This window comes from Haematobia irritans, chromosome 2 (genome assembly GCF_050003625.1).
Source record: "Haematobia irritans isolate KBUSLIRL chromosome 2, ASM5000362v1, whole genome shotgun sequence".
In the NCBI taxonomy this organism is placed as follows: Eukaryota; Metazoa; Arthropoda; class Insecta; order Diptera; family Muscidae; genus Haematobia; species Haematobia irritans.
In genome coordinates this window covers 73,019,217-73,091,305 of record NC_134398.1, presented here as the reverse complement: position 1 = coordinate 73,091,305, position 72,089 = coordinate 73,019,217, and the positions used below count along the sequence as shown (strand labels likewise).

Below are 72,089 nucleotides of genomic sequence, written 5' to 3'. Positions count from 1 at the left end.
CACGAAGATCGGTAGTAAACTTTGGCCTCTGTGGTCATATGAGTCTAAATCGGACGAAAGATATATATGGGAGCTATATCTAAATCTGATATTTTGCAAGATTTTCGAGATTCATAAAATATTTGGATGTACGGTATTTCAAGAAAATCGGTTGATAAACACGCTAACTATGACCACATCGGTGATAAATATATATGGCAGCTATATCTAAATCTGAACCGTTTTTTTCCAAAACCAATAGCGATTGTCTCTGTCCCAAGAAACGGCCCTATGCCAAATTTGAGGACGATCGGACTTAAATTGCGAGCTGTACTTTGTGCACAAACTTACATATACAGACAGACGGACAGACAGACAGACAGACGGACATCGCTAAATCGGCTCGATCGGCTAAGCCGATCGGTATACTAAAAGATGGGTCTACGACCACAATTTCTTGGCGTTACATACAAATGCACAAACTTATAATACCCTTTACCACAGTAGTGGTGAAGGGTATACAAAATAATGTTCCGAATTTCCTAGACCATCTGGTGACTAGGAGCAAGGAGACGTCAAGAGGGAGGATCCCAATTTCTACATGTCATATTATATTTAGTACAAATCACTTACTCCTCTGTAGTACAAATCCTTTAGAATCATTTATTAGATTTTATTTTTATCATTTTATAAAAGTTTACCTTTTATCCGGACGGAGAATCGAACCGCGTACCATCAGTTTTCTAACTAATTACACTATCCACTGGGCCACTTAGCTCTTACACTCATCAACAACCAAATGTGACCTTGTTTATTCTTTTCTTGCTTGGCTGCATGTATTCATTAACACATACAGTCAAGGGTGTCTATTTTTAGAAACACCACGCCAGCACATGTTTCGGAGACGAACTATTGTCTAGAAGTAGATTCACTCAACGGTAGTTAGCATTGACATTCATCGTTAGTTTATTTATACTAAAAATGGAAATTTCCTGTCCAACTAGACTTCGTAGTATTTCAAAGTAAAAGTTCCTTAACGCTGAGAAACTTCTTCGTACGTTCGAGAAAATACGTATTCCCTATTATTATATTTGCTTCAGTCCATTTACGAACTCATTGGGAGTTCTTAACCATTTTGCTGGTAATGGCCGTAAGTTCAATTTACTTCCACTGAGTTAATTTTGTTCATCAATAGTTACATTTAACTAACTGTGAGTAAATTTTCTGAGTGTACTAAATATAATATGACATGTAGAAATGGGGATCCTCCCCTTAAGGTCTCCTTGTTCCAAGTCACAAGGGGTTGTAGGAAATCCAGAACATTGATTTCTTTCGATTTTAAAAAATGTATTATTTAGTTAATTTTTTACTTCCGAAAATATTGAATTTACTATGGGTACATGCTTCTTTAGCGGCATACGAAGTTCAATATTAACACTGGGTAGTTAAAAATAACTCACTCTTCTCTGAGTGTAGAAAGGTATGGAAAATTTTGAGATCTAAATCAATTTTATTCAATTTCGCAAAAGTATCTTTCCGATTTATCGGTCGATAGATATTAGAGGTATAGGAAAATTTTATTCATTTTAAATTTGGCATGCATAGTAGGAATTTTAATTATACTCGCTGTGTAAAATTTTACATAAGTCGGAGTAAAACTGTGGCCTCTGGGGTCATATAAGTCTAAATCGGGCGAAAGATATATATAGGAGTTATATCTAAATCTGAACCGATTTCTTCCAAAATCAATAGGTTTCTCTTCTGGCACAAATTATATATTTATGCCAAATTTTAAGTCGATTGGATTAAAATTGGAACCTTGACTTTGATCACAAAAATGTATTCACAGACAGACGGGCATGGCTTTATCGACTCAGGGATCCATCCTGAGAAATATTGCCAAAGACACCTTATGTATATCTCGTCTCCGTCTGGGTGTTGCAAACATATGCACTAACTTATAATACCCTGTTCCACAGCGTGGCGCAGAGTAAAAAAATCAGTCTTTATATAGGATTTTCACTTCAAATGAAACCTTTTACATTTAAAATGAATCCATTTTTTAAATCAAAAGAAACCTTTTTAAAATCAAATGTATCCTTTTTCCAATCAAATCAAATTATTCACAAATTAAATGAAACTTTTTCAAATCAAATGAATCTTTTGTATTTTTTGAATTTTGAGCCACGTTTTTATTCGAATTCATACTTTAAAACAGATTTAACATATGAAAATTTTCGTTTAAAAAACTGTTCGGATTTTGGAATACACAAACAATTTCTTATTTCGTCCCCAACGAAATTTAAGACTAACTAATATGATATGCGATTTTCTTTTCGTCGTATTTTTTTAATAAAATCTATAATTTTTAGTTTTTTTTGCGTGTGTTTATATGATGTGTAATATCTATTTCTGCTAAAATAGAAAATAAATTTAGGTGTATATACATCGCAATATTTTAACTTATAGTGTCCCCAAACCCTTATTTTACAACTGACCTCAATGAAATTTGTTTTGTTTTTAAATTTCGGGAGAAACAATACAAGGGTTCAATAACCCATTGTGAGTTTCCAATTGGATGAAAGTTACTATAACAACATAAGACAACAATATTTTAGTAATAATGATTTTAATTTAATTAAAGGTCCTAATAAATTTATGGATAACATTTAAGTATATTCAGTTAAAAAGAGGGTGTTTAACCCTTATATTATGTTGGGGTCATTTGGTGACCCAATTCATATTTATCATCATCGAATTTCTTACTGTTGGAATATAATTAAAAGTTCTTACTACTCAGTGCATAAATTGTTAACATATACTAAATTCATGCTGAGTAGTAAGAACTTTATATATATTCTAACAGTAAGAAATGCGATGATGTTAAATGAATTGGGTCACCAAATGACCCTAACATAATATAAGGGTTAAGAAGAACTAAAACTTGTATACGGCATAATTATAGCAGTGGTAAGAAATTAATGCATAATTGTTCAACGAAATTTTAAGCAAAAATTTATATTTTTGCTTTTAGCAATATAGCAATTTATTCCAAAATAATTTTGTGGGCTAATTAAAAATTCATTCATTAGAAAAAAAGTTTCATTTGATTGGGAAAAAGATTCATTTGAAAAGGACACATATTTTAATATGTTAGAATATATTATATTTGGGGCATGAATGGTTCATAAAAATAATATGTGTTAATGTAAACATACACTGAAAAAAAAAGCATACCCGGTTCCAAAGATTTTGTCTTCACTTTAAAAATTTTGGTATTGATTCCGAGCCAAAGAAGCGGAGAAGGATACTTTTAAGACACAATTCTCTTTTAAATTCGGGTTTTGTGTACTTGCTTCTAGAAAGCAAATTCTAATTTTTCGCTTTTTCAGCTTTTTTTCTTCATATGCTATCAAAGTCCTTTAAAAACGAAATAACGACAACTTTATTTTCCAAATTAAGACTCGACTTCCAGTAGAAATTATGCTGTGTTTCAAGTAATAAACGTCTTTAAAATAAAGTGTTGAAAAACATGTCCTATATTTGAACGATTTTTTGCTTTGTAGTCAAGATGCAAAAAGACAACAAATTTAAAGACAATTTCATTAAATTTAAAGATTTTTTCTGAATTATTAAAGTCAAGTTGACCTTAGCCCAAACATTTTTTCTTTCATGTTATGATATCCATTTTTAAATCAAATCACTTAATTATACACGGATGAAAAAGACTGTTTTTCATATGTTTGGCTATAAACATTATATGTTTGGAACACAAATTTTTAAACACAATATTTTTGAGTGCAAGCATACAATGTTCATAAACTAGCATAACATGTTTGGGACATATATGTTAATATGTTAGAACATATTATGTGTGGGACATAAAATGTTTGTAAATATAATATGCTTGGATGCAAACATATATTATTTTAGAAATAGCCTATAAACATATATGTGTTTAGTAGCTTGGAGCGCTATTTAACAGGGAGCGATATTGAATTAAGTTGGTGGTTGTTGCTTGTTATTACAAAATTAACATTTTATTTTTCCTTGGGCAATTGATCAGCTACTTCTTTGATCCTTACAAACTGTGTGGTCCGCTGTTCGAATCCCCGTCCGGCAAAAGGTAAAATTAAAATAAAAAAAATCATAAAATTGAATAATTTCTTCTACAATGTTTGTATCACAGAAAAAAGTGCTAAGAACTAAAAAATCTCGTGGAAGTGAGAAAGATGTGGGGGAATATACAATTAGGCAGAAACAAAATTTTGAGCATTCAGGTCGAAAACCTATGTTGTTAGCACCTATATTACATGTTTATTTTCATAATTCATTATGATTGTAAATATATAAATAAATAAATAAAATTTTGAGCACAATATTGTTTGGGAGAATTTTTTTTAAGCATATAATATTTTTGGGTGCAAAATGCTTCCAAACATATTATATGTTCACATAATAACATATTGTTTTTTGGAAGACAACATTATTGAATTTGGATGCAAAAATACAAAATGTTTGGAACTTAGACTACCCAAACATATATTGTTTAGACCAATATGCTTTCAAACATATTATATATTGGAAGAGATCAAACATATAAATGTTTGGGCAATACCCAAAAATGTATATGCTTGAAGCAAAATATGTTTGGGAGTATATGTTACAGAAGCGATTTTTTGTAAGGGTGTAAGGACAATACGACTTCATTGAAAAGTTTATCGACTTTTGGTCAAGGAAAAAAACTTTATACTAAAGAAATGCGTCTTTTATGCTAAGCAAAATTTGCATTCGTATTTTAAAGACATGAAATCTTTGACCTCATGACAATATTTTTTTCAGTGTATATAAATTTTCAAATTTCGAGTAAACATATATATAATGTGATATTTTATTCAGAAAGCAAAAGAGAGAGAGAGAGAGAGAGTATAGAAAAAGAAATAGAGATGGAAACCGGGAGGGTTGACGAAAGATATCAACATAACACAGGGAGAGAATCAAAAGAGAGCAATTTCTGTGAAACTGCTTGTATGTTGTTTCGGAAAACTGTTTTATGAGTTCATTTGTTTTGGCTATGCGCTTGGCATGTTAATAAGGCCAAACATTTGATATGCTTAAGTCTAAATATTATTTAATTTGAATGTTAGAATGAGTATTCGGAGTAAAGAGAATAGACATTCGGAACCAAGAGACATAGGCGTTAAAAAACAAGTAAGTAAAGTAGAAAGTCAGGCGGGGCCGACTATATCATACCCTAAACCACCATTACAGAATTAGTAATCATATGCATTTGTGGGGTAACATATAGGTCTGGGAGATAAACCGCAGTTGCATATTTAAGAAAATTAAGGGGTACATGTCTATGGGTGATTTGTGTCAATCTGACTATTGCTCATAGTCAATGTTGCCAGGGAAAATGTTCGGCTTACCCTACAAGGACAAAAAAAGTTCCCTACTTTCCTACACGCTCACAAAAAATCGCTTCTGTAACATATACTCCCAAACATATTTTGCTTCAATCATATACATTTTTGGGTATTGCCCAAACATTTATATGTTTGATCTCTTCCAATATATAATATGTTTGAAAGCATATTGGTCTAAACAATATATGTTTGGGTAGTCTAAGTTCCAAACATTTTGTATTTTTGCATCCAAATTCAATAATGTTGTCTTCCAAAAACAATATGTTATTATGTGAACATATAATAAGTTTGGAAGCATTTTGCACCCAAAAATATTATATGCTTAAAAAAATTCTCCCAAACAATATTGTGCTCAAAATTTTATTTATTTATTTATATATTTACAATCATAATGAATTATGAAAATAAACAGGTAATATAGGTGCTAACAACATAGGTTTTCGACCTGAATGCTCAAAATTTTGTTTCTGCCCAATTGTATATTCCCCCACATCTTTCTCACTTCCACGAGATTTTTTAGTTCTTAGCACCTTTTTCTGTAATACAAACATTGTAGAAGAAATTATCAATTGTATGATTTTTTATTTTAATTTTACCTTTTGCCGGACGGGGATTCGAACAGCGGACCACACAGTTTGTAAGGATCAAAGAAGTAGCTGATCAATTGCCCAAGGAAAAATAGAATGTTAATTTTGTAATAACAAGCAACAACCACCAACTTAATTCAATATCGCTCCCTGTTAAATAGCGCTCCAAGCTACTAAACACATATATGTTTATAGGCTATTTCTAAATTAATATATGTTTGCATCCAAGCATATTATATTTACAAACATTTTATGTCCCAAACATAATATGTTCTAACATATTAACATATATGTCCCAAACATGTTATGCTAGTTTATGAACATTATATGCTTGCACTCAAAAATATTGTGTTTAAAAATTTGTGTTCCAAACATATAATGTTTATAGCCAAACATATGAAAAACAGTCTTTTTCATCCGTGTATACATTCCCAAACAATTTTCCCTATTATATTTTTCGTTAAATTTAAAAAATTTTACAAAACAAAAATGGTTCTAAGTACTTTATTATCTTAAAACATGAATATGCATTGTATATAACTTCTAATATAAATTTGTATTACCACCACGGTTGCCACAGTTGGTAGAATTTTACCCAAATTAGTAATCTTTTTTGTTAAATCTCTATAAAAATAAAATTGTGGACAAAGTTTCTATAAACAAATTTTTGTGAGAAATTTTTCTATAGAAATAAAATTTTGACAATAAATTCTATAGAAATAAATTTTTGAGAAAAAATTCCACAGAAATAAAATTTTGAGAAAATTTTTTATAGAAATAATATTTTGAAATAAATTTCTATAGAAATACAATTTTGACAAAATGTTCCATAGAAATAAAATGTTGACAAAATTTTCTACAGGAATAAAGTTTACCACACATTGTTAAAGATCAAGCCTTGCCGGCTTCTAATTTCCTCCTCTAGAGCCACCAAAATGTAAAAATTATTACAAATTGTGTTGAGTGAAAATGTCCTACATTGTGGCCCTACGCTAAAGACGCTAAATATTAGAAAAACCCTACATATAGGGAATTTCCCCTACTTCTAGCAACACTGGCTGTGTATATATTGCTCCTACGGAGCTAGTATGCCACTAATATTTAGCCCATTATTAAAAAAGAGAAAATCGTTAAATTAGTGTGGGTAATAAATACAAATTTGTAAAAATCGAGCAATATTCTTATGTAAGAGCTACAAGTACGTATAAGTACGGGCGGCTAGTACATCAAAATTTGAAATTTGAGTAACATTGGTTAATAAATAAGATTACTATGGCCAAATTTGGGAAAATCGAGCGATGCATATATATGGAAGCTATATCTAAATCTGAACCAATTTGCATAATATTTTGCGGGTTTGATTAATACCACAAAAGGTTACCTTGTGCAAGATTTGAGTAAGATCAATTACGAAATGAGGCCTGTATGGTCAAACATAAGGTTATAAGGGCGAATTTTTCAAAATCGGGCGATACATATATGAGAGCTATATCTAAATTTGAACCGATTTCGATGAAATTTTGCACATATAGTAAGTACTATAGAGGACTGGATCTAGTCAACTTTTAGTAAGATCGGTTAATAAATAAGGGTTCTATGGCCAAATTTGGGAAAATTGGGCTATACATATATATGGGAGCTATATCTAAATCTGAACCGATTTCGACGATTTTTTGCACATATAGTTAGTGCTACAGAAGACTACATTTAGCCAAATTAGGGTAAGATCGGTTGATAAATAAGGAGTTTGTGGCCAAATTTGGGAAAATCGGGCGATACATATATATGAGAGCTATATCTAAATCTGAACCGATTTGGATAAAATTTTGCAGACTTGAAGGGCGATGGAAAAGATAACCTTTTGCCAAATTTGGTGACGATCCGTTTGAAAAAACGCGCAACGTGACCCCATTTGTCGAAATCGGGCGATACATATATATGGGAGCTATATCTAAATTTGATCCGATTTCTTCCAAATTCAATAGCGTTCGTCCTTGTGCCTAAAAACTCCCTGTACCAAATTTCATCAAAATCGGTTAATAATTGCGACCGGAATCCTGTGAACAACAAATACATGGACAGACGGACGGACGGACACCAAGCGCTAGATCGACTCAGGAGGTGATTCTGAGTCGATCGGTATATATTTTATGGGGTCTAAAATCAATATTTCTGGTAGGCACATTTTTTGGCCGATCAAACTTATTATACCCTGACCACTATGTGGTTTAGGAGTATAAAAACAGCATGTGTTTTTGCCTTGAGAGCACCATTTTATGTATGTGTGGACATATGTTTTGTTTATAATTTTGGCATTATGTGCCCATTTTTTTTTCGTTGTTCGTCAAAAGAAATCGGAAAGTACGATGAGTAAGTCAAAATATTCAGACAAAGGAAATTAAAGCAAGTATATACAGCACTAAGTTCAGCCGGGCCGAATCTTAAATACCCACCACCATGATCCAAATATTAGGGTTTCCTTTGAAATTTCAGGAGGGCTTGAGGACTAGAGGACTCTTCCCGAAGATAAATTTAAAGATTTCACCTATGAGGACTATATCAGATTCTGGATTTATAAGAACCATTTTTGTTTGAGTTTTAGAGGAATCATTAACATCTCTTGTAAGTGTGCAAGAAAATTATAAAATAACGTCTTGATTTGAAATCTTAAATATGTAGAAGTAAAATCTGGAAATTTTACATTGAGTTTCAAGCAATTTTCATGATCTGTGCGCCTTCTACACCATCAAGAAGTGAAGTCAGTCTATATGGAGGCATTACCAAATGGACCGATAAAAACTTAATCCGATACACGTTTTTGTGAGCCTAAAATACAAGAATATTTACAATTTCAGGCAAATCAGATAAAAACTACGGTTTCTAGAAACCCAAGGAGTTAAATCGGGAGATCGTTCTTATGGGGGCTATACTAAAATATGGATCGATACTCACCGTTTTCGGCACACCTCTTTATGACCCGAAAATACCTCTAGATTTCCAATTTCAGGCAAATAGTATAAAAACTTCTGATTCTAGAAGCCCAAGAAGTAAAATCGGGAAATCGGTCTATATGGGGGCTATACCAAAATATGGACCGATACTCACCATTTTCGGCACACCTCTTTAAGGTCCTAAAATACCTATAGATTTCCAATTTCAGACAAATTGGATAAAAACTACGGTTTCTATAAGCCCAAGACCCCCAAATCGGGAGGTCGTTTTATATGGGGACCATACCAAAACATGGACCGATACTCACAATTTTTGGCACACGTATTTGTGGTCCTACAATACCTCTAGATTTCCAACTTCAGGTAAATTGAATAAAAACTGCGGTTTCTATAAGCTCAAGAAATAAAATTGGGAGATCGGTCTATATGGGGGCTATACCAAAACATGGACCGATACTCACCATTTTTGGCACACCTCTTTATGGTCATAAAATACCTCTAGATTTCAAATTTCAGGCAAATTGGGTAAAAACTACGATTTCTATAAGCCCAAGACCCCAAATCGGGAGGTCGGTTTATATGGGGACTATATCAAAACCTGGACCGATATAGCCAATCTTCGAACTTGACCTGCCTGCAGACAAAAGACGAGTTTGTGCAAAATTTCAGCACGATTGCTTCATTATTGAAGACTGTAGCGTGATTACAACAGACAGACAGACGGACATCATTATATCGTCTTAGAATTTCTCCCTGATCAAGAATATATATACTTTATAAACTTATGTACCCTCCACCTTGGATTGCGTAGAAACTTCTACGAAAGCCTGTCATTCACAATCGAATTACTTGGGTTGTGGTATCTTAAAACTTCTTAACATCGTTTTCTAAATTGTGAGTTAGTCCATACGTGGTACATATTAGACAAAAAAGTTATGTATAGTTAAGTCTACAAATAATTACGAATCGATATGGACTTTTTGCACGGTACGTAGGGAACCAGAATTGAAATACGGGGGTCGCTTATATGGGGGCTATATAGAATTATGCATTTGATATGGACCAATTTTTGTACCAACTCACTCGGATGAAATTTGCTCCTCCAAGAGGCTCCAAAACCAAATCTCGGGATCGGTTTATATGGGGGCTATATATGATTATGGACTGATATGGACCACATTTGTCATGGTTGTTAAATAACATATACTACCACCACGTACCAAAATCCAACCAGATCGGAGGAATTTTGCTTCTCCAAAAGGCACCGGAGGTCAAATCTGGGGATCGGTTTATATGGGGGCTATATATAATTATGGACTGATATGAATCAATTCCTGCATGGTTGTTGGATACCTATACTAACATCACGTGCCAAATTTCAACCGAATCGGATGAATTTTGCTCTTCCAAGGGGCTCCGGAGGTCAAATGTGGGGATCGGTTTATATGGGGGCTATATATAATTATGGACCGATTTCGACTAATTTTTGCATGGGTTTTTGAGACCATATACTAACACCACGTACCAAATTTTAACTGAATCAGATGAACTTTGGTCTTCCAAGAGGCTCCGAAGGTCAAATCAGGTGATCGGTTTATATGGGGGCTATACATAATTATGGACCGATGTGGACCAATTTTTGCATGGTTGTTAGAGACCATATACTAACACACCATGCACCAAATTGCAACTGAATCAGATGAATTTTGGTCTTCCAAGAGGCTCCGGAGGTAAAATCTGGTGATCGGTTTATATGGGGGCTATATATAATTATGGACCGAAGTGGACCAATTTTTGCATGGTTGTTAGAGACTATATACTAATACCATGTACCAAATTTCAGCCGGATCGGATGAAATTTGCTTCTCTTAGAGGCCTCGCAAGCCAAATCTGGGGATCGGTTTATATGCGGGCTATATATAATTATGGACCGATGTGGACCAATTTTTGCATGGTTGTTAGAGACCATATACTTACACCATGTACCAAATTTCAGCCGGATCGGATGAAATTTGCTTCTCTTAGAGGCCTCGCAAGCCAAATCGGGGGATCGGTTTATATGGGGGCTATATATAATTATGGACCGATGTGGACCAATTTTTGCATGGTTGTTAGAGACCATATACTAACACCATGTATCAAATTTCAGCCGGATCGGATGAAATTTGCTTCTCTTAGAGGCCTCGCAAGCCAAATTTGGGGGTCCGTTTATATGGGGGCTATACGTAAAAGTGGACCGATATGGCCCATTTGCAATACCATCCGACCTACATCAATAACAACTACTTGTGCCAAGTTTCAAGTCGATAGCTTGTTTCGTTCGGAAGTTAGCGTGATTTCAACAGACGGACGGACGGACATGCTCAGATCGACTCAGAATTTCACCACGACCCAGAATATATATACTTTATGGGGTCTTAGAGCAATATTTCGATGTGTTACAAACGGAATGACAAAGTTAATATACCCCCCATCCTATGGTTGAGGGTATAATAACGAAATGGGCACTATACTCTTTTTAGAGTTGGGGCAGTAAAATGAAAAAAAGCAGGAAACAGGGAAAACTTAATCAGTAAAATGTACAACATGTACAACAAAGTTTAGTTTTTTGGAAAGTTTATCTTCTTTAAAATGAATTATTGAAGAAAAGTAAACGTGAAACATGGCCAATTTAATGCGATAATATCAACTTAATACCTGCCTTAAAGGTAAAAATGAAATTAAGTACAAAATTATTCGTTAATATATATTCATATTTATTTGCATTTCTAAACACGATAAGTTTTAAATGCATTTAAAATGGTTTTAAATGCTAGTAAAAAAATGTTCACGCCTAAATAAATTTATGTGTATATTATAAAATTATGTATGTATGTTTATACTCGACTCCACGTTCTTCTTTTGTTAGAGTTTTTGAATTCCTTCCAAAATTTCAAACTTTTATACCAAAAACAGTAACAGTTTTTTGTTACAAAATTGTTATTTTTGCAATAAGAAAATAATATTTTATCCAAAAGCTCAGTCCATTTCGTTTATATCAAGCACTGTTTCTTTAAATCTTTAATAACTCACATTTCGAAGTTTCATTATAAAAATTTAATATAGTATAAATATAAATGTGGAAATAACAAAAAATGGTGTTCGGTCGGAGCAGGATTGAACCCACGACCCTATGCATGCAAGACAGACATGCTAACCATTGATCCAGGTGGCAAACAAATGTATGTTTCTGTTAAATAATATTTTGTTTGCATCAGCTCGTGAGCGCCGCAGACTATGCTATATAAATATAACTTATAATTGTCTATTGATGACCATAACAGCTACGTAGCCCAGTGGATAGTGTGTTGGCTTACAAACTGTATGGTCCTCGGATCGATTCTCCGTCCAGGCGAAAGGTAAAATTTAAAAAATTTATAAAATTGAATAATTTCTTCAACATTATTTGCATTACAGAAAAAGGTGTAAGAACTAAACAATTTCGTAGAGGTGAAAATAATGTGAGGGAATGAGCACAATCATCTTTGGGAGAAAATTCTTCCAAGCATATAATATTTTTGGGCTCAAAATTGCTTCCAAACATATAATATGTTCACATAAAACAAACATAAACATAATAATATATGTGCTTCCTACAAAATATGTTTGCAACATATGTTAGAGAAGCGATTTTTTTGAGGGTGTATATTGTAAAATTATAATGGCACAGAAAACAATTTGTATCATATTAATCCTTAAAAATACAATTATATTTATTTTTGATAGTACAAATATCCTCTTTCGATGTGTTTTTTTTTTAGAAATATAAACTTCCTTTTTTAAGCATTCTTGCATATATATATAGAATAAATTAGAGAAAATGAACAAAAAAACTTGACAAATCACTTTTTCACTTGATACTTGACACGCATAAAAAAACCCGTCTGGCAACCTTAAGCGTATTACTAAGGCTTTCAACATCTCACTGAAAGCTGCATTCCCTAGAGGGAAGCCAAGGGGGAACTGAGAAAGGCTCAGCATAACTCTTGGAATGTTTACTGCAGCAGTATTGAGTATACGTCCGAGGCTTCCAGACTACGGAAGGTACTAGCATCCACTAACTCCGCTCCAGGATTCATTAAAACATCAGGATTCATTAAAACTATTGGACACACAATTTCCTGGAAATCAGACGGTTGAGCCATGTTCTGGCGGTGCCACAGTGGCTCAGCGGTCATTTCCTATCGAGGAAATTGTATCGGAATCTAGAATAAAATGGGCGTTAAATAGCTTTGGGCCATTCAAATCCCCCGGGCCTGATGGAATTACTCCGGCGGAGTTACAAGCAGTGACTGACAGAATTATCCCTTGGTTGACGGTGATATACTCGTATAAAGGATGTATAAACTTAGCATATATTCCAGAAAAGTGGAGGAAACAAAAGCAGGAAAAGCTATAGGCATTATAATACATATAGATTGGCCATGGGTGTCAAACTATGTTTGACAGTTCCGAAGATTAAGAATAAACGAGAAAAATAAAAGCACGCTTACATTCTCTTTCGTTTTCCTTTTTGTAGTTTGCCAATTTTACACAAAATTAGAGCGTTTATGATGCACCATTTATAAATAAATTAATATATTAAAAGTTCATATTTGAACAAAAAATTGTGACCAAAACCTCGAAAATCCGAAATTTAGTTTTGAGCAGCATTGCTCTTTATGAACAACACAAAACCAGTTGCACGAAAATTAATGTTTGGGACTGACACTTTATGAAAAAATTAAAACGAAATGTCAGAAAATTAATTTTTGGAACTGACACATTTTTTTTAAAGAGAATAGTGGATCATCTATGTATTATAATGTCTATGGGATAAGCCTCTCACTCGAGTGCGAAGGATTTCCGACCAATCAGCTTATCCTCATTCCTACTTAAGACTCTGGATCCTCTCCATAGACATTTATCTTAGAACTAGCGTCGATTCAAGCTTGCTCTCGAAACGACAGCATGCATACTCGAAGGGCAGGTCTACTGAGACCGCTATGCATGAACTAGTCAGCTTTATTGAAAGCCCACTATCTGTCAATGAATACAAAATCGTGGCGTTTCTAGACATCGAGGGGGCATTCAATAACGTCCATCCGAGCTCGATATTAAATTGACTGGCAACTCTGAAAGTTGATCCAGACAAAGATAATTGAGAAGAAGATGCAGTCTTGTCATAGCAAAACTGAAGCAACAGAGGAATCTGTCAACAAAATATCATAAAGTTTGCGTCGACGTGTCTCTCAAATGTACTGCCGTTTGCGTCGGAAAATATCAAAACATTTGTACTTTTCATAAATTTCTGAATAAAACCCCACAAAAGCAATACCAAAACGATTGTAGAAAATTAAAATAAAACGTATATGTATTTTAAAGCAAATATTCATTATGGTTTTATGTGAATATTGCCGTTTAAATTTATTCCTGGGCAGAGCTGCTTTGGAAAAAATTGACAAATAAAACAATTTTTTTCTCATAGCCCTCTACACCTTGACATTTGTTTTCTCTTTATAAGAGTACAATGCTTAATCTTGATATACTCAATTATCTTTGATCCAGGTATACTTAGGCTGCTAGACGAACTGCTGAGACGTATTTCAGCCACACTAGGACAAGCAAACATACAAAGGTATGTGACTCCTCCTCCCCAAGGAGGAGTTCTATCAGCTCTTCTTTGGAATGTTGCTATAAGCAACTTTCTGGTTTCCCTAGAAAAAGAAAGGATAAAAGTGGTGGCATACAAAGACGATGTGGCTCTAGAAGTCAGGGGAAAATTCCCCATCCACAATCAGAGATGTTATACAGGGAGCCCTCCGGATGACTGAGAAATGGGCGAATGAGAATGGTCTTGGAGTAAATCCTGCCAAGACAGAATTAGTCATGTACTGCAAAGATCGCAAAACTCCCACGGTTAGGCCCATATCCGTAGGGAGTATTGTAATTCCCTTTGGTGAGTGTTCTAAATACATTGGCGTTATTCTGGACAGGAAGCTGAACTTTAGACTTAATATTGAAGAAAGGGCGAAAAAAGCCACGGTAGCTTTGTACTCCTCCAAAAAGGCAATAGCAAAAAAGGTGGGGACTAAAACCGAAAATTGTGCATTGGCTATACACGGCAGTGGTTAGACCTATAATGCTATATGCTGTTGTCGTCAGGTGGCCGGCACTTCAGCAACCGACAGGTTTAGATAAAGTTCAGCGTATGGCGTGCTTGTGTATCTCAGGCGCATTCAGTGAGACAGGAACAAATTCCCTTAATGTCATGCTGCATCTTTTGCCGTTAGACATTTTGCCCAAACAGTCAGCTGCAACAATGGCTGTGCGGTTGCGCGAGCTATCGCTGTGGTCGGAAAATATGTACGATCACAGTTCGGTCTTCAAAATAATGCCAGATGTGCCTAACGTAGTGGATTACACTCTGGCGAAACCACTTTTCGACAAAAGTTCGAAACTCTAATTCCCAACAGTGAGGCGTGGTGTACACAGACCCCGGGGAATAAAAGTTATATAGATTTCTACACTGATGGATCCAAATTGGATGGACAAGTGGTCTCGGAGTATATTCTAAAGATCTGGAACTTAGAATAGCGAAAAGATTACCTAATCACTGTAATGTTTTTCAAGCTGAAATATTAGCAATAAGAGAGGTTGCGAATTGGCTGAGAAGTAATGTTCCAAAAAATGTTGGCATTAATATATACTCAGACAGTCAACATGCAATAAAATCCTTGGACTCTGTGTTTCTTAACTCGAAAACGGCCATCGACTGCCGCAAATCTCTCAACGTGTTGGCTGAGCAGTACAATATTCACTTAATATGGGTGCCTGGCCATAGGAACATACCCAGGAACTGCGAAGCAGATAAGTTAGGAACTACCTTACATATTCCAGGGGAGCTAAAATCTGTTGGTATGTCTCTGGCAACCTGCAAGCTCTTACGGCGTGAGAAAGCTGTCATGATGGCAAATGTTCGATGGGTGAATTGCAAGGGTTGTAACGACACCAAGCAAATATGGCCTCATTTAAACTTGAACCGCACACTAGATATTCTAGTGTTCTCACGTCAGATATCACTCCTGATATCTGCTATAACGGGTCACTGCCTAATTTGCAAAAACTATTGGTGCAAAGTATAATGACTATTGTATGAGCTGTCATTATGCGGAGGAAAGGGAATAAATTAAACACCTCTTGTGTGGGTGTCCTGCATTTTGTGTAAGACGTTAGCGAATTTTAGGGGCCTATAGCTTTATATTACTTGCGGACCTGGAAAACGTTAACTTAAGCAGTCTGTTAATGTTTTTGGAACAATCAGGTTGGTTCAACAAAAGAAAATAATAGAGAAGGTTCAGTAGTGAGCCTGAAACTTAAACGGGCTGCCACTTTAACCTAACCTAACCTAACCATGTTCAATTTTTTGTTTTGTGAGCTCAAGTCTACAACAACCGATTCTTACATTGCTATTATTTCTCGTATTAAAATAAGTTTGATTAATGGAAAAATTTATTGTGTGGTGCCCTATTTTGTGGATACATTTATAAACATATAATAGCAGCTGCATCTTATAAATTCCATAAATAGGCAATACAATTGGGAATAAACTTGTATACAAAGTTGCAGTAGGATAGTTATTGGCAAGTTCGAAACTATTTTTAAAGTCGTGCTTTGCATTCTAAATAAGGATTTTAACTCACTGCATTTCCTGTAGCCATACAAAAGAGTTAAGTAATTGAGGTTGCTGTGAACTAATGCCTGATACAATAAAAATTTTGCTTCGAAACTAAATTTGTTCTTAAATTTGTACATAAGCCCTAGAGATCTAGAAATCTTGAATTTAACATAGTTTATATGAACATCCCACGAAAGAACATCCCACGATTCAAAATTTCTTCCCTGGTCTGAGTGAATCTCGGACGGCACACCGTAGCGACATATCCAGTTTTTGTTGACCACATCCACAATCGTTTTTGCCTCTTGGTTTGGAATTGCATACACCTCCGGCCATTTGCTGAAGTATTCCATGACCACAAGGACATAACGGTTTCCAGATTCACTTACAGGGAAAGGGCCTGCCACGTCCATTTCTATTCTTTCAAACGGGGCTCCTGGTCTATACTCTTGCATAGGACCTCGACATTTCCTTGTTGGACCTTTCGCCTTCATGCACTTCTCGCAATTGGCTACCCATTCAGCAATTGATTTCTGGCATCCAACCCAGTAGAATCGTTGCTTCACTTTTCTCGGCTGTTGTGGTTATTCCCAGATGACCATTATGGAACTCCGCCAAAACATCTCTTATTTTGGAATCCGGTACGATGATAAAATTTCGGCTGCTCTTGCCACCTTCGCTTTCCCATTTACGTTGCAGGGATCCATTGACTAGAACTAAACTATCCCATTGAGCCCAGTATGATTTCATAAGTGGAGTCAAGATTAAATGGTATTGAAAATAAATGAAATATGGTTGAGTTATGTACAATTAATTAATTTTTTTATTTTTAATTTCCAGGGCTATGTCTTATGAGAGTGCATAGAAACCTATTGATTGAAAATGAAGAAAAGTTCATTGACGAAGTATTAAATCTATTTGCTGCCGACAAGAGAAGATTAATATTTAAAAAAAATATATAATTTCAAAAAAAAAATTAGTGAAGTTCTTTTCGTTAAGTTTTTTGTTAAAATAAGGTGCTTTTTTCAATAAAATATATATTATAAGTATAAAACTTGTTCGTGTTTTAATATAGACCTTGCCCACCCCTGACCGGATTCCTAGCTACGCCCATGGTAGAAAACCATGTTGTTCCGGCTAGTGTGTCCAACGCGTCATCAATGCGTGTAAGCGGATAACTGTCCTTTTTGGTGACATCATTCAGTTTTCTGTAGTCCACGCAGAATCGGGTACTTCCATCTTTCTTTTTGACCAGCACAACTGGGGAACACCAAGGACTTGATGATGGCTCGATCACACCAGTCTCCGCCATTTCCTTTATGAGCTTTTGAAGTTCGTCTCTTTTTGCCAAGGGAACACTTCGTGGTGCCTGTTTTATGGGCCTTTCTTCTGCGGTTTTAATTTCATGTTTCACTACAGATGTTCTTCCTTGATTTCCCTTTTCAGAAGCAAAAGCAGAGGCGTTTTTCCACAACAATTGCTTGGCTTTATTTCTCTCTGACGGCGATAGATGACGTGTCCAAGCCTCGACATACCCTTCTAGATGTTTTCTCACTGCTCCATGTGTCTTTGATGAGTTGACTTCCAAATTGACTATTACCTCGGCTGGTGTACATTTGTCAATGTCAGAAAATTTTACAATTTGCTCGTGATTGTCAGACAAGTTCAAGACACGAACTGCTATTAGTCTCTCTTCGTTCGTTGTTACCAGGGTATTTGCTATCAAGTTGTTGTTGCTTTTGTTTTCTGCTGGTTCAACAACCCACAATTGGCCGACTTCACAATCTTCATTCATAGAAACCCGTATAATTGCTTCGGCATTCGGTGGTATAGACTCTAACTGGCTCGTTGTCAAACGTCTGACAGGTGTATTCTCGTCGTATCCCACGTTTACCGTTATTTCGGCATCGCACCATGTCATTACACGTCGCTTCATATCCAGATTGATATGAAAAGCAATCATGAAATCCGCTCCAATTATAACTTCGTCTTCGTCTCCAAGTATAACTTCGGCCACAATGAAATCATAAGTAACGGATTTGTTAGCAATAGTTAATTTTACGGCGACCTTTCCATATACGGTTGCGGGTTCCCCTGTAGCCGTGCGTAGCTTGACTCCAATCAGTGGTGTAACTCTTCCTTTTACTACATCAGATCTAATGATAGACTTTGATGCACCAGTATCCAACGTCAAAGTACGCTTGTCGCCATTAATAACACCCGCAATAGTTTAATTGTTATTTTTCTGTTGAACTATTGCTATGGAGATGGTGGGGCCATCGTCTGTGGGAGCCAGCTCTGAACTACCTCGATTTAGTTTAAAGGTGACTCACTTGACTGTGGGGTCACCTTCTTATGGGTATTTTTTAATGGAGATGGTGATGTGGATCTTGACCGTTTGCGTTAGATGTCCCGGCTTATCACAGTTATAGCATTTGATCCGGGATTTATTTGCCTTTTGCTTCATTTCTTGCATTGCCTGCTTCATGGCCTCTTTCATCGACTCAATAACGGACTTTGATTTTTCACACTCTGTCTCTACTTTGCGTACCTTGTGAATTTGAGGCCGCGCTAGCAATCTCGCAGTCTCCTGTGCAAGTGCGAATGTTACTGTTTCGGCGAATGTAGCCTTTTGTGACGCATATGTTGCACATTTTATATCTGGGCCTCGAATTCCGTTGACGAAGGTCTCAATCTTGATGCGGTCCACAAGAGGATGACCCTCACTTGGGTATGTCAAAAGCACTAGCCGCTCAACTTCTGTTGCGAAATCTTGTAGGGTTTCATTCGAATTCTGGATTCTTCTTCTCAATTCCATTCTGAAGATGTCCTGCTTGTGCTCTCCACCATACTTACGTTGAAGTGCCGCTATTACTGCATTATAGTTATTTCTAGAAGCAGCGGGAATGGTTTGTATCACATCAGCAGCATTGCCCTTTAATGCCAATAGAATTTCAATTGCTTTATCATCGTCATTCCACAAATTTCTACAAGCAACCATTTCGAATTGGAATTTGAAGACATCAAATGACGTTGAGCCATCGAAAACAGGAGTTTTGATTTTTGATCCCTCGATGACGCGCTCTGAAATTTTCTTTCAAGGTGTAGAAATTTCTCATCATTAACCACAATTTTTTCATCCACGGAAAGGACTTTCTTATCTAATTCCACAATTTAACTCTCTATTTGGTCCACACGCATCTCCATACCTTCAGAAATTTGTTGTAGTTTCTCACGGAGAATTCTAGAATTTTCGTCCAATTTTTCTTCCAATTTTCTAGAGTTTGCTTCCACCAATTTTCTAGAATTTTCTTCCATTTTTAGAGCGTTTTCTTCCAGCAGCTTTCTGGAATTTTCTTCCATTTTTAGAGAATTTGCTTCCAGTTTTCTAGAATTCTCTTCCATCATTTTGTTCAAAACATTGAGCATTGAGGTGTAATCCACAGCACTTGAAGCCACAGAAGGATTTTCTATAATGCTGGTATTGACGAGTATTGATTCGTCAATGTCCTCCTTATAATCAAACTCATGTGTCTCGATATCCATTTTGCGCCGTTCGAACTCTTCCAGTAGACGCTTTTGAAGCTGAGCTTTGTTTCCTGTAGTCGGCTGCTCCAGTTTGCTCAGTTCCTTTTGTAAGTCTTCCGCTCGGAGCTCAATAAACTTCATTGTAGATTTTTTTCGTTATTTCACTTCCGACACCAATTGTTACGTTTTTATATTTAGGCGTTTTTAATTACCCGTCAATTAAAGTACTGTTCGTTTCAATAACGTTAATCTACAATTTATTTACCATGACTTTACACTAATTCACTTTACAATCCGTTCACACTGATGTTATGTTTGACGCTTTAATTAATGGCGTTTTCTTTTCTTGTAAAAAATGCGCACTTTTTTGAATTTTGCCCGGAAAATTTACTTTTTAGGTTCTTTTCTAAAAAAAAAAACAGGCAAAAGTGCGAAAAGGCTTCGAATTCTGTTGTGAAAACAGTGCCACGCATAGAGGCAATTACGGGCATTTTCAGCACTGCCAACAAACGAGAGTGGTGCGATTGCCCTGTTTCCTTCTTTGGATTATTTTCTGCCGCTGAAATGATAGCATTTTTTTAGGTTGCTGGTAACATTTTAAAAATGCGCATTCTGTACAGACAAAATGACGGCAAAGCACTTTTTTCAGAAAAGAAAACACCATAAGACTGACTCGTTAGCAGCATGCGAACGCTTTATATATGACGGTTTGGTAATGCGAGAATATTCTGGCAGCACTACAATATTCTGGCAACGCCAGAACATTCTTTGACAACGCTAGAAGAATCTACGACCAATAAGTTATTCATCTGGTGGCTGCCAAACACATATACACTCACATAGATATATGCTCGCATTACTACAACAACAATAACAATGACAATAGACAATGAGATGAAATGAGAATGCAAAATAACAAAGCAAAGGGGTTGTTATACTATGAAAGAGTAAGAACTAACATTTCGATATGAAAATAAGCACACAAAAGAACATAAAAAAATTTAGGAAAGTACCAGAAAATGAATAGATGATTCCAACAAGTGATAACGAAATTTTATCGTTACAATTTGAAATTTTAAATTAACGGAAACTAATTTAAATAAATTTAAATCTATAGTTATCAAATTCGTAACAATACATTGATATATGGGAGCAACCGTCGCACAATGGTTCAAGCCCGCTTTGCATACAAACGGTTATGGATTCAATCCTAGTTTCGACTAAACACTATAAAGTTTTGCAACGGTGGATAGGTGGATTACTCCTTCTGGCATGTTGGTGACATTTCTGAGAGTTTCAAACCTACTCTAATTTTTTCATCGCAATGGGAATGGGTGTTCAGGCTCTGCTATTAAAAGGAGATTCCTTGTCTTTGAGCTTCCTACGTGGAATCGGGTGGCACTCAGTGACAAGAGAGAAGTTCAACACTGCTATATCATAAGGGACTGAATAGTCAAAGTGGGCCTGAAATAGCGGGCTGCCACTATAGCTAACCTAAACTGTACCCGAATGTTTCACAATTGACAAAGTTCACCTTAAATGTGAGTATTAAAACCAGGATATCATTACAACCTTGCTATTTTACTAAATACTGCCTTAAGAGAATAATGTATGCTTTTGTCAAAATTACCTATTTTATTGGTCAACTTTGATGACATCGTTCAATGCAATACCTATAAATAAAAATAGTTTACAAAATAAAATTTTTGCTATATATATATATATATATATATATATATATATATATTTGATGAGAGGAGATTTTTTTATGTATTTTCATCTCCTGAATTCGAAAATAGAAGTTGATTTTTTATATGCAACACGTTTTGAGATATACTTACATTTTTAGTTTTTTACTAGACGCCAGAATCACATCTCAAGCTAGTTAAGTGGTTCTAAATATATCGATAAAAATTGAGCACATTTTCATCATGTTTTACAGTGATTCTGTGCCGGTGGAAAAGTGCCAACCGTTGAAATAACGTCCGGTTTCTCTTTATGCTCGTAAAGGTGATACTTTAACGTAAAGGCCGGTATGCACCTCTACCGAAAAATTTCATTCCCATAAGAAATGCATTGCTATTTATGCTAACGAAATTTTCGGTAGCGTTCAATTTCGCAAGCTGGTACGCACCTCTAATGAAAATAACAGGGTTGTTAAAAGCATATTTTGGCAGCAAACATTTAATTTATTACAATCATTGTGTGCGTAAAAGTTTTAAAAGGTCTGTAAATAATAAACAATTTATTTGAGGAATATTTGGAACATATATTAACAATTTTTAAAAACGATTAGCTGGTTTAAAATTTGTGTACACAGCCCTGTTTTTTTGTTGTAGACTTAAATAAATTTTTGCTACCGAAAATTTCGCTAGAGGTGCATACCGGCCTTAAGAATAAGATTAGAAGAAAAATGACAAAGTTATAATCATATTTTTTGAAAATGTGCCCTTTTTTAAATATATTTTGAACCATTTAACTTGTCACAGATCCACATTTGTTCGATATAATCATACATTTTTAGCTCGAGAAATGATTTTTCTAATGAAAAAAGGACAAAAAAATATAAGGATATCTCAAAAACTGTTTCATTAAAACATTTTTAAACTCTATTTTCGAATTCACTTGATGAAAATACATAAAAAGCAACCTCTAATCAAATGTAAATTGTATTATAAACTAGTGTAGTTACTAATTGCTTTTTTCTACTTCTTTTCATTACAGATTGTTATGTTTTATCCACGTGTATAAGGCCAAAGAAGAAAAATAAACGTAGATAAATCTTGTACAACACTTCCAATACTTCGATGGAAATCAATTTATTTCACACATTTTATAAAGGGTGATTTGTTAAGAGCTTGATAACTTTTTTTTTAAAAAAACGCATAAAATTTGCAAAATCTCATCGGTTCTTTATTTGAAACGTTAGATTGGTCCATGACATTTACTTTTTGAAGATAATTTCATTTAAATGTTGACCGCGGCTGCGTCTTAGGTGGTCCATTCGGAAAGTCCAATTTTGGGCAACTTTTTCGAGCATTTCGGCCGGAATAGCCCGAATTTCTTCGGAAATGTTGTCTTCCAAAGCTGGAATAGTTGCTGGCTTATTTCTGTAGACTTTAGACTTGACGTAGCCCCACAAAAAATAGTCTAAAGGCGTCAAATCGCATGATCTTGGTGGCCACCAGCGTACAAACCACACCAAATAGTGCATTTTTCGGGATGCATGGGCAGATCTTGAACGGCTTCTGGTTGCTCTTCACTCCAAATGCGGCAATTTTGCTTATTTACGTAGCCATTCAACCAGAAATGAGCCTCATCGCTGAACAAAATTTGTCGATAAAAAAGCGGATTTTCTGCCAACTTTTCTAGGGCCCATTCACTGAAAATTCGACGTTGTGGCAGATCGTTCGTCTATTCATGATGAAATGTCAAAGCATACTGAGCATCTTTCTCTTTGACACCATGTCTGAAATCCCACGTGATCTGTCAAATACTAATGCATGAAAATCCTAACCTCAAAAGAATCACCCTTTAAATGTAGATGTTATTGTGTTAAATGATTTACGGGTTTCATTTAAACATATCATTGAAAACGACAAATTTTGTTGCTGGGACAACAAACATTTGTAGTTGTTATAGCAGTAAAAAGGTTAGCTATTTCAACTAACGTAGTTTACTATTTCAGCAGATTTGTTTGTCAAAAACTTTTAGCAAACAAGTTTGCTAATTCAGTAGCATTTGTTTGCTATTTTAGCTGTAAAAAATGTTTGCTGTTTCAACTAACGAATGTTTGCTGAAACAACTACATGCTACTGCTGTCCCTTTTTCAGCAAACAAATTCTGCTCTTATAGCAAACAGTTTTGCTATTATGAGTAACAAAATTTTTTGGGTGTACCAAATATAATAAAAAATTTTGGAAAATATATTCCAAAACAATACAAAATAATTTTTCCATTTTCCCGGCTTGTCTCGCGTTTTTGTTTAAGTGATGCTTTGACGGCGTTGGCGTTTGACATATCGACGTTGACATTTGTCAAAACCAACAATAGGTCTGTTCGCGGACTTTTCTTACAATAACAAACAACAAATGAGGCTCATTTCCACCTCGGCGTATATGTCAAAATGAAAAATTGTTTTATCTGAGGGTCCTCTATTCTCAATGTACGACTGCTTAGTTTGGTTAGTGGCCTTGCGGAGTTACTTGATTTTTTCACAAATGAACTTGTTTTATGGTTGGAGCTGGTTGGTGTTGAACTGGACAACACTAACTTTTAACAGTTACGTGTCACACAAGCAACTCTTGCAGGAAACGTTTCCAAGCTGGGCAATCATAATAAGCCACCAAGATATTGCGACTTTAAAACCTTCCTGTCGGATGAAAGAATACTATCAAACCAGCTTCGAATCACAGCCTCAACGATAGGATTCACATGAATATATTTGGTTGAAATTGCTTTTCATTATCAACTGCATACTTTTCGCTTTATTATGAAATAAACATCCGAACATTTATCTCAAAACATTAAATTTTTCTTCGAATACGAAAATACCAGCTCTCATTGGAAAATACTTTACAAAAATATAGAGTCCTTTTAGAAGATCTTCATCAAGTTAAGTTTTTCTGCGGCTGTTTTGTTAAAATTGAAGAACAGCCATATATCGACTATCGAAGACATTGACATGTTAGATTTGTCGTTCGGGACAAATATTTATGTTAGCCACATATTCATAGAAGTTAAGCGTATACAAATCCCATTTAATTAAGAAAATGTACATTACTAAAAAGGATAGTTTGTTCACAAATTTTATTGCATAATCAAAAAATACGAATTGTTTTTAATTTTTGATGTACCATTTTACTATTGTCCATTTGAATTTATAATTTTATTCGGATCAGCAGAAAATTTCAGCAAACAACTGACTTTCCTGCAGTATGTTTGCTGTTCCAAAATAACAGATTGTTTGCTGTTTTAGCAAAAAAAAAACTGCTAAAACAGCAGCATTTTGTTTTGCTGAAAAACAGCAGGCAGCGTTTGCTATTAACAACAGACTTTTCTATGAGTGTACGAAAAGTTGTGGGTGAAGCCATTTTTACTAAAAAAAAATTGAAAAAAATGAAAAATTGAAGAAAATAATCAAAATCCGGTTATATGTGGCAAAACAATCATTCCTGAAGTAATCCACATTTTATAAATTACAAACTGCTTGATGAACTTCAAAATACTTCCCGTCTGGTTTTCCTTTGAATGGAAGTGGATGTTTTACGTTTTTGCCACAATTCTGGTTTATATTTTTATATTTCTTAAACTCCCAACCAGCATTGGCAATCCATCATTAATTTCATTACAGAAATGCCTGTTTAATTTGTTTTTGATAACGTTTGGTGAACATCGCCTGACTATCAGTTATTCCGGACGGAATGTTGGTGTTTGTAAAGAATGGTGTTTGTAAACAATATTTTATGAATATCTGTAGTATTCGCCCAAAATCTGAATATCAAATTGTCGCATAACAGCAAACAAAATGTTTGCTTGTCGCATTTAGGAGCTCGTAATGCGCCTTACAGACTATCAGTTATTCCGGACGGAATGTCGGTGTTTGTAAAGAATCTTAAGCGGACCTTAGACGGTCGGATAAACACTCCGACAGAGGTTCGTCTATTTGTTGTGTGTTCGTTCAAGTTTTGCCCTTACACTGCACGAACAAATGTGATGACAACATGAAAAAATAAGAAGAAGCATAAACAATGAAGTTGTACGAAGATTTATGGGTGAAACCATTTGTTACTGAAAAACTGGAAGAAGATAATAAAAAAAATCCTGGTATATGTGTCAAAACAATGATTCCTGAAGTAATCCACATTTAATATATTACAAATTACTTGAATTTCAAAATTCTTGTCGCCTGGTTTCCCATTGATTGGAAGTGGATTTTTCCACGTTTTTGCCACAATACTGGTTTAGATTTATATATTTCTTTAATTTTCAACCAGAATTTGCGATCCATCATTAATTTCTTTGCATAAATCTTTGATAATGTTTGTCGAACATCCCCTTACACTCAATGATTTGTACCACCCAACCAGAAAAAATCAAAGTTCCCAATAAACACAGGATGAGCGTTTTTCAAATGCAACAACTTTTCAGTTTGAGGGTAAATATAATTTTCAACATAAATTCAACTTGACTTAAAATAGCTCATCTTCAATACATCTTCAAATTGTTTGCGAATTACTTCCAATTTGCCAAAATGTTGACGAAATCTTTGAAAAGGTGTTGAAGATAATATGAGAAAACTTTGACAAAACACTACCCTAAAATGCAACGAAAAAACCATGTGGTTTTCAATACTTATTTGTGCAACGAAGTTCAATTGCAAGAAATTAAAAAAATGGAAAAAGACAAATAACCAAATAGTTTATAAAAATAGGTAAGAAAAAATGAAATAAAACTTTAAGGAAGTCACTAAATGTATATCTCTTTGTAGAAAACTAAAATTATGGATTCCACGTTCTTGAAAACAATAAAAAGCTGACCGATGAAAAAATGGTGGACAATTAACTGGAACTGCTTCAAATAGTTTATAATAATTGGTACATCAATATGAAAAATTAAATCAACACTTTAGAGAAGTCACTAAATTTAAATCTCTTTGCAGAAAACTAAAATCTTTGGATGCTATATTCTTGCAAACATTAAGAAGCTGACCAATGAAAAATGAGTGGCTTATCGACAAGAAAAAGTTTCCAGAAACATTACAAGTGCAACCAATTAAAATTGTTAAAAACAACAAATTGTTGAAATCAACAACTTCTGGATGAAAATGTGCATCACATCGTCAGTTTAATTCATATGCTATTATCAGTTTAAAATGGATATTTTGTGAATTCCTTCTGCTGGAAATCAATTCTAACACGCGGTCCAGTACGTTCCTAATTTCAAATTGCCCGCATGTTAATAAATTTTAATGCTGTTTTATGACACCAAGAGGAAGGAAATCGAATTATCAATGCAAAAGTGTTTACTAATAATGTTTAAGATATTTAAAGTTTTGTTGTTTTTTTTTGTTCTTATTTGTTGATATGTTTAATAAGATTATTATTTATCAATTGGTATTGTAGTGTATTATGTAGTGTAGTGTATTATTATATATTTTATTTTGATGAAAATGAATATATTATACAAAATGCATAGAATTTTGGCTTTGACTTTCAATTTGAAGTGGAGATATCATTCATACAAATTTAGGTTGAAAAGTATTTGCAACGATGTTAATTTTTAATTTGACTCACATCGAAAATTATTTGACAAATTATTGAGTAGCGATGCATTTGAATTTGAGGATAACACTTGAGATATTATTGCTAATGTGTTGAATTTCACTGTTGAGGGTAATGTCTGTTTTTGTTGAGAACGCGATTTTCTCAACAATTTCTCAACTTGAATATTACCCTAATCCTTTGAAAAAATGTTTGAAAAATTGTTGAAATTTAGCATTTGTTTGTTGGGATTGTTTTGATTTTATGCCAACACGTCCCCGCGACAGCCGAACACCACCTTATACAATCGGATTTGTCGCCGCAACGTGTTGTGTCGCAGGGTTTATCCGACCGTATAAGGTGCCCTTTACAGCGTGTCGGATCGATACGACTTGTCGGCGATGACTAAATAATCGGTAAATGTGTTATCGATCCCATAAACATGCAGCAGTATCGATTATGCCTTCGGACTTAACTTATATGTGCACAATATATGGGATATGTTCGACACGAGCACTGTCGTCCGGAATAACTGATAGTCTGTAAAGCGCATTAGTCCGAAGGCATATTACAGAATATCAGTTATTCTGAACGGAATGTCGGTGTTTATAAAGAATCTTACAGTGTGTCGGATCGATACGACTTGTCGGCGATGACTAAATAATCGGTAAATGTGTTATCGATCCTATAAACATGCAGCAGTATCGATTATGCCTTCGGACTTAATTTATAATGTGCGCAATATATGGGATATGTTCGACACAAGCACTGTCGTCCGGAATAACTGATAATCTGTAAAGTGCATAAGATTCTTTATAAACACAGACATTCCGTCCGGAAAAACCAATTGTCTGGGCGACGCAATAAATGACCCAATCACTTTTTTTAAATCTGGTAACACTATCTCCCATTTTTATTATCGATAAATATGTTTACCGATAAATTTAAAATTTCATTCCTAGAACAACTTGGTAGAATAACGGATTATTTGTGCACACTTTTGGCTTTATCACGCTTTGATACTAGTGGGTGGAGTTTGGTCTTCGAGACAAAATATCTGACGAAATTTGTATGTCCAACATTCTTCGTATTTTGATTTAAGGTAAGTAATCTCTAAATATGTAATTCTATTGGATATTTTTTTTTTTAATTTCAATAGATAAATTGCCTAATATGGCATCCTGCAAATGCCTTATTGGATGTACTTGTAATCGAAACTGTCGACCAGAAGACTACGACCCGAATGGGCCATTAAACTTGCAAGACCGTGATGAAGCTTCCAGAATGACTCCCAATACGGAAAAAGATGATAGTTTTACTCTTCATTGGACGCCTGAGAATTCATTGTATAGTAGCGCGGAATGTGACCTTGATATCGTAGAAAAGGTTCATACTTATGTGCCTCCACAACCTCCCCCCATGCCTGAACATATAATAGTAGCTCCAAATAACACAAATGAAATTGGTCTCACCAGCATTAATCTTCTGATGGCAAAATCGCGATTGAAACCTCTTCTTGAAGAAAAAATCCCTAAGGTTTGTATTGTGGTTTTTGGAATGCGCGGATATAAGCGCCTTAGGATGTACGATTTCGTATGCGAATTATATTTTGTTTGAAAATATCTCTATAGTTCTGTCCAATATTGAACGATTTCGACAATCCTGGTTAAATTTCTAAATAATTCATAATTTCTATCGCAATTATCATTATGCAGCGGAATTACAATTTATCTAAAATAAGTCACATGTAATATGAAAGGGTTAGTTTAGTAGTTGTAATAGAGTTTTAGGTAAGAAACAAAATATTTTTCAGCTGTGTCCCCTCTAAGATCGTGCCTCTCGGACATGGCTAGGAAATACCTAGGTTAGGTATAGTGATGGTCCATTATTTCACGCTCCCTTGGCGAATTCAGTCAATTGAGGTGAACTTCTAACTAATAACATCGTGTATTTTCAAGTTTTTGTTGTGTTTCTGAATATAGAAATAAAGTAACCTTCAGATTTGAATTTCCGACTTTCAATGTTTTTCTCAAAACGCGTTTTTTGATGTAGTTCACTTACTTTTTTATAATGATAAATTCGAATTACAATGAAAAAATCTAAAAGTGACTGGAATGATAAGATCCAATTTCACTGAGAGGCGAATTGGATCCATATCTTTTAGCGCCGAGTCTGAGAGAGGGTGCATAGCCGATGTGTATTTGCTACTACTACACTACTGTGGTACAGGGTATAATAAGTTTGTGCGTTTAGATGTAACGCCAAGAAGGAAAATTTTGAGATCCATCGTTTAGTATACCGATCGTCTTAGAATTAAATTCTGAGTCGATTTAGCAATATTCGTCTGTCTGTCCATGTATTTTTGTGCGCAAAATACAGGTCGCCGTTTAAGTCCGATCGTCCTCAAATTTGTCAAAGGGTCGCTTTTTGGAACAAAGAAAATCGCTATTGATTTTGAAAAAAATCGGTTCAGATTTAGATATAGCTGTCATATATATTTCATTCCATTTATTTAACAATACAGTAAGCCTTCGTGGCCAATAAATCGTATTGTTCTTGGAACAGTAATACATTAATACCCAGCAAAAACTAGGTAACCACATCTCATTACAATTTACATTACCAGGAGTAAAACTGTCATTACACATTGCATTACATTGCGGTGAGTTATAATGACTAACTTGTAATGACAATAATAAATACTTCTCGGTAATATTCGAATTGGTATTCTCAAAATGTATTGCATTTGCTGTTAATGACTTAATAAAATAGAATAAATGACGATACCAAGTCGCCCGACTTGACCAAATAATATATCACAACCCACACTTGACCACATATCTTGGCGAGATCTAATCAATATCCTTGTAAAATCGCCACTGATGAGTAGCAAAAATTGTAAATATTACTAAAATTGTCCTATATCTCGAATACATATATATCGCCTGATAAATCATAAATGCTCCTTTGAACAATTGCGTTAAAATTTCTCTCGCTTCATATTTCCCATATTTTTTTACTAACATTGTGTTTCATACCATGGTGTTAGCCGATTTAAATTTTGATTCTAGAGTTTTTGTAGAAGTACAAAAAATTGTCCCGATTAAAGGTATTCTGGATATGCAAACTTTTATATAGCTCCCAGCAAAATTGAAGTAGTTGAGACGGTAACACAAGTGTTTGTCTACATAGTAATGAAGGGTATAATATAGTCGGCTCCGCCCGACTTTAGACTTTACTTACTTGTTTTAAAATTGACTTACTCTCTGAGCATATCATCTCGGTTAAGAACAAAGAAAATCCGTGGTAAGTCGAAGTGAAAATATCATTATCAAAAGCTCTTGTGCCATTACCCCCAGTAATTCCTTCTGTTTGGAAATAATTATTGCTAACGAATATTTTCTTTTACTAAAGACCATTTTTTTGGGCACTAGCGTGATATAACTTTTTATACCCTTCACCACTACTGTGGTATAGGGTATAATAAGTTTTTGCATTTGTATGTAACGCCCAGAAGAGCCGTCATAGACACATACTTTAGTATACCGATCGACTTAGAATTAAATTCTGAGTCGATTTAGCAATGTCCGTCTGCCTGTCGATGCATTTTTGTGTGCAAAGTCCAGCTCGCAGTTTTTTTCGGCTCTATTGATTTTGGAAGAAATCGGTTACAGATTTAGATATAGCTGCCATATATAGTTATCACCGAATTGGTCATAAATCACATGTTTATCAACCCATTTTCTTCAAATTTCATACCTCCCAATATTTTGTTATTCCCGTAAATCCTGCAATGTCATCTAAATCCGTTCCGATTTACATATAGCTCCCATATATGACCACAGAGGCCAAAGTTCTTCTCCGATTGAAGTTAAACTTTGCACAGGGAGAGGAGTATATATCTTTCGCGCGATATGCGCTTATATCGCCTCCGCAACGAGTTTTAACAGGTTGGCTGATAAGTCCCCGGTCACACATTTTTTTGTCAAAATTCGTTTTTATTATTCAACATAGTTCCCTTCAAGACCGATACAACGATTATAACGACCTTCCAATTTTTTGATACCATTTTGGTAGTACTCCTTCGGCCTCAGTTTCGGCGATCACCTCTTCATTGTCAAATTGGCGATCACCTCTTCATTGCCAAATTGTTTCCCTGCGAGCAAATTTTTGAAGTCTGAGAACAAGAAAAAGGCGATGGGGGCCAGATCTGGGGAATACGGTGGGTGGGGAAGCAATTCGAAGCCCAATTCATGCATTTTTGCCATCGTTCTCAATGACTTGTGGCACGGTGCGTTGTCTTGGTGGAACAACACTTTTTTCTTCTTCATATGGGGCCGTTTTGTCGCAATTTCGACCTTCAAACACTCCAATAACGCCATATAATAGTCACTGTTGATGGTTTTTCCCTTCTCAAGATAATCGATAAAAATTATTCCATGCGCATCCCAAAAAACAGAGGCCATTACTTTGCCAGCAGACTTTTGAGTCTTTCCACGCTTCGGAGACGGTTCACCGGTCGCTGTCCACTCAGCCGACTGTCGATTGGACTCAGGAGTGTAGTGATGGAGCCATATTTCATCCATTGTCACATATCGACGGAAAAACTCGGGTGTATTACGAGTTAACAGCTGCAAACACCGCTCAGAATCATCAACACGTTGTTGTTTTTGGTGAAATGTGAGGTCGCGCGGCACCCATTTTGCACAGAGCTTCCGCATATCCAAATATTGGTGAATGATATGACCAACACGTTCCTTTGATATCTTTAAGGCCTCTGCTATCTCGATCAACTTCATTTTACGGTCATTTAAAATCATTTTGTGGATTTTTTTGATGTTTTCGTCGGTAACCACCTCTTTCGGGCGTCCACTGCGTTCACCGTCCTCCGAGCTCATTTCACCGCGCTTGAATTTTGCATACCAATCAATTATTGTTGATTTCCCTGGGGCAGAGTCCGGAAACTCATTATCAAGCCAAGTTTTTGCTTCCACCGTATTTTTTTCCCCTTCAGAAAACAGTATTTTATCAAAACACGAAATTCCTTTTTTCCCATTTTTTTCACAATAACAAAAGTTGCTTCACAAAAGACGCTCTATCTCACAAACTAATTGACTTACAGACGTCAAATTTTGACACGAATCATTTGAAGGTTGGTACTATATAAAAATAATATGCATTTAATACTAGCGACGCCATCTATGTGTCAGACCGGGGACTTATCAGCCAACCTGTTACTCTGATTTGCTTAAAATTTCGTACAGGAGTACAATTAATAGTATCGTCAAGTGTGCCAAATTTGGTTTAGATTTAGATATAGCTCCCATATATATGTTCGACGGATTTGGGAAAATATGGTAGAATATTTCATATTTTAAACCAGTTTCCAATGGGATTTTAATGCAATTGACTTGATAGTTTACACAGGAGGGTTGAGATTTGGCCAAATAATATCTCACAACCCACAATTGACCACCTATCTCGGTGAGATCTACCCAATATCATTGTAAAAACCTTATTGCTAAGAATCAAAATTCGACAAAATGCCTCAAATTGATCGACACCTTTAATACATATGTATTGCCCGATAATAATAAATGCTATTTTGTGCAAATGCATATTTATTTTTTACTTCCGTTGTGTGTCGCCCAGGGCGTTAGCCAATTTAAATTGTAAGTCTGGAGATTTTCTATAAGTATAAAAATCTTTGGTGGTGTGTAGGGTGACCTATTGATTTTTTAAAATCTCTGTAACTTTTTTGTTTATGAATATAAGTAAATACTTCAAAATAAAAAGTTTCATATTTTGTTAAGATCTTTATAATGGTTATCAGAAATGGGCATCATGGGGTATACGAAGCCAAATAAAAAAAAAATTAAAAATCAAATTTGACGTTGGAGTCAAAAATGACCAATGCACGAAATATAGCCCCTGATCAACCACGAACAACGGCATGCGTTTCTTTTCGATCGGACACAGCACAATAAATTGTATTTCGGGGCAGGCGTAGGGTGCACGAAAAAAAAAAGTTTTGGTGTTCTGAAATTGTCTTCGAATATGCTACAAAACTGGGGGGTGACCGCACCAACTTTTTTCTTTCCTTTAGGCCGTGACCCTATCTAGTGTAAACCTTGAAGGAGTTGAGATGGTATCCAAGAGTTTCGGTCTGAATAGTGGTGAAGGGTAAAATATACACACAAGAAATTATCACCTAAATTTTTTCAATTAAACACGTAATTTAATTTGAAAACGGATTCAATTAATATGTTAATTGATTCAATCCGAATATAATCCAATTAAAAAAATGATTGATATTTGTTACGTTTCCAATTAAAATATTAATTGATTCAATCAATTTGTTAATCAATTCGGAAATAATTTTCAATTACAAACGTGATTGAAATTTTTTCCGTTTCCAATTACACATGTGATTGATCCAATCGCCTTTGTGATTGAAACTGAATAATTTTGAGCAATGGAAAGAGCGAAAAGAGAACAAGATAATGAGTATTTATTCAACAACGTATGATGGAAGTAACTCGTAACGAACGGTTGGGGTTTTGTTTTTCGCGTAAATTGAAAAACATGATTGGCGTCATTCTGTCTGCTGCGTACGAAATGTGTGCATAAATATTTTGAACGCAACAACAAATCATAGAAAAGGGTTGAAATAAATAAAGTGCGCAACAACAAATGGCCACGTGGTAAAGGTTTGAAAAAATATATGGCAGAACGCATTTGAAATTACCTGTGTTTTGTGGTATTGTAATAATGGAAAACAATCTACGTTTATTGAAGGTAAGCAATTGTGAAATGTAAATACCGTTTTCCATTGAAGTCTGTTTACATTAAACGGACTAAAATAATATATTTTTTATTCATTTCTTTAGTGAGCAATTTTATTTTGTGAAATTGACTAATCAATCCCATCAACTCCATCATTTTATCAAATACATAAGAATAAAAGAATATGTTTGCAATCAAAAGGTGGGTACCTCCACTCCTAGTTTTCTTAAAACTAAGAGCGGTATGGGTTTGTTGGAAGATTCACCTTGAAGTTGCGAAGTAGCGTTGGCATTAAATTGCATTTTTGTTTTATCTGCCTTTTTCAGTTTGAACCCAAGTAGAGAGCAGTATATCTGATATATAAACTAATGAGCTGAATTGTGTAATGCTAAAAAAGTTCTTTGTTTTGGATTTTATATTTTGGAAAATATGAAAAAATCCGAAAATAATAAAAATATGTATTTTCCATTTATATTTTTTCTATTTCCAGAATTTGCAAAGTATCATCAATATAATACCAAATGTTACATTGCTTTCCCATTATTTTTGTCTTTGATTGGTTCAAATTTTTAATAGACGATTTCAATGTGGAATTTTTGGAAAGGAATTGTTACTAAAATTAATTTACCGAGCTTCTTAATAAACCTCTTTATGCTAAAAGACTACAACTGCAAAAGAAGATTATAAATCTTCAACCTGGAAGTAAGAATTGAACTTGATATTATATGTAGGTAACGTTTAACAAAATTAACTTTTAATTGAACAAAATTAAATTCGAATTATTCTGTTTACTTTCAGAAAAACTAATTTAGCTTACAGACTGCTGATTTATTGGAAATCTAGGCGCATCTACATATTAGAAGGAACATGTTGACATCGTTAATATGATAAGGAAGATAATGATTTATACAGTTTATTTTTAACCCTTTAGTTGTTATTGATCATAATTGTATGTCTAAGTTATGTTATACCTCATTCACATTACACTTCCAAAATCCACTTTAACTAGATTTCAACTGTCATTTTCCTTATAAAAAGGGGATTTCAAATCCACTTTTACTCGATTTCGAGTAAAACCAAATTCTTTAATCTATAGCATAATTCAAGAAAATAAAATATTGACGATTTTTTTATAAAAAACGCATAATTTCTTTTATTTCAAATAAAAATAAGAATCACACAATTAATTGATTCCGTGACAAAATTCAATTAAATTATTGAAAATCGTGTTGGTTTTCAAAAAACAAAATGGATGATTGATACTATCATTTTCGTGATTGAAGACATTTCAATTAAAAAATGATGGAGTCCACGATTTTCGTGATTGAAATCAAAATATATGTATATATTGTGCACACGGAGAACAATTGATAGTTTCGTAAAGTATGCTACATTTGGTTGAAATCGGTTCAAAAAGTTTGAAACTCTAATTCCCAACAGTGAGGCGTGGAGCATACAGACCCCGGGGAATAAACATATAGTTTTCTACATTGATGGCTCCAAATTGGATGGACAAGTGGGTTTCGGAGTATATTCTAAAGAACTGGAACTTCAAATAGCGAAAATATTATTTAATCATTGTAGTGTTTTTCCCGCTGAAATATTAACAATAAGAGATGTGGCGAATTGGCCGAGGTGTAAAGTTCCATTAAATGTTGGCATTAATATATAATAAAGGGGTAGCTGCAATGTTTTTTGATCTGACAAAGGGCATTGAATTGTGGACTCAATCACATTAGCTTTCTGAAGTCCACGTTATCAGCCGGTATAGGGATATTATATTAATTTTTGAATAAAATAGATGTACATACAAAATTGCCTTCAAAACACTATAGTGAGACCAAAACTTATTTGTCCATCCATTGGGAAACATCGCTATAGAATTTTAAATAGCCTTATAATTCCGTCAGTCACTGCTCTCTTATTCAGTTTTCCTCACAACCAGGATTCTGTATTCAATTTTAATGATCGTTAAGAAGGGATAACAAGAAAAATAACACCCAAGTAATCATTTTAAATTACATTTTCAATCCTTTAATATCAGCTGTTTCTGTGCAGATAACTATCAATACATTGTTAAGTAAACAACGAAATATTTTTGGTTGCTTATTTTCTCGAATGTATTGCCATTATCAGCAGAAATTTTGATTCGTGCAAAATAGTATCGTTAATGATGTAGATTACTTTTCATAGGAAAAAGTGGATATCTTTTATACTACAGAACAGTTTTCGGAAATTTTTTAAAAGTCCAAAGGTGAACCGCCATTCTAAGAATTTAGTCGGGCGGAACCGCCTTAAATGGTCTCGAATTAAAGGGGATTTCACATAGATTAAGTAGTTCTAGTTTTTTCTTCCAACTTTGTAAACTATTTTTGTGATATTCTTCCATTCCACCGTTTTTAGTAACATAGCAGGGTTACCAAACGTAACGTAGCTTAAACAACAGTTCTCAATGATTACTTGCAGAATGATCCAATCGCACCTAACCAATAATAATAATCTATTGTTTTCCTAACCAATAGATTATTTGCATGGCTCATTCAAAATTTCAGGTAAAACTGATCTATATTCTCATTAAGTCCAATTGCCAAATTAAACCGATATGAATGTCTCATAAAAGATATTCGAGATGGATCTCCCTATATATTAAATACGAGTTCAATGGATAATGTGTCGTAATAGTCCTGATCAAAATATATATATTTCTATGACACTGTATAAAGAATTAAATTCAAGCAATTTTTAACTTTAAATTTCTTTTTGTATTCCACCATTTTATAAAAATGTCCTTTTAGACGTCTACTCTGGAAATTGGATTGCGTATAAAACAAGATTTAGAAGAAGTCAGTGTTAATAGTTTGAAATTAACTACGCAACACGGAACTCAACAAAAATCTCCAGACCAACAAAATAGAATCGTCAAACATCAGCAATCGAAATTGGATGCAATACCAAACATTGGTAGTACAAATATGACATCAGGGGTAACTGAATGTATCACAATTAAATCAGAACCAGAATTTGGTCCTAACGTTGAAAATACTATTCGAACTTCGCCGATTTTGTCAGAGGATTTAGCTACGACGTCATCGGCTTGTTTTTTGAGGATTTCAGAAGTTTATTCTATAGCAGATAATAATAACGTGAGTATTGTAATATCCTTGAGTATTAAGTCTATCTTTTTTAGCGCATTTGGATAAAATTGTAGTGGTCTTCCAAGATTCACAAAAATGTCTTAGAATTCCTATAGCTACTTATTATTTTTTGCTCCCATAAATTCCACAGTCGATTTTGGTTACGTATTTCATTTCCGTCGTTATATGTAACATAGCCGCGTAGAGGCTATTTGTCCCCCAATTACATTATTAACAAATCAAACTAATTTTCGCTTTAGTGTTTATGTTTTACTTCGTCGATAAATAAATAAGCAATACAATGGGACTATCTTGTAAACTACAAAAAATAAAATTTAAAAACATCACTTTTTTGTCGATATGCCCTCAGTTGGGGTATTTCGTCGAATTTTGCATGGGATAAGAAAATAAGAACTGAGAAGAAAAGAAAATTGAATATGTCGAATTGTGGAAAAAAGACAGGTGTTAATTTTGTTGACTACAAAAACTATTCCAATTAATTGCATTAGATATTTGAATGTATAAATAATTGTGTTTCATTCGATAGTCAATCCAATTAATTCTATAACAAAAACATATTATATTTTTTTAGCTACCCAACATAGAGTCTGGATTACAACTAAACGGACAGGAGACATCGATGAATCAAAACAAAAGCATCGTCGAAACAACAGGATCATTAAATATAGATCAAACGCAAACTACATTTGCTCCATGTTCTGGAAATATTTTAATTGATAATTGTAGCATGATGAACGAAGAAAGTGTAATTTTTACCATAAAATCTGAACCCCTGGTTGTCAATAATTGCGTCGAGGAGAAAGAAGAGAGCGAGACTTTCAACTCGAAAGATTTGCTAACGATATCTCCGACAAGATTTCTAAAGATTGAAGACTTTAATAACTGCACTGCTGATTGTAAAAATAATGCAAGTGACGTAAGTAATACATTAACCTATATGTAGTTATATGTTTTAAATATCATTCAATGGAAGGAGAAAATGAGAACTATATGCGATGTTATAGTTACATTAAACAGTAATACGACATTATACATTTATTTAACCCTTTCGACCCTAAAGTTGCCTGTGGGCAACTTTTTTTGTTTTGAGACTGTCAGCGTTGTTTTTTTCATAAAACTGTAACGGTATCGAAAGCTACAAGTGTTTTCTACAAGTTGAATACAAAAGCTAATTTGGTTGTCAATTAGCAACATTTTTTTCATTAGTACGCACGTGCCTCAAGAAAACAATATTTGCGAATTTGGAAATAGTTTTTTATACATGTAACTTCTTCCAAAAAATTACAACAAAAATTTTTTTATTAAATCTGTTGTAGTACATATCAAATAAAATATTTGATAAGTCAAACCTTAGAATTGCAAAAAAAAAAAAAAAAAACAGGTGAGGAATTTTTAAAGTTGTAAAGTTGCCTGTGCGCAACTTTTGGGAAATTGTGGTAGTAAATTTATATACTTTTGGAAATGAGACCTAAAGAAAACGGTTTGACAAACAATGATATTGAACAATTTTTGAACTTCGATTGGGATGTCCCAGTGATGAGAAATGCGGCGATGATGTGGAAGACATATCTGCAGTGTTGGGGAGCAATTGGGAAGGAATCGTAAAAAGGGAGGAAGCTCTGGCAGTTATTGAAATTTAAACTAAATCTCTTGAATGTGCGTGAACGGGACTAAACAAAAATGTGTCGTGCGTGAGCGTGAGTAAAAATCAAATTATTTTCGTGATTGTGAGTGAGATAAATTTCTCCGAAATCATGCTCATGAAAAAATTCACGTTCACGATCTAACTCACGCTCACGATAGAATTCAAGTTCACGATAAAATTCCTGTTCACGATAAAATACACGTTCACGATAAAATTCACACTCACGGTAAACAGACACAAAAAATCACACTCACGAACAGATTCATGTTCACGATTAAATTCAAGCTCACCGCTTTTAATCACCTTCACGTATTTTATCACGCTAAAGATTTAAATAGCGTCCATTGTTTGATTGTGCGACATATTTTAATTGTGCTAATGGCTCCGTCGTGTGTTATGAACGTTAATTTCTCATCATGAGATTTGTCGTGAATCACATGAATTTTCGTGAATGCTAATTGTTGTGTCACGAACATTTTCGTGAATCAAGAATATTGTCGTCAGTCACGAGAAATTTCGTGAATATCGAGAATTTTATTGAGTCACGAAAATGGTCGTGTTCCGAAAATATTCGTGAGTCACGAGATTTCTCGTGAATTATAAAAATTGTCGTGAAATGTGCGGGAGCGTGCGCGAGTATGGCTTTTAATTTCTGAATTTGCGTGAGCGTGACTTCCTACCCCAAGTTTTAGGGTTTTTAATTGTAACGCAAAGTGTTTTCAAGAAACTTAAAAGCTCATAAATGCGATCAACAAAACTTTTGTTTGTGCGCTAGCCTTAATACAATACACATTCTAAATATTTTTTGTTTTGTGTTACTATAATACATAGTTCAAGTTGGTTATTTATTTTACCCAAACTAAAACGTGTTTTAGTCTAATTGGGCTCAAAAAATAGCAGACAATTTTAGCTATTTCAGCAAGCAGTAGGGATGCCAGATTTTGAAGAGGCAAAAAGAGCACATTCAGTTTATAAAAAGAGCACATACGAAAAAAAGAGCACACTTTTTCAAATAAAATAAAAATATTTAATTCCATAATAATGTATATAAACATAAAAAAAGTTCATAACATATACATAAAATAAACCACCTTCAACTCAAGCTAATTTTTTTTACAATACTTTGTAAGTCATTTGTTTGGCGTTTTTGTGAAAAATGTTATTGAAAGAACTTTGTTTACATTTAGAACAGAGTACAAAGTGAAGAAGCAACATCGGCGTGCTCTTCTTCTATTTAATTAGAAAATGTAGGAAAATCTCGTGTGACATTTACATATTCAAATAAATATTTATTTATTTATTTACCTTTTACTGACATTGAGCTCTTTTTATATTTTTGTTGTTAATTTTGGACTTTTAAGGCTACATTATAAATAATTGTACCATGATATATAATATCTGCTTTTCTTGTAATTTCTTTTTAAATCATTTTGTTTTTTTTTATTATATTTCAAATAGGTTTATGAGGAGGACGCTGAAACGAACATAAATATAATTCCTTACGATGGAAGCATTGATCCAGCGATTTCCTATTCAGAACACGGACCAAATCAAATGACAATCGCATCTGTAAATAATGGAAGCAATTTGCTAGAACAAATGAAACTCAATTTCAATCAAAATGAAGAATATTCTTACTTTAGAATTGAAATGAATCCGAGTGCGTATGATAAAGATCTGAGAAGTATTCAGAAAGATGCAGCTTCCTTGCAAAAACGAGCATCTCCTCGGTTGGTACACAAAGAAAAAATAAGTATGAAGGCAGATATGATCCGCAATAAGGTAAAACTTTTGAAAATTAAATAAAATTGTTTTTTGCTAAACATCGCCTTGCACCTGTAGTTCCAATGCGATTCAATCACGACATTTATTGATCCAATTAATTATACCCTTCACCACTACTATGGTACAGGGTGTAATAACCCTTCAGTTCTTGAGACTGGTCCCAAACCCGTCGTTTCACTTGTCCTTTATAACTGGTACAGGTCCTTTAATCGGTTAAGTGACCGGAGAAATTAATATGGAGTTGTCATAGAAAGGGTCAATTGTCTCTTTGGCCGGTTGTTTTCAGCTCATCAATTAACCAGTTCAAATAGACATGTTAGAAAGACAGTTCTTCCCAAATAGCCATTACATTGCTTTAGAAGTTGCCTTGGAAGTTCATATGAATGAAGAAATTTTATTTTATTATTATCTAATTTTTACAATTGGACAGCCACAAACGCCATTGAACACATAGCGTCGAGACGTCAATTTAAATATTTCTGATGTTAATAGAATATGAACAAGTGTAGAGAAAATATAAAATGAAATGTCCCTGTTATAGATGCAAAAGGGCCAAAAGTGTGTTAATTAGTCCTATGATGGAGACATTTAAACCAGTTAGGGGATAGGTTCATTATGTTCTAAAGACAAATGCATGAAGTGGCTACCAACCGGCTAAATACAACCAGTCCCATGACCACTGCTTGGAAATAACAGGTTGGCTGATAAGTCCCCGGTCTGACACATATATGGCGTCGCTAGTATTAAATGCATATTATTTTTATATAGTACCAACCTTCAAATGATTCGTGTCAAAATTTGACGTCTGTAAGTCAATTAGTTTGTGAGATAGAGCGTCTTTTGTGAAGCAACTTTTGTTATTGTGAAAAAAATGGGAAAAAAGGAATTTCGTGTTTTCATAAAATACTGTTTTCTGAAGGGAAAAAATACGGTGGAAGCAAACACTTGGCTTGATAATGAGTTTCCGGACTCTGCCCCAGGGAAATCAACAATAATTGATTGGTATGCAAAATTCAAGCGTGGTGAAATGAGCTCGGAGGACGGTGAACGCCCGAAAGAGGTGGTTACCGACGAAAACATCAAAAAAATCCACAAAATGATTTTGAATGACCGTAAAATGAAGTTGATCGAGATAGCAGAGGCCTTAAAGATATCAAAGGAACGTGTTGGTCATATCATTCACCAATATTTGGATATGCGGAAGCTCTGTGCAAAATGGTTGCCGCGCGAGCTCACATTTGACCAAAAACAACAACGTGTTGATGATTCTGAGCGGTGTTTGCAGCTGTTAACTCGTAATACACCCGAGTTTTTCCGTCGATATGTGACAATAACCCTTATTCCTGAAGTCGCCCCCGCTCTCGCCGTCGCTTTTTGTCGTCTGTCGCTTTTAAGTCGTCTCGTCATTCAATTGGTATTCCTGTGAAGTGGCGACGGCGACGACGACGATTACTTTTTGTACCAATTACAATACTCGGTAATAAAAGGCCGATATCACTAGAAAACAATCAGCTGATTAAAAAAAAAAATTATTTTAATTTTTTCGGTTTAAAATATTTTTATTTCCGACGCAATTCTATGTCGGAAAATCAAGACAAATATTTAATTTTACGCGGGAAAAATGTGGATATATATTCAAGGACAGTAAAAGCTTCCAAACTATAAAAATGGAGACAGTAAAAGCTTCCAAACTATAAAAATCAAATTTTTATTATTCAACATAGTTCCCTTTAAGAGCGATACAACGATTATAACGACCTTCCAATTTTTTGATACCATTTTGGTAGTACTCCTTCGGTTTTGCCTCAAAATAGGCCTCAGTTTCGGCGATCACCTCTTCATTGCAGCCAAATTTTTTTCCCTGCGAGCATCCTTTTGAGGTCTGAGAACAAGAAAAAGTCGCTGGGGCCAGATCTGGGGAATACGGTGGGTGGGGAAGCAATTCGAAGCCCAATTCATGAATTTTTGCCATCGTTCTCAAGGACTTGTGGCACGGTGCGTTATCTTGGTGGAACAACACTTTTTTCTTCTTCATATGGGGCCGTTTTGCCGCAATTTCGACCTTTAAACGCTCCAATAACGCCATATAATAGTCACTGTTGATGGTTTTTCCCTTCTCAAGATAATCGATAAAAATTATTCCATGCGCATCCCAAAAAACAGAGGCCATTACTTTGCCAGCGGACGCTTCGGAGACGGTTCACCGGTCGCTGTTCACTCAGCCGACTGTCGATTGGACTCAGGAGTGTAGTGATGAAGCCATGTTTCATCCATTGTCACATATCGACGGAAAAACTCGGGTGTATTACAAGTTAACAGCTGCAAACACCGCTCAGAATCATCAACACGTTGTTGTTTTTGGTCAAATGTAAGCTCGCGCGGCACCCATTTTGCACAGAGCTTCCGCATATCCAAATATTGATGAATGATATGACCAACACGTTCCTTCGATATCTTTAAGGCCTCTGCTATCTCGATCAACTTCATTTTACGGTCATTCAAAATCATTTTGTGGATTTTTTTTATGTTTTCGTCGGTAACCACCTCTTTCGGGCGTCCACTGCGTTCATCGTCCTCCGTGCTCATTTCACCACGCTTGAATTTTGCATACCAATCAATTATTGTTGATTTCCCTGGGGCAGAGTCCAGAAACTCATTCCCTTATTCCGAAGTCGCCCTCGCCGTCGCTTTTTGTCGCTTTCCGTCAGTCGCCACTAATTGGTATTCCGTTCGTCGATATATTCTGCTATCGAAGAAAATCTGTATTCCTGGTGTCGCTTTTTGTCGCCAACATCGTCGCTTTTTGTCGTCTTTAAATTTACCAGCGACGAGTTTAGTGTTTAATTTTTGCATCAGCGTTGCCGTTTTGGACCGATCGGTCCAAAATATTTCTAATTTTTAAATTTGGTCCGATGGTCGGACCAAACGGAATTTGGCCCATTTTGGTCCATTCTAGTATTTAAAAAATCTATCACATATTCAATAATATATATTAAAATATTGTCGTGAGGCCAAAGATTTCATGTGCTTAAAATACTTGTTGCTTAGCATAGAAGAATAAAGTTTTTTTCTTGTCCAAAAGTCTATAAACTTTTCAATGAAGTCGGTTTGTCCTTATAGTTAAGTGATTCGACATAAAATTGGGTATCTTAACATGAAAGAAAATTTCGTTTTACTAAAGTAAAAATGGCTTTTAATACTCCTGAAAAAATATACAAAATGAATGAAATATTGTTGACGTTTTGCATCTTGAGTAAAAGCTTTTAAAAATAAGAGGTGTTTTTAATACATTATTTTAAAGTCGTTTTTTACTTGAAACATAAAATAATTTTCACTTGAAGTAACAGGGATTTGTGACGTAAATGTGTCTTCACTTCTCTGTTTCTTTGGCTCGGAATCAATACCAAAATCATTAGCGTAAAGACAAAATTTGGAGCCGTGAATGCTTGTTTTTCAGTGTGGGATTAGATACCATTTCAACTAAAATTGACTTTAAAATTCGACCTGTTCAAAAAGTAAATTTTTTTTCAAATTTAAATAAAAAAGTTGAAAAGTCGAAGTTGATGTCAACCGCTAAATCATATCAGTCCTTTCCGATTTATTTTACTTTTCTAATAAAAGCACTATGTACAACTGTAAAATATTTCTTAAAGCATTTTGCTTCGAAATTGGAAATTTGGTCCACTGGAGGGAATTTTAGTCCGATTTTGGAAAAATTTTGGTCCAAAATAAAATTTCGCAGTGGCAACGCTGACCTACATATAAACCCATCTTTCGATTTGTTTTAAGAAATATTTCCTAGTCTAAAATTTTCATAAGATTTGTCAGAAATTTTGAATTTAGAGTTATTTGATTTTTATAAATAAATGCAGAAATTTTCCGTCGGCCTAGATTTGTATATGGAGATAATTACTTGAGAAATCTCCATATACACCCGATGTCCTTGGAAGCTGTAATTTTAAATTAAACCTCTGCCAACGTGCCATCTGAGCCGGTCTTTTGGGAGAAAATTGGTTTCATCAAAGCCACTCGAGATTCTTTACATTAAATTATTGGCCTCTAATGTCCATAACTGATAGACCATTTATAAATCGCTGTTTCACAATTTTAATTCTATAGAAACAATATTCCTAACTGTCCATCTATTCCTGTCATCTGTTGTATGGTAGTGGTTATTTAAAATTCCGCCTGTTGCAATTTATGGCAGTTTATGTTTGTTTTATATATCCGACACATTATATTTTTTAACATCTACGAGGGCGGTTCGGAACCTTCTTAGCCTATCAATGAAAGAGAATAGTTAGTTTTTCAAAAATATTTTTATTTTTGAATATAATGTCCTGAAACTTCAATACACTTAGTCCAACGTTTTTCTAGCAATTCTATCCCTTGATTGAAATAGCTTTCCTCAAGGTCTTTAAAAATAGTGGTTTACAACTGTAATTGCATCTTCATTTGAGGTAAAACGCTTGCCAGCAAGGAATTTTTTTAGATTTGGGAACAAGTAAAAGTCAGTGGGAGCTAAATCAGGAGAATAAGGTGGGTGGTCAAGCAACTCGTACTTTAATTCGTTGATTTTAGCCATTGTTAAAAAACTCTTGTGCGCTGGTGCGTTGTCTTGATGAAAAATTTTTTTTTGTGTTGTAAGCCTATACGTTTTTTTTTCGAATTTGTACATTTAATTGATCCAAAAGGTTGCAATAGTACTCTGAATTTATTGTTGTACCCTTTTGCAGATAGTCAATCAATAAAATACCTTTGAAGTCCCAAAAAACCGTTGCCATAACCTTACCAGCCGATTGAATTGTTTTTGCCTTCTTTGGGGCACTTCCTCCAGCGTCAGTCCATTGTTTGGATTGTTCTTTTGTCTCTGGAGTATAGTGATGGATCCATGTCTCATCAACAGTTATGAAACGACGCTTAAAATCCATTTTATTTCGCTTAAAACGATCCAAACCAGCTTGAGAAATGTTCATTCTTATGCGTTTTTGATCGACTGTTAAAAATGTGGCACTCATGCAAAATTAAATGGACTCGATCATTTGAGATATCCATGATATTAGCAATTTCGCGCACTTTTATTCGTCGACCATTTAATACCATATCATACATTCTGTTGTTGTTGCTGTTTTTGGACGTCCACTACGTGGTTCATCTTCAATGCTTGTACGACCACGTTTAAATTCAGCAACCCAATTTTTTACTGTTGCATATGAAGGAGCACTTTCACCTAACACATTCACCATATCATTATGAATTTCTTGTCCCGATAAACCTTTTTTATGTAAATATTGAATGACAGCACGCATTTCTAATTTTTCCCTTGTAAAAAAATGCGGATGAGTCTTTTTTGAACACCTGTTTCTATATGAAGGAGTTGCCAGATCGAAACAAAATTTAACATGTGTTCATAACAGAGATGGAAGTTTCCAAAACACTTAACTTTTTTCTGTTTATACAGCGCTTTTGTGCTAGAACTGCCCTCGTATACTTTCTGTCTGATTAGCCCGATATTTTGTTGTTTGTGTATTTTTCTTTTTTATATAGATTTATGTTTTATAAAATGCCTATATAAACCAATACCAGGATTTTACTTCTTAAACTTCTGGAAGCCTAATTTTATTTTTTATAAATTCATATTCTGGAGATTGTTGTTATCCACCCACATTTTGATGTGACATTGGGCTAACATTAAAATGTAGAGTTCTTTACATCCCTAAAATTCTGAGTCGTCGAGTCGTATCAAAAATTAGAGTTCTTTTGGACATATAAACACATATTGCAAAATATAATACTTATTTCGGTATATTTTTGGAACACTACACCTTAAAATTACAATTGGAATATTGTTAAAATTTGATTTAGGTGCACCACCTGGAGTCGACTTCGGAGTCGAAGCTAATTAGAAATGCTGGAGTCGGAGCCGGAGTCGAGCACAATTGACTCGACTCCACAGCCCTGGTAGCACCGCCAGAACCTGGTTCAACCTGATTTCCAGGAAAATGTGTGTCGAATAGTACCCCCAGCATCTCCTCACTGGACGTTGTCCAATTGCCCTCCGATGTTTTAATGACACTGGAGCGGAGTTAGTGGATGCTATTACATTCCGTAGTCTGGAAGCCCCGGTTGTATTCTCAATACTGCTGCAGTAATCATTCCAAGATTTATGCTGAGCCTTTCTTAGTTCTCGCTTGTATCCTCTCAGATTCTTCTTGAGGCCATATATAAACACCACGTATCAAATTTCAACCGGATCGGATGAAATTTGCTCTTCTAAGAAGCTCCGGAGGTCAAATCTGGGGATCGATTTATATGGGGGCTATATATAATTATGGACCGATTTGGACCAATTTTTGCATGGATATTAGAGGCCATATATAAACACCACGTACCGAATTTCAACCGGATCGGAGACTGCTTATGTATTTTGATATGATGAATTCGAAAAAAATGTTTAAAATTTTTTATGGAACAGTTTTTGAGATATCCCGTTATTTTTAGTTTTCCCTCTTTATTCACTAAACAAATTATATCTCGGGTTAGAAATGTCCGATTGTATTTTATTTTTTTTCGAATTCAGCAGATCAAAATACATAAGAAAAGTTGCCTCCCATAAAGTGTACATGATTTTTTTTTTGTAAACTAGTGTAATTTATGAATCCTTAGGTTGATTGTTTTTGTGTGTACTCTTTCTTGGGATAATGGAGATGGAAGATAACAACATGTGTAAGGAACAATTGTTAATCTACAAGTGCTGCTGTTTTTTAATTAACTCCGGAGTAAAGCAAATCTGAGGCCAATACATAAATTTTTTTTCCGAATATATTTTGTATGTAATAGTATTTTTTTTTTTTTGTAATAACATTTTATGTAAATGTGCAAGTTTTTCATGTGCAAAATTTTAAATTAGGTATTTTCTTCTTTTTACAGAAGAAAAAACGGAAATTGGAAAAGAAAAAAAATTCAAATCGTAAACCCCCAAATAAGGCAACTAGTGACTCACGAATGTCGTCCCAAACGTCAATCACTTCGTATCGGGGGGAATTTCCAAAACCTATTAAGATGGAAAATAGTTTAAGATATGACAGACGTAGCAGGCAAAATGAAATGTTCGATACTGCAGTAGTTTTGCCACGTCCAATTAAGCTGAAACTGGAATTTGCGAAATATGATGTGAAGAAGCCGGAAACCTACAATATTAGATCACTTCAACCTGTCGTTAAAGTTAGACGTTCAAATCCCAATATGGTGAACATTTCTCACAATTTCGTAAGAACACCATCAATGCATCACAATTTTTGCCTTACTTCTCGAGAAAATGTTACACTTAACAATTCTCGACAAGTCTCTGATGATGATGATTCTGTGGCAATATCTTCAGTTACGCCACCGGCCAACGGAGTGAAGAGAAATTTATTACTTGAAATTGCCGCTCAACGAGCATTCATCAACTATCACTTAACACAATTCGGATATTCTCCAATACAATTTGAGTTGTACAATGACGAAAATAGTTTGAACAATTTTTTAAAGTACCTCTTGGGACAGCTTATTATTAAAAAGAAGTGAAATTAATTAATGTCTCCGTACATTTTCAATGAATTTTGGGAGTTAAAGTTTCCAGTTTTTGTTCTTTTTTCATGTGAAATTACATATTTTATGTTATATTGCTTCAAAATATAAATATCCTGCATATAGCCGCAGTTATTTTCTATATATCATGAATGCCATTTTACCTTTCATTATCTATTTTTGTGTTTTACATAAGTACACATTTTATTTTTTTCTCTCCAATTTGTGTTCACCACTGTTTTGTTTTTAATGACCTAATTTACTGTTTGCAAAATAAAAATAGGCTATATACACTCAGCTTCCTCTTTTAATGGTGAAAATATTTTACGTTTTATTATATATTACTAGAAACATTTTTTATATTAATGTACATTTTTTAGTTTATGTTGAAAAAAGTTTTTGTTCAATAAATTACTGTGTTTGAATGCTTTAAAAAGATAACAATGGTCTTTTCATCGGGTTCAATGCCTTGAGAAAGATTTTTAATATGTCATTTATTTGTGCTCGGTACCGTTTTGTATATTAAACTTTTCTTAGGCAATTTCTCTAAAAATCCCCATGGCTTCATTATGGAATAGATTAGAGGTGTGAACACGTGACACGAAAATGTCGTGACTCACGACTCATGGCAACGGCTTGAGTGTACGTGAGCGTGATAACAAACAAAAATGTCGCGCGTGAGCGTGAGTCACGAAAATAATATCTTCGTGCGTGTGCGTGAGTAAAGATTTACGCTCACGAAAATAATCCCGCTCACCAACATAAAACCCTTAAGAGTTAAATTCATTTGCAATTTTAGTGACACCTGGGATGTTAAGAGTGTAATAAAACTCTCGATTTTAATAATGCTCATGTTTTCACACACGTCGCTAAGGTAAATTACTCATAAAATTATTCGTGAGTCACGACATTTTTCTGGAGTCACGATATTTTTCGTGAGTCACGACATTTTCGTGCGTGAGTACAAATTTTCTTTTCGTGAGTGTGCGTGAGTCCTACCAAGCAATATCGTGCGTGAGTGTGACTAAACTATTACTCACACGCACACCTCTAGAATAGATAGAAATAGAGGTTTAGAAGATATAATAGACCTTGCATCCCACCAACATTTCTTATACACCCAAAGAAATGTGTTAGTAGGAACAGCAGAAAAGTCTGCTAAAACAGCAGAAAGTCTGCTGAAAAAGGGACAGCAGTCACTGTTTGCTGAAATAACAAACATTTCCTGCTATTTTTTAAGCTCGATTACACTAAAACATGTTTTATTTTGGCTAAAACAAATAAAAATGTCAACTTAGGAGCTATCATTATATCATTAAAACAATATTTTATGAACATCTATAGTATTTGACCAAAAATCTGAATATTTATCGAACTGAGACATAACAGCAAACAAAATGTTTGCTGATCGTATTTAGGAGCTTGTAAGTATATTACAGTGCAAAAATATACCAAAAACTACTTTTGGTTCTTAAATATGCTTTGGGGAAAAATTTATAGCCTAAAGATTTTATAAATTGTTGTTCATTAGGCCCTGAAGTACAAAAATATAACAGCAGACGTCGACTGCTGTTTTTAGCAGACTTTTTTCTATGAGTGTAGTATATGAGCTTTAAACTTTGCCGTTCTATTCTGGAAAAACGAATTTTCTCCTTGTATATCTGATACCTCAAGAACCTTTAATATTGTCTTGAGGCCATACACTATGATATACTATCGGATTCCAAAGCAATTGTTAATAGATTTCGCATAATTCATTCTTCACGTCTATTTGAAAAAAACGTTTACCATTATATCCTTATATATGTTTTGGATTGACCTACAAAAGTGGTAAACGTTTTTCCCCGCCCACTATCAATGTTCAATTCGAGACTCAACCATCAGCCGCAAATATTGGATAGTGACCAGTGCGCAAGCTCCAACAACACGTGCAAGAAAAATATTCCGATATAAGCGAAGGGTACATAATATTTTTATGAAATTTACACAAACTGTTCGAGTTGAACAATAATTTTAACAAATACTCAACAGTATGACACGTACTGATGTTAATCTGCCTTATCTCCAACGACTATACGAATTCGAAATAGATTTTAATCGAAATGTTCAAAAACAGTAAGTATGCCTGCCTCGAATCTGATAGCCGTATTCTATAGAACATTTCTCGTTTAGAATGCGATTTGCTGAACCCTTGCTACGAGACGTGAACAATTATATGGACCCGCAAATGATTTTAGATGCATGGTTGCCATTGGTGGGGGCACTTAGCCATAAACTATTAATTCATTTGGTAGTCTCAGTTGGTTTGCTCAATGTATCGACATCTTTAATAAAATGGTAATGTCTAAATTCACTTTTCCACTTAATCTAAGAATTGCTTTGTTTATCTAGGATTTCCCCCGAATATCGTCCAATCTGGTGGTTAAAGGAATATGGCAACGTCCATAAAATTAAACAATTTAATATTGAAGTAAATGCCTGTGACACAAGTGCAGGCTTCCCTTCAAGTCATTCGGTTACACTTACCGCTTTTGCTTTCATTACCTTTCATTGGCTGTTGTTGAAATTGGGAAAATACTGTCATCTGACCAAAGTGGAAATGTATTGCCTTACACATGCTTTGGTTTCATTGCCTTTGATTGCAGTCTGGTGTGGGCGTTTATATGTTCTGGGAGAGTTCCTACATCAATGTATTGGGGGCAGTATTTGTGCGATTGCAGGAATACACTTCCTTCAACGTTACACATCGACTTTATTAAAATTGCCCAAATTACTAAGCGCGCTATCCGTGGTAACAGCTGGTTTTCTACCATTGGGAACATATTTTGTCATGTTACATATGGGAGTGGATCCCCATTGGTCTGTGAGGATGGTAAGTTAAATTGTTTCAGTATCATTGAATTAATTTAGACTAAGGTTATGGTCACATTAAGCAAATATTTGATCAAACTGAGTGTCTTCTTTCCAAGACCATTTTTGAAAACTAATCCTATCGTAACGTTATATGTCCAATATGAACTATACATATTTGCTGAATTGACTGTGGCCAGAAATTCTTTTTTAATTTTTGTGAAATATTTGCCCAGTGTGACCGTACCGTAAGTAGAGAGGAATACACAAGAAAAATTAATTTTGTGTTTTCGTTACGATGAAAGAAGCTATGAAGTAAAATAGTTTAAGTAAAAGTTTTCAATTATGTTCGAAAATAGTTACCGAGAGTTCTAGCCCAGATTTTCAAAATTGTTTTAAAGGAAGGTTTATATTCGTAAGTTATGATAGGTATATTTGTATGAACCGACATTTCGATGGACAAATAGACTAAGTAACTTGTTAAAAACAATGTATTATTTATTTTACCTTACATAAACAACGTTTGCAACACATAGTGTTTTAGAACAAATGCCAAGAATGTTTGCCATATCAAATGAAGTTTTTCTTTGAGCAGGATCCCGAGAAAATCGGAAAAAATCCCGCTTTCCCACGAATGAAAAAATTACGGTTAAAAAACTCTACTTGTCACATTTATTACATAAATCCTTCACTATAGGTAACCGATATAAGCACATATCATATAAGAAAACTCGCATGTGAGCTATAATTGTCTATAAGGAACATGAATATATGTATTTAAAACTACTCAAAAAGGTCTCCTAAATTTTAATCTAGTCCATATGGAGTCTATATTAATACAATTAATTCATTTTAATCAAGATAGAAAGAATTGTTAATTAAGTCAATGATTGAAATTTTTAAAATTTTTAATTACAAAATTAGTTGATACAATTAACTTTTTAATCAAACTCGTAAGACTACGCTCCGCGATGCTATTTTCTTTTTATTTCGTTTGCTCTGCTCTGCTACATTTTGCACAAGGAGTACAATTGGTAGGTGGCCAAATTTGGTTCAAATTTAGATATAGCACTCATATGACCACAGAGGCCATAGCTTTACTCCGATTTACGTGAAATGTTGCATAGATAGTAGAATTATTATTCTTACTATGTATACCAAATTTGGTCAAAATTGTTTGATATTTAGATATAGTTCCCATATATGTTTCGCCCGATTTAGATTCATATGACAACGGAGGCCAAAGTTTCGCTCATAATATTGTGAAATTGCACTGAGAGTACAATTAATATTTTAGCAATGTGTGCCAAATTTGGTCAAAATCGGTTAGATGGGGCAAATATGGATAAGATACCCACATTTACCCCGGAGATTAAATCCAATTGATTTTATGTGTGACATAGGGAGTAGATTTAGCATTCTGGTTAAGTGTGTCGAGTTCGATCAAAATCGGTTCCGATTTAGATAATGCATAATCCATGACTTTCATATTGACTTGCGATTTGGGATAAAATGGTCGGAATACCCACATATTACACATAATTTCAATGATGATTTATCCATATTATAGTCATATCCTACATATCGAAATTGTATTAATTTCACAGAATCGGTTAAGATTAAGTTAAGCGTATTGGATATATAACATCATGGTAGGATTATTTTTCAAAACCCTTATCCAGATTAGAGGTGTGCACGTGACACGAAATTGTCGTGACTCACGCGTGAGTCGTTAGTCACGCTGATGGTAACGGCGTGAGTGTGCGTGATTAACCAACCAAATGTCGTGCGTGAGTCTCGACATTAATTTCTTCGATAGTGTGCGTGAGTAACGAATTTCGGAAAAATACGCTCACGAAAATAATCCCGCACACCTCTAATCCAGATATTTGGAAAATGGTTCTGGAAAAATGTTTGACACTCATTTGGCCAAATATTTAGCCTTAGTGCATATGTTTACACACCCCGAAGGAGACGAGATAGACACATAGTGTCTTTGGCAACAATGCTCAGGGCCGGCCCCTGAGTCGATCTAGCCATGTCCCTCTATCCGCTTTTCTGTGAATACATTTTTGTAATCAAATTCTAAGTCGCAATGTTAGTCCAATCAACATAAAATTTGGCACAAGTATGTATTTTGGGTCAGAATAGAACCCTATTGATTTTGGAAGAAATCGGTTCATATTTAGTAACAGCTTACATATAGCCTTCGCCCGATTTAGATTCATATGACCACGGAGAGCAACAATTTCACTCCGAATATTTTGAAATTGTGTACAGAGAGTGCAAAGTTGGTGAAAATCCAAAAGACAAAATGCACACATTTTCTTTTTATATTCCGTTTCTTTCGCTTTATTGGTCTACTTTTTAACTGTTAAAATTCATTATTTTCATCCTGACGTTTCGTTGGTTTGTTTCCAATTTTCTCAAAGGATATTTTTTATTTGAATAACTAATAACGAAAATGAAAACAATTACTTTAATAACAAAATTTTTAACTTTCCACAAGATAAACTTACATACATATAATTACATTTAGTTGTAAACACAAATACAAAGTAACATATATAACGTAAAGTTAGGGAAACAAAAAGACATTGTTACGATGTCAACACTTTTGATTCTTGACGATCTAAAAAAGCAAAAAAAGGCCCGAGAACAATATATAGTGTCACTTAAAAAATAAGAGTATATAATAGTCAACGATGTCACCGATCGCATATCTTAGTTGCCGTTCTTGTATTTTATTATTCTTGTATTTGATGAGTGCTATATAAAATTTCTAAATGTATTCGTTTTTCAATTAGGCTTTCAAATGGTGTTCAGAGGTAACTTCGATGCGCCATGAAGCAGGTCCCATCTACGTTCTATTTCGCGATTTTGGTTATTTATTGGGAGTTTCACTATCCTGCCCGATGCTGCAAAAGTGAGTATGGTAAAACTTCTGAAAACGTAGACACCCACGGTCGCTTAAATTCTGTACACATTTTGAAGGGATTAATTTTAATATATGTATATTAAAAGACCAAATTAACTCATATTGAATTTTATATAATTCCTTTCAGCTACAAAAATAACAATGGAAATATTTACAAACGTTTACCGGCAGTGATCATTCTGATATTTTTAAATTTTACAGCTCTCCAGAATACCCCAAAGCATTTGGGCCGTTGGGTATTCCTCTTATATGAACTGTGTCGCAATTGCATACATTCATATACGCTATTATCGATATTTCCAAAAATTTGCAAGTGATAGTTCTAGAAGTAATGAGAAATGTTCTTAGTGTGTATAGTATATTATTAATATAATAAGTAGATAATAAAGATTTGTTTGTTTATATTTTTAAAAATAGTTTTCAATAATTAAGTATTTTTTTATCTTTCTTAGGCCCATAATTTAGTGCCATAATGGTTTGTAAACCTGCTCCGCAACCAGAAACTATGTGATCCAAGCGAAAAACATCGTTTCCAATTTTCTTATCGCGAAAAATTTTGATTGGAATTGTTTAGAATTGTAATTATAAACGACGACGTTTTCTATAGGACGTGGACAATAACTTTCAAGTCAATCTTTCTTGCATATACGCAATATAATTCTGTTTATATTCCGACTAGCTAATTCAAGACGCTTTGATTTTTAAATTGTGTGAAAACTCTAGCATTAACCATATTGTTTTCCAGAAAAAGTACAGAGCTTATAAAAATATGCATTCACACATAATAGTTACAAAAGAACAACGCCTTTTCATATTTTCTTTCTATATTTCTTATTAGTGTCGACTAGATTTTTCACTTAATTAGTACTTTCTGCAAGGCACATAGGTTTAGATTAGGTGTTATGGCAGCCCTTTGTTTTACTTTGACTTTTAAACTGTGATGCCGTAATGAGTACTATGTTCAGTTTTTCCAACAAAACACAAACAAATATATGTATGAAGACGATTATATTTTTTTATCAAGTCTTGTCAAATTATGGATGGAAAAGATTCAAGGCATGGTTTCACATTACTAATTCGAAAGATCATCACTACAGTCAAGTTTATGTCTTTTCTCTAATAATCTATTACAAAGAATATAAACATTATCGAAAGTTACTTTGGGCTATTCCCCAACAAGTTTTAATAAAATGTGCATCAAAGATGCAAAAATTTATACAGTTTTTACTGATTTATTTGAGATTTTAGATGCTAAACTCGAACTTAATACCCACCTTAACCAAAATAAAACTTGTACATGAAAAATAAATAAAAATTGTTGGTTTAAATACTAAATATTACAAACTTTTAATATTTTGTATGGTAGGTTTTAGTGTTTTTCTACAGCCTGTGGTCCTTTTGGCATTGAGTGCGTTAAGGTTTTCGTAGAATCTGAGGGAATTGAATTCCATAAGGACGGTTTGGAGAGTTTCTTTGCTAAAAATGTTAAAGTTTTTCAGCTTTGTTTTCATATACATATGTCCACAGGACATTTCCAGTAAAAAATATGTAGTAAAAACTGGCAAGAGAGTAAGAATGTATTATGCTCTCTTTGCTTAAAATTGCTGAAAAGTACGTGAACGGCATCCAGTAACTATTTGCATATTCAAAATTTCAGCTTCTAAAACATTAAAACCAATAAACGAATCCTAATTTTTTAACTTCCAATTGCAGTTGCGGAACATGTACATTGTACTGGTGCTTTGTTTGTTTGCAAGATTTTACTGGGGAAAAATCTGTAGCAAAAACTTGCAATTTCTCTATCTGATAACTGTCAAATGTAGATTATATATGTGTCTCTTGGCGTGATGGTGAATAGGAGGATGGAGGATATTGTGGGATTTATTGATTATGGGGCGATTGCACCCGATGTTGTTCGGAATGAGGTTTTGTCCATTTACTTTAGTCGTATGTACGCTACGTCGGATGTTGATGTGCTGGACGTTTTCATGGCGGCGTTGTATAGGATAAATTCTTTGTTTCCGGTGAGGACTGTCAGAGTGAGGGGTGAGGTGGATGGTTGGTTCAATGTGCCTCTCATATCTTACCACCTATCTCTTCGGGATTTGGCATTTAGGGCTTACTTTGAGGATAGAAATGAAGATAATTGGAGGGTATTTTGTAGAGTAGTTGATGATAGATATGACGGATATGTCGATATTGTTGATTTTGGCCTGGACGATTTGAATAGGTTTGTTGACAACCAGATGGTGGACGCGGTGGCACAGGATGAAGTTGATAGCGGCGGTGACATGCACGGTAGTTTTGGTTTTCGTTGTATAGCTATGGAGGAATTGTTCTCGGCATTTTCGGCGATATCTTCGAATGCGGCGAGGTGTGATGGACTTTGTTTGAAGTTCTTTAAGGTGGTTTTCCCTCATGTTAAAGTTTTGTTGAGCCTCGGAATTAACCCTGCCAACATTTTTTGAATTTGGGGACTCTTTTGAGAATCCCCACTACGTCGAAAACAATCATATACGACATCAAAAACTCGTCGGAAAAGCGTCGTCACTATTGAGAAGTTGTACCACGCCAAGTTACTACAAAAATGTTTCGCATGAGTGCAATTATTAGGTGCCTTTATAGATCAATTTAGAACGACGCCAATAAGGGACCCTCCAAACAATCAGAAAAAGTGCATTTTAAGATAGTTGTAAAAGAATCATTGTGGTCGAGTAAAACACGTTTGTTTAGATATTTATTAATTTGATTAAACATTTACAAATTCTTAAAAATATAACATTTATACCACTATCACATTACATTTAACATAATTTTTGGCATTAATGATGATGTTGAGTTACAAGTAGCGAGTTACATGTTGCTGCGTCTATCAACCAGTGTTTTTATTCCATGGAGGCAGCGTGTCTGTAAAATATCTGAAAAACAATCACTTTATTCCATTTGGAAAATCACCAAATTGTTCACCAATATACCTTTCACATTTTTAAGCGTATAATCTATGTTTTCAGAACTTTATTTTCGTTTTTATTTAATTAAAATATAACAAGCTGGTTGCGCTTGGCGTTTCACAAAAAAAAATGGCTTTTTTAACAGTAGGGATGGCAAATTACTTGCATGTACTTTTTGATGTACCTTTTCATGATGGTTGAAGTGACATTTACGAGTCTGTGGCAACGATGAGGTTGAAATGGAACTTTGAAATGCTGGCAGGGAAAACACTCTATTTTAATATAAATCAGTTTTTGGCAGGATAAGAGTTTTATTCCTAAAGAAACTTAGATAGTACAACCAATTCATGTAATAAATATTCCATTAAAATGCTTACCGCGGTGACGACTCAACTTCACTTCAGCTTAACTAAAACCAAACTAAGTTGTGAAATTCATACTAATACATAAACATCTAACTGAAGAGAGTTGCCACCGCAAGAAAATAATTGAAACGACAGTTGAATTCAAATTGTATGTAAATAGATGCCATATTTCCACGACATCCGCACCCCCGTGAATCAGTCGGATTCACCACACTACGAACTTCTGCCCTGCGAGCTGTTCCATCAGCTCCTGGTATGACTTTCATCACTCTTCCTTTGCACCACTGGTCTCTCGGCATACTTACGTCACAAATCATTTTTCGCGACGAGTTAATATTGGGAGATACTCCAATATCCATCTCTTCCAGAAATGGTCCCTCATTTGGCGTGCTATCTTCCACTGCTTACGCAATACCTTTGGCTGGGAGTCAATATCTTCGAAAGAAGGCGTCTGAACTGTATTTGGTATGCCCAAGAGAAAATGATTTGGCGTGATCGGTTCTTCATCCTTCGCAGATATGGGTATATGCGTCAGTGGCCTCGAGTTCACTATATTCTCTGCATGAGGAAACTGTTGAACGTGTGCTCTTTAGGACTCTTCTCATGCACCGTTTGCTTCAAAACTCGTTTTACACTTTTCACCATACGTTCCCAGATTCCGCCTTCCGATGGGTTCAATGGGCAATTAAAAATCCATTGTATATTACGGGTTGACAGTTCATTTTGGATTCGAATGCAATCAAAAACCTCAGAACTGTTTCGCATCTCCATTCAATCCAACGAAATTCTTTCCGTTATCGCTTCGCATCCTGACTGGAGTTCCTCTCCGGCTGATAAAATTTCTTATAGCTAGGATGCAAGCGTCGGTAGAAAGATCATGTGCCACTTCGAGGTGTACTGCTCGCACCGTCAGACACGTGAACAGTGCCACCCATCTCTTCTCCTGTCTTCGGCCTATAGCGACTGTCACTGGGCCAAAATAATCAAGCCCCGTATATGTGAAGGGCCTTACAAAGGGTGTAAAACGGTCCAATGGTAACTGGCCCATAAGTGGTTGTAAGGTTTTCACTTTGTCTATTTTACATCTCATGCAATTGGTTATAATCTTCCGTAGAACTTGTCGTATACGAGGTATCCAAAAATGTTGTCGAATTTCTGCTATGGTTGTTTCATTATTCTGGTGAAGTAATTTCTCGTGGTACTCTCGAACTATCAATGCAGTCATATCATGCCTGGGGTGCAATATGATTGGATGTTTAACATCGTATGGCAACCAACTTGCAGCATTCAATCGGCCACCGACTCGTAAAATGCCATCTTTGTCCTTAAACGGGCAGAGACCCTTCACATTCGAATGCTTTGGCAAAGGCCGTTTCTTTTCTAATAAAAACATTTTATCCGAATACGATTGCATCTGTGCTATGCAAATAAGAGTGGTTTCCGCCTTCTTTATCTCAGAAAGTGACAGTTCGTTACACCCGAAGACCTGACCCTTGCATCTTGCGGCGAAACGAAAGATCCAAGCAATTGTTCTCTTCAACATTAAATATGACGAAAACCGCCCGATATCAATCAGTTCATTTGGTGCCACAACGAGCGCAAATTTCTTGATAATCTCTTCTTCATCGTTGCTGTCCTCACCATTAATAGCATTCAAGGGCCATAACTCCTTATCTAATGTCAAGAACGTAGGGCCGGTAAACCACTTTGTATCAGCACTCATCTCTATTTTGTGGCGAATTCTTGTAGCTTCATCGGCTGTGTTGTACTGGGTCGGAACCCATCTCCAATTGTCAGGAGTACTTACACTTAGAATCTCATTCACTCTGTTAGCAACAAATTGTTTGTAGCGACGATGAGTCGACTTAATCATTGAATCACTCCATAAAGTGCAACCATCTATCCCAAGACCATGTTCCTCATAAATAGTTTGCATTAGCCTCACCCCCAACACTGCCGCCTGCAGTTCCATACGGGGAACGGACAATCGCTTCATTGGTGAACAACGTGTCTTCGAAGATATAAATGTCACACATACCTGTTTGTTGTCGTCAATGTATCGCCAGTAAGCAACAGCTGCGAATGCAGATTCGCTTGCGTCTACGAAGACATGTATCTCAACATTATTTGGCATGCACTTACGGAAATAGTGTCTTGGTATTTCTAGCTTCGTAATCTGCAACAGGTCATCTTTCCACTGAAGCCACACATCATTTATATGACACGGAATAACGCTGTCCCAGTCCGGTTTACATTTCCATATCTCCTTCATTATTAACTTGGCTACAATCATAAGGTGTCCGAGGAGGCCAAGCGGAAAACGGACATCATAATACTGAGCAACTCCCTCTTGTAGGCGCACGTTTCGAAGTCAATACATCAGTATCAACATTGTTGAATTGCAAACGAAACTTGAACACATCATTTTCAGGACACCAAAACATACCTAGGACCTTTCCAGCTGACATCTCGTTTTCTCCGAAAGTTGTGGCGAATTGGTTACCACGAAGAGCTAATACCACTTTCTTTGAGTTGGACACAAAGGCACGTAAATCGAATTTGGCATGGTCGTGTATCTCTTTGACTTGTTGTGATATAAGAATCGCCTCCTCTTCCGACTCAAAGCTCGAAACAAAATCGTCGACATAGTGGTTCTCAAGTATTGATTTAACGGCAAGGAGATATTTGTGCTCTTGGAGTTTCGCATTTTCGACCTTTACATACTGAGCTGCACATGGCGAGCAAGCTGCCCCAAATGTCATAACCCTCATCTCATAAACTTCAGGTGATCGGTCCTGGCACCCATCCCTCCAAAGAAATCTTTGAGCACATCTATCCTCTTTTCGAATCAACACCTGATGGAACATTTCTCTTATATCAGCACATACTCCCACAGGTCTTAGACCAAATCGAAATATAATCGAGGGCAAAGGTTGCAGATCTTGAGGTCCTTTGAGCAGAAATGAATTAAGAGAAACGTTATCCACCTTCGCAGCAGCGTCGAAGACAAGTCGCAACTTTCTAGGCTTATTTGGGTTCACTACGGCAAAATGAGGAAAATACCAAATATTTGGCTTGGTGTACTCCAGCTCCGATGGCGACAGTTTCCGGGCGTATCCCTTTTATATATTTCCTTGTATAGCTTTTCTGTTGTCGGCGGCAAATGACGCGTCACGATTCATTCTTTTCTCAATATTAACTAATCGTCTTAAAGCTATAGGATAACTATCGGGTAGTGTGACGTTATCCGCTTTCCATAGTAATCCGGTTTCATATTGATCATCAACAATTCGAGTCGTATTCTTCAAAATTCGTCGGGCTCGTGAATCATCATCTCCTTATATACTTGGTGCTGGGCGTACTCCAAAACTTTCGGTTGGAAAGAATTCGGATATCATTTCCTCTATGGCATGGACTTCTACCGACCGAACATGTAGGCAAACTGGTTGTGCATCATTCCTGCTTGTCTTTCCAAAAACGGTCCAACCTAATTTCGTTTTCGTAGCAAATGGACCATAGGGGCTAAGTTGGATGGTCTCACTAGCAAGGCCCAAATGGTAGTTGTCTAGTCCTATGAGCACTTTGAGGCATGCATTCATATATTCTCGGACAGAAATTTATCCAATTCCGATCTTCGTAAACTCTGTGTTGGCAAATCCATATTCTCTATGGCATGGATATTCCTCAACACATGCTTCTCAGTCCTGTCAGCACCCGAAATCATAATGTCACCCATAAGCGACGTCTTTTTTGAAGATCCACCATTTATCCATTGTAATGTTAAATTGCTTGGAGCACATTGAACTCCTAACTGTATCATAATAGATTTGTCCATCAAAGATACGGACGAGCCGTCATCTAATAAGGCGTATGTGCTTACTGTTGACATTGGACCGTAAAGTGTAACTGGTACTACACGAAATAGTAAATTGGAGACATCCGCTTCTGAAGCACAATTTAATACTGGCTGGTTAGGCTCGCAAGCTTCAGTTGTTCTTGTGCCATGACGTCCCTCATGTAAAAGCCGATTATGAAATCTTTTACAGCCCGGAACTGCACACTCTCTCTTTCTCGGACATTCGCGGCTTGAATGCCCCTATCCTAAACATGAGAAACACAACTTCAGCTTCTTTACATCAGCCCATCTGTCATTGACCTCCTTTGCTAAAAAGGCTTCACATTTGGGAATTCTATGGTCACCAGTGCAGGCAAAACAACCACTTTGTTCCACATTTGGTGTGGCACTAGTACACATTACGGTCTTCTTCTTCACAACTTCCTGTTCCGGCTTTATTTCACATATAGTACTCATCACGCTTGCAACTTCGTTAATCCAGTTGCTAAAATCGATACCGTGGGGTATGGCCCGATATTTGCGGCATATCTTGCCCATTCCATTTTCCTGGTCATAGGTAACTTTGACACCAGCTCTTCTATTAAGGTCGGATTGGCCAAATGTTGTCCGGCACCGGCAGATTCCAAAAATACAGACAAATTTTTTATCTTTATGGCAAATGAAATGAATTTACTCAAAGCCGTCTCCGGTATGGGTGAAATATCCCTTATCTGCTTTATCTGGCTGGCGACTAACAATTGAGGACGGCCGAAATGAAATTCTAGTTGCTGTATTACAACCGGGTGTATTAATAAGGATTTAACGGTTTCAAAGGCTTTACCCTTTAAGAACTTCTGAAGTCGTTGGCAGTTCTCAAAGTTTGAGTAACCATATTCGTTTGTAGATTGTTGGTATGCCACTGAAAACATTGGCCAAAGTTCGGGCTCTCCGGCAAACACGGGCAGGTCTAATAGTTTTCTGGGCATAACATAGTTTCTTGAATCTTCAACTCTTACAGCAGGTTGTCGCATATTTTCGGGATTCATGGCGAAATTTCTGGGTATCGCATTGGCTATGGTGGCAGATGAGTACATGTCATGTAGAAACGATGGCATGGCATTATTTCCTGCATTATCTTGAAATACATTCGTAGTTCTGTTGAATTCGCGAGTATCCATTCGCAAATTCATATCTCGATGATTACAACTCTCGTTAGTGGGCGGCTGGTGTGGTGTTAGCGGCTGTGGTGGTGCTGGCAATGATTGTGATTGATTTTGCATGACGTTAAGGGATGACCTTAAATTCTGCAAATCCATGGCATTTTTTAGAAGTTTCTCCAACTCCTCTATTCTAATCTGCATGTTTCTTATTTCATTGTTTTGGTCAGTTGCTGTTTCCAAAGGCTTTTGTACATCTATAGACAGATCTGTACTCGTTGCTGCATGGGTTCCATTTGTTGGAACGTTTTTGTTAGGCGAACTCATTTCTGGTGACTCCGGTGGTGTTCCAAACTCGTCCACGATTCCTGTCATAAATCTTGGGCTTCTTCTTAAAGGCTTGCAACTATTTGGCATATCTTCGGCAATCTCACGCGGTATAAAGCATTCACGCGGAATAAAAGAATTGTTAAAGTTTTGTTGAGCCTCGGAATTAAAACACTCTATTTTAATATAAATCAGTTTTTGGCAGGATAAGAGTTTTATTCCTAAAGAAACTTAGATAGTACAACCAATTCATGTAATAAATATTCCATTAAAATGCTTACCGCGGTGACGACTCAACTTCACTTCAGCTTAACTAAAACAAAACTAAGTTGTGAAATTCAAACTAATACATAAACATCTAACTGAAGAGAGTTGCCGTCGCAAGAAAATAATTGAAACGACAGTTGAATTCAAATTGTATGTAAATAGATGCCATATTTCCACGACACCTCATGTAAGCGAAGTTTTCTTACATCTGGTGAATACCATCCTTATGACTTCTAAGTTCCCTTCGGATTGGAAGGTAGCTAGGATCACCCCGATAAGGAAAACCACTGGTTCTGGTTCCATCGATGACTTAAGGCCGATCAGTGTGCTACCTATTTTGTCGAAGGTTGTGGATCACGTAATGCGTCAGCAGCTGGTACCAGCTGAGCCTATCCTTAGTGATTGCCAGTGTGGGGTTCGCTCTAAGTGAATTACTTCTTCCTTGCTGGCTGGCCTTACTGATCAGATAAGGTTCAGTATCAGCAACAGGAAGTTTTGTGTTCTTCTTTCATTGGATTTTCAGGAGGCGTTTGATAGGGTGGACTATGGGCTGCTGATGAGGAAACTTAGGGATCTTTTTGGATTTTTTCCCAGTGCGTGTCGGTTGGTGTCGTCGTATATGTCGGATCGCAGGCAGTATGTTTGTGTTGGCGGTTTTTCTTCAGCTGAATTGCCGGTTAGGAGTGGAGTAGCTCAAGAGTCTGTTCTCGGGCCGATTCTATTCTCCATGTTCTTGAATGATTGCTTTGGGGTAATTGCTCCTTGGTGTAGCCCATTTGCATATGCCGATGATATACAGATTCTGTTTAAGGGTGGCTTTCAGTTTGTCGAAGTTCTGCAGGCGAAGATTGATCATGCGCTGCTTGCACTTCGTGGTTGGATGTCTGCCAACGGCCTTTCTGTTAATCCCAGTAAGACAAAGGCGGTGTTGTTTGCCTCTAGGCCGGTGGCTGTGGACCTACGGTATGGTGGTGAAAGTATCGCCTTTGTGTCGAGTGTCAGTTGTTTGGGGGTTGTTGTAGTTGACAGGCTTAGTTTCGCTGAGCATGTGGATTGGGTCGTATCGCGTGTCAACTTCACCCTCCGTCGGCTCTGTGATCTTGGCTCTGTGATCTTGATGTCGGTAATCTTGTATGGTATGGATGTTTATGCAGGTTGTGCTGGTTATAACTTAAATAGGGTCCAGGTTGCGTTCAATAATGCGGTAAGGTTTATTTATGGGGTCAATCGATTTTCTCATATAGCACCATTTGTTGAGCGCTTTGTGGGGTGTTCGTTCCACAGTCTCGTATCTATTCGTAGTCTGATGCTATTTTATAGGGTATGGAGGAATCAGTGCCCTTCGTTTTTGACGCAGTCATTTGTATTCACACATTCCTCGCGGAGCAATCAATTGGTCGTACCAAGGGTCGAAAATGGGCTGGTTGAGAGATCTTTTGAGGTGAGAGTTGCGCGGGCTTTTAATGTCCTTCCTGACGCCTTGAGGATGTTTGGTGTCTCGGATTCGGTGTACTGTGGTAGGCTATTGCAACACTTTGGTTCTGAGAGCTTTCGACGCGTGGGTATTTTTAGTAACTATTTTTTGTTAGTTTTGTGATCATTGTTTGTGGTTAGTTGGGGACTCTGGTGGCAATATTATAATTACTGCAACTACTATATGAACTATTGTTAATTTGTCAGGGGGTTTATTGGTATATTGAAATTTGTTACTACATATATTATTACTATTGTTATGGGTTTAGGGTAAGATAAAGATATTTGCTATTTTTGTGTTGGATTATCAATTTCTTAGTAGTATAGCGAACTGCTTTGTATTCTTATCATATCTACTTTTAAGAATTTAGGGTAAATATTAAGAATTCTGCAATTCTGTTTTGAATTTGTGTATTTTTTAGTAGACTGTATTGTAGTCTGTGTAATTTTTTTTATAATTGGCCATGGGGCTTTGAAATCACAAATAAAGTATGAATGAATGATTGAAACAAATTTGGAATCTAGAGGTGTTTTATGACTACAAATAGGTGTGTCGAAAATGGGGTGTATCGGTCCATGTTTCGCTATAGCCTCAATATATGTCTGAGTTTATGAGTTTACTTCTTGGGCTTCTACCGAAGTTTTCACTCAATTTGCCTTATATTTGAAATCTAGAGGTTTTTTAGGACCATAAATTGTGTATTACCGATTACAGATTTTAATATATCCCCCTTATAAACCCGTCCTCCGAGTTGGGGTGTAGATTCTGTAGGGGTTTCAGAACCACAATTAGGTGTGCTGAATTTGGTGGGTATCGGTGCATGTTTTTCGCATAGCATCAATATAGACTGATCTCCCGATTTGGGCTCATATAAACCGTAGTTTTTGGTAATACCTCGATATAGACCAATTTCACTTTTTGAGGGTATTATCTAATGATTTGAATAATATGGGCAAAAATCTACAGATTCTAGATTTCAAATTTCAAGGCGTTATGTCATCATTTTCTCGAACACTTACACGAGATGTTTATGATTACTCTAAAACTCAATCAAAAATGGTTGTTATAAATCCAGACTCTGCATGCAGGGAAGAAACATGATTGTCACAATCATAAAGTAAAATAATATGATAGGAGCTATTTTTGCGACGACCATGTAACATTTTCACCTGCAACCATGTTGGCTCAGTGAACATGATTCTAAGAAAAAAAAATTTGCCCTGCCAATATTTTTGAATTTGGGGACTCTTTTGAGAATCCCCACTACGTCGAAAACAATCATATACGACATCAAAAACTCGTCGGAAAAGCGCCGTCACTATTGAGAAGTTGTACCACGCCAAGTTACTACAAAAATGTTTCGCATGAGTGCAATTATTAGGTGCCTTTATAGATCAATTTAGAACGACGCCAATAAGGGACCCTCCAAACAATCAGAAAAAGTGCATTTTAAGATAGTTGTAAAAGAATCATTGTGGTCGAGTAAAACACGTTTGTTTAGATATTTATTAATTTGATTAAACATTTACAAATTCTTAAAAATATAACATTTATACCACTATCACATTACATTTAACATAATTTTTGGCATTAATGATGATGTTGAGTTACAAGTAGCGAGTTACATGTTGCTGCGTCTATCAATCAACCAGTGTTTTTATTCCATGGAGGCAGCGTGTCTGTAAAATATCTGAAAAACAATCACTTTATTCCATTTGGAAAATCACCAAATTGTTCACCAATATACCTTTCACAATTTTAAGCGTATAATCTATGTTTTCAGAACTTTATTTTCGTTTTTATTTAATTAAAATATAACAAGCTGGTTGCGCTTGGCGTTTCACAAAAAAAAAAATGGATTTTTTAACAGTAGGGATGGCAAATTACTTGCATGTACTTTTTGATGTACCTTTTCATGATGGTTGAAGTGACATTTACGAGTCTGTGGTAACGATGAGGTTGAAATGGAACTTTGAAATGCTGGCAGGGTGTCCTCATCAAAAATGGTAAAAATAATTTAGTTTGAATCAAAAGACTATGGTCACGATCTAAAATGTTATGGTATTCGTCAAAAATATTTTTCTTCCAGTTAAAAGAACATGGTCACAACCTAAAATGTTTTGATCTTTATGAAAAAACTTTTTTCGTCGTCGAAAAAGGACGCCAATTGAGAAAAGAAAACACAAAATTAATTTTATTTATTTATAAACTAATTCATTGTTTATTTATATTTATAATGTCATGCAGGCAAACATCACATAATTTTACACACTCTATTTTTTTCAATTTCAACAATATGTAATCATTCCATCTTTACGTCGTGCCCATCAAATATACAAACGCAGGCATCATATAACTGCAAATCAAAAATAAATTATACCATAAGCAAAATACAGAACAAAAACCAGATAAATTTTTTTTCAATTACACTTTCCTTTTTTGTGTTCACATAAAACCACGTGCCTCTTCTGAATAAATAAATTAACACAAAACACAGTAATTCCGTATTCTCCGTCCATTCCAAGCAACAATCAACACGCGACTGACGCGCAAAATGAAAATCGTGTGTACCTACTCAATGTTTTTATAAAATTCTCTTCGCTGCAAAAAAGTTAAAAAATTAAATGGTCACGAAAAAAAATGTACATGGCCTTTATGGTCATGTAATGGTTCTAGACATGTCTATACGTAACCTATAATAATACTTTTTTCCCCGCAAAAAAGTCGAAAAATTGAATGGTCAGGTACGTGATTTTTTTGACCATGTAATGGTCTCAAATTCTATCATTTAAATAATATAACATGTTTGCGGCATTTGAGAACCATTTAAATGCTTATTGCCAGCATACATTTTTCTCTGCTCGAAAATTATTTTTACAAAGACAAAATACATGGTTTCGGCGACAATTAGATGCTCTAGCTAAGTATTAAATTTATGCGGCAACCATGTCCAAACATGTTTTTTCTGTGCGTACCCAATAAACACAAACGTTTGAAAAATGTTGAATTTCAACAATTTTTCAAAGGATTAGGGTAATATTTAAGTTGAGAAATTGTTGAGAAAATCGCGTTCTCAACAAAAACAGACATTACCCTCAACAGTGAAATTCAACACATTAGCAATAAAATCTCAATTGTTATTCTCAAATTGAAATGCATCGCTACTCAATAATTTGTCAAACAATTTTCGATGCGAGTCAAATTCAAAATTAACATCGTTGCAAATACTTTTCAACCTAAATTTGTATGAATGATATCCCCACTTCAAATTGAAAGTCAAAGCCAAAATTCTATGAATTTTGTATAATTTATTCATTTTCATCAAAATAAAATATATAATAATACATTACACTACATACATTGATAAATAATAATCTTATTAAACATATCAACAAATAAGAAGAAAACCAAAAAACGAACAACAAAACTTTAAATATCTTAAACATTATTAGTAAACACTTTTGCATTGATAATTCGATTTCCTTCCTTTTGGTGTCATAAAACAGCATTAACATTTATTAACCTGTGGTCAATTTGAAATTAGGAACGTACTGGACCGCGTGTTAGAATTGATTTCCAGCAGAAGGAATTCACAAAATATCCATTTTAAACTGATAATAGCATATGAATTAAACTGACGATGTGATGCACATTTTCATCCAGAAGTTGATTTCAACAATTTGTTGTTTTTAACAAATTTTAATTGGTTGCACTTGTAATATTTCTGGAAACTTTTTCTTGTCGATAATCCACTCATTTTTCGATAAGCCACTCATTTTAGTGACTTCTCTAAAGTGTTGATTTAATTTTTCATATTGACGTACCAATTATTATAAACTATTTGAAGCAGTTCCAGTTAATTGTCCTCTATTTTTTCATCGGTCAGCTTTTTAATGTTTTCAAGAACGTAGAATCCATAATTTTAGTTTTCTGCAAAGAGATATACATTTAGTGACTTCCTTAAAGTTTTATTTCATTTTTTATTTTCACTTACCTATTTTTATAAACTATTTATTTGTCTAAAATGTTCCATTTTTTAAATTTCTTGCAATTGACCACGAACTTCGTTGCACAAATAATTATTGAAAACCACATGGTTTTTTCGTTGCATTTTAGGGTAGTGTTTTGTCAAAGTTTTCTCGTATTATCTTCAACACCTTTTCAAAGATTTCGTCAACATTTTGGCAAATTGGAAGTAATTCGCAAACAATTTGAAGACGTATTGAAGATGAGCTATTTCAAGTCAAGTTGAATTTATGTTGAAAATTATATTTACCCTCAAACTGAAAAGTTGTTGCATTTGAAAAACGCTCATCCTGTGTTTATTGGGTACCCAATAAACACAAACGTTTGAAAAATGCTAAATTTCAACAATTTTTCAAACATTTTTTCAAAGGATTAGGGTAATATTCAAGTTGAGAAATTGTTGAGAAAATCGCGTTCTCAACAAAAAACAGACATTACCCTCAACAGTGAAATTCAACATATTAGCAATAATATCTCAGTGTTATCCTCAAATTGAAATGCATCGCTACTCAATAATTTGTCTAACAATTTTCGATGCGAGTTAAATTCAAAATTAACATCGTTGCAAATACTTTTCAACCTAAATTTGTATGAATGATATCCCCACTTCAAATTGAAAGTCAAAGCCAAAATTCTATGAATTTTGTATAATTTATTCATTTTCATCAAAATAAAATATATAATAATACACTACTACATAATACACTACAATACCAATTGGTAAATAATAATCTTATTAAACATATCAACAAATAAGAACAAAAAAAAACACTACACTACAATACCAATTGGTAAATAATAATCTTATTATACATATCAACAAATAAGAACAAAAAAAAAAAAAACAAACAACAAAACTTTAAATGTCTTAAACATTATTAGTAAACACTTTTGCATTGATAATTCGATTTCCTTCCTTTTGGTGTCATAAAACAGCATTAAAATTTATTAACATGCGGGCAATTTGAAATTAGGAAAGTACTGGACCGCGTATTAGAACTGATTTCCAGCAAAATGAATTCACAAAATATCCATTTTAACCTGATAATAGCATATGAATTAAACTGACGATGTGATGCACATTTTCATCCAGAAGTTGTTGATTTCAACAATTTGTTGTTTTTAACAGTTTTAATTGGTTGCACTTGTAATGTTTCTGGAAACTTTTTCTTGTCGATAAGCCACGCATTTTTCATTGGTCGGCTTCTTAATGTTTGCAAGAATGTAGCATCCAAAGATTTTAGTTTTCTGCAAAGAGATTTAAATTTAGTGACTTCTCTAAAGTGTTGATTTAATTTTTCATATTGACGTACCAATTATTATAAACTATTTGAAGCAGTTCCAGTTAATTGTCCACCATTTTTTCATCTGTCAGCTTTGTAATGTTTTCAAAAACGTAGAATCCATAATTTTAGTTTTCTGCAAAGAGATATATATTTAGTGAATTCCTTAAAGTTTTATTTCATTTATTATTTTCACTCACCTATTTTTATAAACTATTTGGTTATTTGTCTAAAATTTTCCATTTTTTTTTATTTCTTGCAATTGACCACGAACTTCGTTGCACAAATAAGTATTGAAAACCACATGGTTTTTTCGTTGCATTTTAGGGTAGTGTTTTGTCAAAGTTTTCTCATATTATCTTCAACACCATTTCAAAGATTTCGTCAACATTTTGGCAAGTTGGAAGTTATTCGCAAACAATTTGAAGATGTATTGAATTCAAGTCAAGTTGAATTTATGTTGAAAATTATATTTACCCTCAAACTGAAAAGTTGTTGCATTTGAAAAACGCTCATCCTGTGTTTATTGGGTATAGTTAAGTGTTTCGACTTAAAATTGGGTATCCTAACATGAAAGAAATTTTCTTTTTCTAAAGTCAATTTGACTTTAATACTTCGGAAAATATCTTCAAAATTAGTTTTTGAATTTGTTGACTTTTTGTATCTTGGCTACAAAGCTAAAAAGCGTTTAAAATACGAGACGTTTTTCAACACGATTTTTGCTTGAAACATAGCATAATTTCCGTTTGAAGTCGAGACTAAATTTGAAAATGTTTGTGGTCGTTAACACCTTTTTAAAGGACTTTAATATCATATGAAGAAAAACGAATAAATTATATGTTGCTTCCTACAATGAAGTACGCAAAATTTAAATTAAAAAAAGATAATTTTATCTTAAAAATTCTTATTTCAATTCTCCGCTTCTTAACCTCGAAATCGATACCAAAATCATTAGTGAAGACAAAAAAGACAAATTTTTTAGTATAGAATGGCGGGTATATTAACTTTGTCATTCCGTTTGTATTCTGGGTCGTCGGGAAATTCTGAGTCGATCTAGCGATGTCCATCCGTCTGTTGAAATCCCGCTAACTCCGAACGAAATAAGCTATCGACTTGAAACTTAGAACAAGTAGTTGATATTAATGCAGTTTCAAAAAGCTTTAAAACAAAGGTGCGATACCCTGAATATGAGTACCAGCCTATTTTTCAAGCTTTTTGACCCAACACCATGGGGATGATGGGGGTATAATAAGTTTGCCATTCCGTTTGTAACACATCGAAATATCGATTTCCGACTATTTAAAGTATATAACATATATTCTTGATCAGGGAGAAATTCTAAGACGATATAACCGTGTCCGTCTGTTTTTCTGTTGTACTTACGCTACAGCCTTCAATAATGGCTCTATCATCCTGAAATTTGGCATAGATTCGATTTTTATTTGCAGACAAGACAAGTTCGAGGATGTGATATATAGGTCCAGATTTTGATATAGTCCGCATATAAACAGACGTCCTAATTTGGGGTCTTTGGCTTATAGGAACCGAAGTTTTTATCCAATTTGCCTGAAATTAGAAATCTAGAGATATTTTAAGACTGTAAAGAGAGGTGTGCTGGAAATGGTGAGTATTGGTCGATGGTTTGGTACAGCCACCATATAGACCGATCTCCCGATTTTCTTTTCGATATGCCTGAAATTGAAAATCTGGAGGTTTGGGTCTAGATTCTGTAGGTTTTGCAGAACAGAATTTTAATTTTTAATTATGTATTTATCCAACATATATAATACAAAAAGCCTTATGGTCCAAAAACAGTATTACGTAGCATATAAATCCTGAGTATTAATATGTAACATTCAATGATAATAATATCTATCCTAATTAATAATAAAAACTTATATAATGAAAAAAATATTCAATTAAACAAAATAAAATATGAAGTCCAGTTCGGGTAGTGGCAAGCATACACGCAAAAAAATAATTCTTTCCTCCCAAACGAAATTTTAGACAAACAAAGTTCGTTTCTCATTTCCTTTTCGTTGAAAGGAAGTGTATTTGGAAGAAAAGTATATACTTTATGTGATAAACGTTTATTCTTTTCCAATATGTAAAAACAATTTCATAAAGACTAACTCAAAAAAAAAATTTCTGGCTAATTGCATTTTTCCCTCACATCTTTCTCACTTCCACGAAGTTTTTAGTTCTTAGCACCTTTTTCTGTAATACAAACAATGTAGAAGAAAT

At 34.9% G+C, this 72,089-nt stretch overlaps 3 protein-coding genes and 3 long non-coding RNA genes across 6 annotated transcripts; 3 read left to right on the top strand and 3 right to left on the bottom strand.

Moving 5' to 3' along the window:
• The first annotated feature begins 26,230 nt into the window (after positions 1-26,230).
• Positions 26,231-27,366, top strand: LOC142225502 (uncharacterized). Its single transcript, XR_012719302.1, has 3 exons — positions 26,231-26,600; positions 26,658-26,763; positions 26,829-27,366. It is a non-coding gene; the product is annotated as an uncharacterized LOC142225502 (long non-coding RNA).
• Positions 27,367-28,397: 1,031 nt separating this feature from the next.
• LOC142225500 (uncharacterized) lies at positions 28,398-48,497 on the top strand. The gene is made up of 6 exons (XM_075295287.1): positions 28,398-28,531; positions 28,589-28,965; positions 37,011-37,358; positions 37,942-38,286; positions 40,474-40,797; positions 47,731-48,497. Exons 2-6 carry the CDS (start codon positions 28,603-28,605, stop codon positions 48,367-48,369), a joined length of 2,019 nt encoding a protein of 672 aa, XP_075151402.1. The 5' UTR covers positions 28,398-28,531; positions 28,589-28,602; the 3' UTR covers positions 48,370-48,497.
• A 1,491-nt stretch (positions 48,498-49,988) lies between these two features.
• G6P (Glucose-6-Phosphatase) lies at positions 49,989-54,587 on the top strand. Its single transcript, XM_075295288.1, has 5 exons — positions 49,989-50,487; positions 50,545-50,709; positions 50,764-51,244; positions 54,030-54,148; positions 54,288-54,587. Exons 1-5 carry the CDS (start codon positions 50,405-50,407, stop codon positions 54,475-54,477), a joined length of 1,038 nt encoding a protein of 345 aa, XP_075151403.1. The 5' UTR covers positions 49,989-50,404; the 3' UTR covers positions 54,478-54,587.
• Positions 54,588-56,864: 2,277 nt separating this feature from the next.
• LOC142227689 (uncharacterized) lies at positions 56,865-57,536 on the bottom strand. Its single transcript, XR_012719980.1, has 3 exons — positions 57,489-57,536; positions 57,136-57,428; positions 56,865-57,078 (listed from the first exon to the last, which is right to left on the bottom strand). It is a non-coding gene; the product is annotated as an uncharacterized LOC142227689 (long non-coding RNA).
• A 688-nt stretch (positions 57,537-58,224) lies between these two features.
• Positions 58,225-59,748, bottom strand: LOC142224646 (uncharacterized). Its single transcript, XM_075294426.1, has one exon. It carries the CDS (start codon positions 59,746-59,748, stop codon positions 58,225-58,227), a length of 1,524 nt encoding a protein of 507 aa, XP_075150541.1.
• A 6,260-nt stretch (positions 59,749-66,008) lies between these two features.
• LOC142223054 (uncharacterized) lies at positions 66,009-66,516 on the bottom strand. Its single transcript, XR_012718524.1, has 2 exons — positions 66,284-66,516; positions 66,009-66,226 (listed from the first exon to the last, which is right to left on the bottom strand). It is a non-coding gene; the product is annotated as an uncharacterized LOC142223054 (long non-coding RNA).
• Positions 66,517-72,089: the final 5,573 nt, after the last annotated feature.

Bases quoted from the DNA above. Each gene is read 5' to 3' on its own strand.
- LOC142225500 (XM_075295287.1), top strand. From the start codon at position 28,603: ATGGCATCCTGCAAATGCCTTATTGGATGTACTTGTAATCGAAACTGT. The intron at 28,966-37,010 runs GTTTGTATTGTG...ATGTCCTTTTAG, and splicing joins TTGAAGAAAAAATCCCTAAG to ACGTCTACTCTGGAAATTGG. The intron at 37,359-37,941 runs GTGAGTATTGTA...ATATTTTTTTAG, and splicing joins CTATAGCAGATAATAATAAC to CTACCCAACATAGAGTCTGG.
- G6P (XM_075295288.1), top strand. From the start codon at position 50,405: ATGACACGTACTGATGTTAATCTGCCTTATCTCCAACGACTATACGAA. The intron at 50,488-50,544 runs GTAAGTATGCCT...TTTCTCGTTTAG, and splicing joins AATCGAAATGTTCAAAAACA to AATGCGATTTGCTGAACCCT. The intron at 50,710-50,763 runs GTAATGTCTAAA...TTGTTTATCTAG, and splicing joins TCGACATCTTTAATAAAATG to GATTTCCCCCGAATATCGTC.
- LOC142224646 (XM_075294426.1), bottom strand. From the start codon at position 59,748: ATGAAGGAGATATGGAAATGTAAACCGGACTGGGACAGCGTTATTCCG.